This window comes from Physeter macrocephalus, unplaced genomic scaffold (assembly GCF_002837175.3).
Source record: "Physeter macrocephalus isolate SW-GA unplaced genomic scaffold, ASM283717v5 random_418, whole genome shotgun sequence".
Lineage (NCBI taxonomy): Eukaryota > Metazoa > Chordata > Mammalia > Artiodactyla > Physeteridae > Physeter > Physeter macrocephalus.
The window spans coordinates 1-62,050 of record NW_021145704.1 but is presented as its reverse complement, the minus strand read 5'-3'; the positions used below and the strand labels follow the sequence as shown (position 1 = coordinate 62,050).

The 62,050-nt window shown below is 50.7% G+C and overlaps 1 protein-coding gene across 1 annotated transcript; it reads left to right on the top strand.

Annotated features, from left to right (window-relative positions):
- Positions 1–4,523: 4,523 nt before the first annotated feature.
- On the top strand, positions 4,524–40,832 carry LOC102992997 (C-type lectin domain containing 16A). The gene is made up of 8 exons (XM_028485494.2): positions 4,524–4,674; positions 8,572–8,672; positions 21,704–21,826; positions 25,313–25,422; positions 26,201–26,245; positions 28,902–28,952; positions 32,028–32,156; positions 40,412–40,832. The coding sequence occupies exons 1-8, from the start codon at positions 4,553–4,555 to the stop codon at positions 40,694–40,696; spliced, it is 966 nt and encodes a 321-aa protein (XP_028341295.2). The 5' UTR covers positions 4,524–4,552; the 3' UTR covers positions 40,697–40,832.
- Positions 40,833–62,050: the final 21,218 nt, after the last annotated feature.

The following is a 62,050-nucleotide window of genomic DNA, read 5'->3' as shown; positions in this document are numbered from 1 at the left end:
CCGGTACGGAGCACAGGCCCCGGACACGCAGGCTCAGCGGCCATGGCTCACGGGCCCAGCCGCTCCGCGGCATGTGGGATACTCCCGGACCGGGGCACAAACCCGCGTCCCCTGCGTCGGCAGGCGGACTCTCAACCGCTGCGCCACCAGGGAAGCCCGGCAGCCACTTTTGAAGATGGCTGTAGAATCCATTTTGGAACGGTGAGAATCTGGCGAGACCCTCTCCTCAAAAACCTATCACCCACTCCTCTCATGCCCACATAGCATTTTGCATACAATTGCAGGGAGCTGGCAGACCTAGGTAAGCATCACTACTTTTAAGAGTTGTTTGGATAAAATTGTTTAAAAGAAGGGGAAAAATCTGTTTAGCTTTGGAAGAAGCATTGTATATTTTACCTAGAAAACTAAGTGGAGCAGCTCATCCCACAACTATGCCGGCTGGAGGAGGAGTATGTCGGGGGGAACGGGTGCAGCTGTGAGAACCAGGGTGACAGAGCCGAGGTTCGGAAACCTCGTTGTGCATGGAGATTCCCTTGTGGGCCTGGTTCTGCACCAGGACATGACCTAGGAGGTGGGAGGGGGAGCAGGCTTGGCTTCTGCTGCTGCTTTTCTAGCTGTGTTGAGTCATTATATACTTCTGGGTTTCTGTTTCTTCAGATTCAGTATTCAGGACCAAACTAGTGGTTTTCAGGCCATTTTGTGGGAAGCTCCAGAATTCCAGAAAGGAGCTTTAGGGGCCTCTGTGGAGGCCGTGAGAGAACCCGTGGTTGGAGATGTTCGGGCACCCGCCCACCCACTCTGTACCCGGAGCAGCTCTGCTCTCACCTCTTACCATGGTGGTACCCTGGGAAATTGTCGTTCAGAATTAATATGCACCTGCTCAACAAAGTTTGGTGAGCACTAGACTGGATTATCTTTAACCTCTCCTCTATTCCAGAATTCTCAGAGTGTCCAGGGAGATTAAAAAGCCGAAAAGGGACAACCATGTCACAGCAGGTGGAGGCGCTAGGGCTTGGCCCCGGAACCTTGGGGAGTCCTTGGAGCTGAGTTCCTGCTGTGTCAGCCAGGCAGTCGAGGAGGAAGGGGGCCTCGCAGCATTATGGGAAGCAGGTCAAAGGTCACAGGGCAGAAGCCGGAGACCAGCACCATCATCTCATTTGGTAGTCTTCAGATGTCTTTGTCGGCACGCCCCAGCAGTAAACACAAATAAATAGATAATTGAACATGCATCTCATCTCCCCGGTAGATATACATTTATTATAAACTATACATATCTGTATTAATGTACAAATGTTATGTACATCATAACACAAAGTAGATTTTTTAAAGATGATAATAATTAAAAATGAAAGAGATACTGCCTAGCGAATCATCTGGCATACCCACTGAAGTGTGTCTGCACCCCACTTTGGAGAAGACCGGGGTAGTTGGGAGGCACCTGAAGGAGGCTGGTGGAGGGGAGGATGCGAGTACGGGAGAGAATGGTGCTTCTCAGACAGCAGTCTGCAATGCCTCCCGCCCTTTGCCGTGGCCGCAAGCTGCGTGGACTGCTGTTTACTCCGTAGCTCTTGGTGAATTGATTCACTTGTTTTTTCTTAAATTTAGCTTCATCCTAAGCAGTAACATCCACAAAAGAACAGGTTTTCTGTGCAGCTAGAGTTTTCTTCTAATGCACGTTAAAATAAATACAAAACTATACAGGCACATTCCACTTAAAAATCGTGTGTCAGCCCCCACCTGTGTGAGAGGGTCGGCCCTGTGGGAGACTGATCTGCGGCGTCTGACTCCAGACCACATTGGGAGGGAAGGGCCTGGTGCGAGCAAGCCCCCTCCCCCTGGTCCGGGCCCACGTGGGGATGTGGGGATGCAGTCCTCAAGCCAGAGGATAGTTGCAAGCACAGTCACGCCTAACAGAGTCCCAGAAAGGTGGCGAGGATGCGACATCCCCCGGTGAAGGCACTGTGCACACACTGATCGCAGGCTGGGTGGGGCGCCCTGCACGCCACAGCTGCCGTGCATCGTTGCCAGCCCTGCCTGCCGCCAAAACCTCCCCCAGTGGCCTGTCATCCATTGCTCCACTCCAGAGATGTGTAATGAGCACTTGCCGTGTGCCAGGCCCTGGACTAGACACTGGAGTTCTGGTGGAGAACAAGACAGATAAGGCAGCTACTCTCATGAAGCCCACATCCTAGTTGGGGAAGGCAGACAAGAAACAAGCAAACCAATAAACAGAAAACAGAAAATCCAGGTGCAGGTTTCCCCCCCAGGATCCAAAAGTAGAGCAGTCCTATGAAACCTTTCGTAGGACAAGATGGTGTAAAGCCAAGACGCAATTACCTTAGGACACATCTTGGTAACAGATGCACAAAATAAATGGAGGTAAAGCACCAATGCTCCCAGACACAGTTCAGAGCTACGGCAGCTTGACGCTGAGGTGCTGAGTGCGGTTCCCAGGAAGGAGCTTGGCGGGGCCGCTCCCGCTGCTTGGGGTGCCTGCCGCCTCTATAACGGTTGCTGCAATACCAACGCTCAATGCTGTTTCTGCTTTTTGCCTATTTTTGTAAAAGGGAAAATCCTTTTCAGGTTTCTTTTGGTTAGAAAAACAGGTACTAATGTAGGTCTTTTGTAAAAGCGAAGTGGCCTAAAGCAAACTTTTCGAAAAGGTGGGGATACCTGTAGTTATACATGCTATAAAGTAAAATCAAGATGGGGGGAGGGGACAGATCTATACAGGAGAATTCCCAGTAATTTATGTAGCTGTTCCTCCCTCAAGGAGACAGAACAGAACTCCTTAATCCTTAAGTGTGGGCTGTGCTTAATGACTTGCTTCCAAAGGGTGTGGGATGCAAGGAGGAGGAAAAGTCACTTTCCAGTGGAGAAACGTGACCAACATTTGCTTGGCCAAATGATTCAGGTGAACATCCACAGCCGTAAGTCATGTCAATAGCCTGTGCCTTTGATAGGATGTGATGAGAGGGGCACTTCCCCTCTGTGGTCTTCCTCCCAGAAACCCATAACCCCAGTCTAATTATCAGAAAAACATCAGTCAGAATGCCCCAGATTGAAGGGCACTCTACAAAATGAGGACCAGTCTCCTCAAACTGTAAGGAAGGAAGGTCTGAGAAACCGTCACAGCCAAGAGGAGCCTAAGGAGATATGACAGCTGGGTATAACGTGATATCCAGGATGGGATCCTAGAATAGAAAAAGGATATTAGGGAGAAACTAAGGAAGTCTGAATGAAGTATGGAGTTTAGTTCATGATAACTAAAAGAGGTAAAGGAAAAACCAGTGGGGAGGGTGTCTGAGAAGATGTCTCTGAGGTGGTGACGTTTGAACTGAGCCCCGAATAATGTGATGGAGTCATGCCTGGGTAGGGAGGACTGGGGTGGAAATGTTCCAGGCAGAGCAGACAGCCCTGTAAAGATCCTGGGGCAGAAACAAACTCGCTCCGGTCAAAGACAAGTGGGAAGGAAGCTCAGCACAGCTGGCTGGGCGGGGAGGGCCCCGAGGTGAGGTCAGAGGCGGACGGGGGCCAGGCCGTGCGAGGCCTTGATACCGTGAATGGCATTTGGATTCCATCCTGAGTGTGATGGGAAGGCAGAGGGGACCTGGGCTAATTTCCACTTAAAATCACTTGGTTCGGTGTGGACCACAAACTAGAGGGGGCGAGAAGAGAAGCAGAGGCCACGTGGGAGGCTGCTGCACGAGTCCAGGGGAAGAAGATGGCAAGGCCGTGGCAGAGCCCAGGTCCGCGGCCCATCATTCCTGAACAGAGATGCAGATTCACATCTCATCATCTGTTTCCCCTCATCATGTCTCCTGAAGATGGGGGGCCTTACCTGAACTCTGGGTTCTAAGAACTAAGTATTTGAAGGTCCACACCTGTGCATCAAGGAACTCTAACGGGACACCTCATGCCATAACAACCATCCACCTCTAACTCAGGATGTTTTCCTTTGTTGGTTCAGACCTTTTTCTCAAAATGAAAGTGTACACCGTGCTCAAGTCAGGTGCTACAAAAGTTGCCCCTACTTAATTGGGAAAAATAAAACGAGGTCCCTCCCCCTCTCTGCTTTCTGGAAGTTGTAAGTGGGAAGGGAAAACAAAGGCTTCGGTCATGTCAGAGCCTTTCTACATTGTAAACAGTTTCAGAATATTTCCAGTGAATTTGGTTATGTTTTATTAACCATGTGTCATTTCTTCCACGCTCCTCAACTCCTCTGGGAAGGAAGCATGGTATCAATAAAGTAGAATAAATAACTGTTGAAGAAAAAAATCTTGAAATAAATCATTGCGATCTGTGCTTTCTTGTCAAAATCAGGGCCCCATTTCTCGACGCTGCCAAGATGAAAGGAGAGAGAGGTTCAGGCCTCGGTCTTATTTCCCCCCAGCATGCGTGTTGCAGGGGCTCCACCACCGCCGTCGAGCGTTTGCTAGACGCGTGCGGAGCAGTCTGCCAGGCTCCGTCTTGAGCACGAGAGTGTCTGTAAAGCTCGGTCCGGGGCCGTGTGGGCTCATCCTGGTGTCTGTGTTTGCTTCCAGAGATAGAGATGGTAATCATGGAGCGCAGCAAGCTCCCGGAGCTGGCGCCCAGCACCTCGGTGCAGGAGCAGAACACCACAGACGAAGAGAAGAGCGCCGCCACTGGCCTGGACAGCGTCCAGTGGAGCAGGTAGTTGCCAGGGCTGTGGGAGGGCTGCCCCCGAGCCAGCCATCGGGGGCGGGGGGTAGGGCACTGCTGCTCGGTCTCTGGGATGTTGTGGAAGGGGGTGCCCTGGCCGGGTGCCCACAGAGGATAAGCCAGGCCTCTTCCCGCCCCCGCCCCCCGCCGATGGCCTCTTCTGCCTCCCGGCCAAGCCGTTCTGCTTCTCCACCAGAGACACGGCTCCTCTCTAGAGGCCACAGAGACAGAGCTGGCCCTCAAGGCCGTAGTATTCACCCCTTGGAATGAATGACCGAGGTATGGCACCACCACCCAAGCACTTCGGTGCTGGGCGGTGTCCTAACGGGTGTGGCCTTGTACTGGCTGCTCCTGGCCATACTCTGCTGTCCTCAGAAAGGATCCCCTTGGGGGAAGCGTTTGGATTTCATTCATTTGCTGCCGCCACGCGCACCACCGTCCGTAGGGCCTGACCTCGTGACTCAGCCGGCACGATTTAATGCTGGATTTAATGCTGCTGTCCACCTTCAACTTCTTGCCTGATGGTTCATTTCAGTGATGGCTGCCCAAACTACATCCTCTGAAAGCTTCCAGATGCCACATTGCCTGCAGCCTTGCTGTGGCACCACCCCTTCCAGAAGGAATTGGGTGGAGGGCTGCTCCTGAAGTTGCAGCAAACTGTCAGGAGGGCTTCTTCATCCTTATCAGATGGCCCTACTGCGCAGATGCCTGCAATAACCTCCTAATCCCATGTTAGTGGTAATAAATGCACAGCAACATGGTTTCTCTGTCAGCCTGCAAGGCATTCACTTCCTGAACTCTCACGGTGGGGTGGATGAACCCCCCCCCACACACACACACACACGCACACACGCACACACACGCACGCACACACGCACGCGCGCACGCATCCTATTTATTAATGCAACTTAAAGTGAAGACTCGAAGCAGGCTAATTTTTTCCTCCACGTCTTGTTTATCTCTTTCTTGGCACGTGTTTCAATTATCTAACAGACAGGATTAATTTTTATCAGTTGCACAGGGGAGCCACTTTTAGTTTTGGTTAAATAAAAGTCATTGCAGCACAATATGGGCTGTCAGTTGTACTGACAAGGACCTTTCTGATTTTGTGCTGTGACAACAAAATGTGACACCTGAAGCTCTGAAAATTAAGAAAATCATTCTAAACACAGAAAGGGAGGGGGAAGCAACCTTTAGGTGCTTGCACGGCTTTAATTTGAATATGAATCATTGAAAAACCAAAACTGACATGTCGTGGGGGATGCTTAGGCTAATGTAGGCACATCTGCTTAATAGAATATTAGCGGCTGCTTTTCCATGAATACTGTCATGATATGTTCAGTTTCTTAGGATCTAATAAATGGAAACAGCATGTATTTTGCATAGTATGGTAATACTGTAGCTTTCCTAAAGGAGGAAAAATACCCATGTATTGTCAAAAACAGAAAGTCAACCGACCAGAAAGTTATGTTGGAGTGTTGGAGTTGAGACTTCTTTTTTTCCTGAATTTTAGTGAAGAGAGGGGTTTTCTTAGAGTTGATTGAGATTGTTTCTTAACTTGCGGTGACTTTGGCATCTTCTACCACGGGTTCGTAATGGAAGCTGATCCTGTGTCTTAAGTTGGGCCACATGCAGATTTGTGGCCCCCAGGGACTCTGGGCAGGAGCTGCGCTCTGCTCTGAGACGAGGTGCCAGGGAGAGACTGTCCCTGGTGGAGAGTTGCCAATACCTTTGCAAAGGTATTGAGTTGTTGGCTGTCAGAGACACCGCCACGGACTTCTGTCCTCTCACCTCCTGCACTGAGCCAGGAGGAGGGCACTGAGGATGAGGGAGGGGACAGTTTGTCCTTGACATGAATTGGATCTTGACATTGGTCTGCTTGTCCAAAGAAACAGCATAGTACAAAGTGGAACTGTCCTTAATATTCGCCATACACCGTGGGCTGTATCTGCATTCGTGGTTACATATAGGCTTAAGAAACCAGAAACCATTCACAACATTCTCTCTTTTCTTTAAAAAAAAAAAAAAATCCTTTTAAAATTTAAAAAGTAATACACATTCAGAAAATGTAAAAAAGCTTGAAAAGTATAAAGAAGGAAAAAAAGCTCTCCATAATTCAAAGGCAGCTGTTATTAGCGTTTTGGTGATTTCCTGCCAGTCAGTTTTCAATGCCAATGTAGTGGGAATTCTGCCCTTCTTCCCCCCAATAGCTTATACCCCCAATAGCCATGTATATTACTTTTTATTCTTGGTTTTCTCTAATATCAAACCCCAAGCATCTTTTCAACTTTATTGTACTCTTAATAAACAAAATTCTAACGGCTTCATAATACTTCGTCTCATGAAAGATGGTGTATCCACTCAGCCCTCCCTCTGCTACTGGGCATTTGGTTATTCTTATTATTCCCAAATGAAAATACAGTCCAAATTCCAAGCAGCTGGCTTACAAGAAAGCGTTTTATACTTTATCCTGCTCTTACGTTTGGAAGTGTTATTGCTAGGGGCTTAGAAAAAAACAGATCCACACATGGCAAAACTATTCGCACATTTGAATGGTGATGACAGATCTGGGGCTCCAGAGAAATAGAGCCTGAATGTAAATGTTCCTTAAAAGTTTCTTCCTTTAATTTCTGTGTGTCACGTGTTTGTTTGAAATGTTATGACAAGTGCGTTTCACTGCTTCTGCATTTTTCAATATAATATTTTGAATCGGTGATACATTTATGGAGTATCAAAATTCAAAAAAGTATACAATGTTTTGCAGTGAATAGTCTCCCTGTTTCTCTGCTGCACCATCTCGCCCCCCCGCCCAGTCAGCAGTGTTGACAGTAGCTTGTGTAGCTTGTGTCCTTCCAGGGGTAGAGTGTGCCCTTGGTCACTCATTGAGTTGCTGTGCTCCCTTGGCTTCAACCTGGCATCCGGGGGCAGCCGCAGACAGTCATGGGATCAGAGCCTCCTGCCTACAGGCCAGATCTGTGCATATTCTGTTATCCTCGTGTTGAAGAGTCTTTCCGGGCCAGGCCCTTCACCTGGAAGGGCAGCATTCAAGGGTGTGCGGTTTGTGATATTTGCAGCCACTCTATAGATCTCACCCACAAAGCATCAGGCGAGAGACTTCCTATCGATCCCTTCCAGTCCGGGAAGGTCAGCCCAAGAAATCACTGGGCCAGGACCTGCCAAAGTGAGATCGTGGAGAAGTGCCCGTGGAATACTCAAAATAGAAATCCAACAGCAGCTCTCAATGTATGAGCACTTTCCACCCTGTGCCTGGGCCTGTGTTAAATGCCTCTCTGTTGTCATTTCACTTGAATCTTCACGGTAACCCCGAAGGGTTTAATCCCCATCTTGCAGATGGGGGAAAGTTTTAGGTAACGTACCCAAGGGTTTGCAGCTAAGTAGAGGCAGAATCAGAAGTCGAACCCAGGCAGTTCTTGCTCCAGGGTCCACATTCTAAAATTGTTCAGACTTGTGGGTGCCTTGTCTGCTATTGTGAGTCTATCACATTGCCTCGTTTTCTTCATTCTCTTGTCACTCTTTGAAGTGATGATGTGGCGAGTCCATTCTCTGTCTGCCCACTGGCATGGAAGTGCTGCAAGACCAGAGACTTGGTATCATTTATCCCCAGTGTCTGGGCCAGCGGGTGAATGATGCTGAGTGATTAAGCGGTTGGTTCGTTCCTTAGTTGGTTTACCCTGAAGACGACAGCTTCGCACGGGCGGGGCCTGCCTCTCAGTCCCCTTTGTGTCCTCCAGGCCTGGTGCTGGGCTGGGCACACGGCGGACACGCTGCATGCTGGCGGTGGGGCTGTAAAGGGCTAAGGCAGCTGCTTCCCGTGTGCAGGTGAGGCTCATGCACTCCACGAGGCTCATGCATGCCCCTCTTTTCCAGACCCTTCCTGGATATGGTGTACCACGCCCTGGACAGCCCAGATGACGATTACCATGCACTCTTCGTGCTCTGCCTCCTGTACGCGATGTCTCATAACAAAGGTAAGCCGCTCAGCTTGTCTGCCTTCAGGGAAAAGGAAAGCTGCTTTCCTTGAAGAATTTCCTTTCTGGTTTTGGCAGATTCCCACAGAATTTCTCTTCAACCTCGTTAGAATTTCTCAGGTGCTTTTCTACAGACTAAAGCCACAGGAATCGGTTACTCAGGTGGCACGGGGCTGGGGCGGGCAGAGGGGGAGTTTCAAGTGTTGACCGTCCAACCCAGCATGACTGTTCGCACTGTGGTTTGCTTTCAACCCCTTGGTTTACAACTGACTTAGGCTTCCTACCTCTTTCCTAACATCAGAACAGAAATCAGTCAAATTGTAATCTTGGTTTTGCTATTTATAAAAGTTGATGTGCTGTTCTGGGTTCAGAGCTAAAATAGACTCTGAGTGGATTGTGTGGAAGCGTTGGTTTCCTTTCCGAAGAAAGGTGTGGTTCTCTGGCTTCCCTTGTTGAGGCCGAGTGGTCAGGATCAGACTCCCGCGGAGCTGACACATTTGATTAGAATCCATTCATTTACTTCCTCTCTGAGAACAGTCACTGGTGTGTGTGCCACCTGGCTTGACACCGGCAAGTTCTTAAAGCACCACATCAGAATCTCTTTGAGGAAGAAATCAAGAATATTCCTTCTGGCCCCTGCCAAGCGCTGGGCTTGGCATAGATGAGACTTTGCATCAAGTGTTGTTTTAGTAGGTTTTTCATAAGCTTATTGGGAGGTAGTTGGAGGTGGGTTTTACTAAGACAGCCTATGGCTGGAGTCATTTAGAAAGCACTCAACATAAAGTATGTACTTACTCTTAAATCATTAATCATGATAAATAAGTTGATTAGTGGCAAAAGGAAATATAGTGAAAAGGCCTCCTCTCTCAAGTTTGTCCTCCAGTTCTCTTCTTCACAGGCAGTTCATGTTAACAGTTTCTTGTGTGTCTTTTAAAAGATATCCATGCAAACCCAAGTACAAGTGTATATTATTTTATTTATGTGGGTTCCCCACCCCCTGCCCAACATGAATGGAGGTTCATTCTTTATTGTCTGTTCTGTGCCTTGTTTTTCTCACATCATCATGTATCAACACGTCATTTCCCATCCCTGTAGAACTGCCTCGTGCTTTTTAATCCTGTGTCTGTGCCATCATTTATTCCGCCATCCCCTTACTGAATGACACTGAGTCTATTTCCAGGCTTTTCCCACTAGAGACAAGACCGGCCATGATGGCTCTTCTCCTGTATAAGTCATTGTGCTCATGTGCAAGGGTGTAGATCTAGCCCGAGACTTTTCTAAAAGATGCATAGCAAGCTCCGAATCCTCCCTCCACAATCTCGTTCACTCCCATGGGCTTCTGCGACTCCCCCCAGCTCCTGCCTTGGTGACTGGCACACGGGAGCCCTCAGTTACTGGGAGTAAACAGAACTCCAAGCCTGACCAATGGGAGTCGGTCCCACCCATGGATCGCCTGCCATTCCCCCGACCCTCACCTTCCATGCCCGCCTCACTCCAGCCCTGCAGTCTGAACTCCTGACCCTTGCACGCTGGAGACTTCTACCTAGGTGATTGAGCAACACTTTGAAACAGTCTGTCTACACCACACTCATCCCCCCGAAACGTACCCTGACCTCATCACGCTTCCTGCCATTTCTGGATCAGTTGAAATTGCCAGCCGAGGTTGAAAATGCCACGACCTTTAGCTCTTTCCTTCCTTTGATCCCAGCATTTAGTCATCAGGTGTTGTCATTTCTCCCTCTTCAGCCTATCTGATCAGCAGAATTTAACTGAACACAACTCAGCGCCTGGCTCTAAGTTAGGTGCTGGAGGCGAGAACCGAAGGCATGAGAGCAAGAGAGATATTGAGCGTGTCATCCCAGTGGCTATTATCACAGCCTCCCGGAGGGGTCAAACACACGGCCATTTTATAATCCATCCTCCACAGCACTGCCGGGTGATTCTCTGTAAGACTGTGTTGACCGTGTCCTTCCCCTGTTCAGAAACCTTTGGTGTTTTCTTCTCTCCCTTGAACTCCAGTCTCCTGTACCTGCCATTTTGAGTATCTGGATTGCACCCACCATTCTAACTTGACCCGATTCCACCAACTTCCCTGTCATAGACCCTTGGCTCCGGCCCAGGGAGTCAAACTTTACTACACAGTGATTGAACTCTTGCATGGAGATAAACTTGCAGTGGCTGTCATGGTACTCACTGAACTCTTTAATATTCTTTTGGTTGCAAGGCGCGGAAACCACCTCACATTAACTTAACAAAGAGAGAGAGTCTTATAGGAAGGCCCCTGGGGCAGCTCATGGGATCCAAGAAGTTGCCGAAAAGCCGAGGGAAGGGCAGGACCAGCTCTGGGGATTTCCCTTAAGGTAGATCGTGTTGTGGACCCATCAAATCCCAGGCAGGGAGTCTGTCTCCGTTCAGATTTCAAACTGTTGGGCAAGAGATCTCATTGTTCCAGGTTGGTGATATGTCTTAACTCCAGAACAGTCAGTTATGGCTGGGGGTGGGGTGGGTGAGAGTCAGGGTCACATAGCACAGAGCTGGCTCCAGGGGTTTCAGCTCTGTGTCTGGAACTGCTCCCAGAGAAGGGAGCTTCTTTGGAAGGCTGGCAGCCACCCCAGTCAGAGCCAACACGCCTACCTGTTCTTGCTGATCTGACACCTTCTTGTATCCATCTGTGTTTTTTCCTGCCATTTTTTTCTGCTGTAACATCACCTATTGAAATTCTGCTCAACTGTCAAGGGTCTACTGAGAACTCACCTTCTCCTGGAAGTTTTCTCTGATCCCTTCAGGTGATACTTACTCTGGGTTAGTACCACCTAGTGTGGCAGGCACATTTTATATTTTGCTGGATTTGATTTGCTAAGACTTTGTTAAGGATTTTTCCATCTATGTTCCTGAGTGTTATTAGTCTGTGGTCTCCCTGTAATTCTCTTGTTTTGTTTGCTTCAAGTTATGCTTACCTTATGAAATAAATTGGAAAGTATTCCCTCCTCCTGAATTTCTTGGAGGAGTTTTGGTAGAACTGGTATTATTTCTTCCTTTACTATTTGGTAGAATTCACCAGTGAAGCCGTCTGGGCCTGGAGTTTTCTTTGAGGAAAGGTTTCAAAGTACTCAATTTCTATAGTAGATATAGGGCTATTAAAGCTTATCTGTTTCTTCTGTTCAAGTTTTGGTAGCTTGTGTCTTTCAAGGAATTTGTCATTTCATCTAAACTGTTGAATTTATTGGCATAAACTTTTTTTACTATATTCCTTTATTATCCTCCTTGTTTTTTTTTTTCCCTTTTTTTCTTTTTTTCGGTCGTGCTGTGCAGCATGTGGGATCTAAGTTCCCCGACCAGGGATCAAACCCGTGCCCCCTGCAGTGAAAGCACAGAGTCCTAACCACTGGACTACCAGGGAATTCCCCTTTTATTATCCTCTTAATGTCTGTAGGATCTATAGTGGTGCCCCCTTTCTAATTCATGGTATCGATAGTTGAGGTCTTCATTTTTTTTTGTCCTGATCAGTTTGGCTAGAAATTTATCAATTTTATATGAATTTTATTGGTCCTCTCAAAGAACTTTCTTTTGGTTTCATTGATTTTTTTTCTCTGTTGTTTTTCTGTTTTATATTTCATTGATTTCTGTTCTTTATTTCTTACCTTTAGCTGCTTACTTCAATTTTAATTTACTCTTCTTTTTGTAGTTTCTTAAGATGGAAGCTTAAATCATTGATTTTTTTTTTAATGCTACTCAGTTTATTTTATTTTACTTTTAAAAATTAACATACAATAAAATTGACTCATTTTGTATGTGGTTCCATTAATTTTAGCATATTTATGGATTTGTGTGACCACTACTATAATCAGGTGTTACGTTGTAGTTCTATCAACCAAAAAATTCCCTCATGCTATTCCTTTTCAGTCATACCCTCTCCATACCAGTCATTGATTTTTAAACTTTTCTTCTTTTATAAAATATGAGTTTAATGCTGTACATTTTCCTCTAAGCACTGCTTTAGCTGCCTGCAGTAAATTTTGATATATGTGGTTTAATTTTTGTTCAGTTTAAAATATTTTATAATTTCCCTTCTGATTTCTTTTTGTCTATTCTATCATCTGTGTAATTTCTAGCCATATTTCTATTATTGATTTTTCTTCTGGTTTGATTTTAGGTTATATTTGTTATATTTTCCCTTTTTTTTTTTTTTTTGGCATGCCTGATATTTTTTGATTGGTTGACAGTTACTATGAATTTTATGTTGTTGGATGCTGAATTCTTGCTTCCTTTCAAGATTTTTGGGCTTTGTCCTGGGACAAGGTGAAGTTACTAGGAGTCGGTTAGGTCTTCTTAGACGCTTGCTTTTAAGCTTTGTTGGTGCTAGTCCAGAACAGCCTTTAGTCTCTGGCTCACTTGGCCCCAGTACAGAGGCCGTCCCCTTCCAAGGGCTCTACTCGATGAGCCATGATTAGGTAGTCCTTCCACGTTGGCCGCTGGGAATGTGAGCTCTTCTCAGCCCCGTGTGAGCTCCTGGGGTTCCACCTGCCTCCTCCCAGCAGGCCTTTCCCTTTCCTCACCTGCATACACAGGGCAGAACTTAGCGGGAGCCTAAGAAGGAACCCCCTTGCCGATCTGTGCAGCTCCCCCATCTCTGCTACTGTCTCGTATCAATTCCAGCCACTTGGCCTCTCTGAACTACAGACTCTGCCTTCTCACCTCAGAGAGACCGTGAGCTTTGTTTGGGTTTTCTCAGTCTGTGGTGAGGCCTGGAAACTTTCCAGACAGTGACCTGGAGCAATCACTGGGCACACTGCCTTAGTTTCTTCTCTCTCAGGATCACCCTCCTATGCTGCCTGTTGTCTTGTCCAGTGTCTCATAACCATTGATTTAGATGGTTTGCCTTTCTTGGCTGGAAGCTGTAGCATTTTAAAAAAGAAAGTTTTATCAAGGTATAATTGATCAACAGTGAACTGCACATATTTAAAGTGTACAATTTGATAAGTTTTGACACATTTAGACACCCATGAAACTATCACCACAGTCAAGTCAGTGTACGTATCCATCACTCCAAAAGTTTTCTCCTGCCCTTTGTCACTCCTCCGTCCCCCTCTTCTCCCACCCCTCTCCCTAGGCAACTCTGAACTGCTCCCTGTCACTATAGCTTGGATTGCACTTTCTAGACTTTTATGTAAATAAAATCGTGCGATAAATACTCTTTTTTTGTATGGCTTCTTTCAATCTGCATAATTATTTTGAGATTCGTCCATGTTGTTGTGTGTATCTGTGGTTCCTTTCTTCTTATGTTTGAGTAGTATTCCGCGTGTGAATGTACCACAATTTGTTTACCCATTCATCTGTGAACGGATGTTTGGGTTGTTTCCAGCTTTTGACCATTACAAACAAAGCTTCCGTGAACACTTGTATGTAAGGCTTTGTATGGACATGTATTTCCATTTTTCTGGACAAATGCTGAGGAATGGGATGACTGAATCATATGATAGGGGTGTGTGTGTGTGTGTTTGTTCTTAAGAAACTGCCAAACTATCTTCCAAAGCGATCGCGTGCTCTTACATCCCACCACCAGTGCACGAGGGTTCTGGTGTTCTGACACCCTCACCAGTGGGTGGCACGACCTCCTTTTTTATTTTAGTCATTTTAATGGGTACATAGTGGTGTCTTATTGTGATTTTAATTTGCATTTCCCTAATGACTAATGACGTTGAACAGCTTTTTAAGTGCTTAGTCTGCCATCTTCTCATTTCCTTTACCCGTGTTTTAATGGATTGTCCATTTTCTTATTGTTGAGTTTTGAGAGTTCTTTATATTCTGTTTACAAGTCCTTTATCAGATGTGTTTTGCAAAGATTTCCTCCCAGTCTGTGGCTGGCCTTTTCATTTTCTTAACAATACCTTTGGAAAAGCAGACGCTTTTAATTTCCGTGAAGTTCCCATGGCACTTTTTTATGCTTTTGCTCTGTGTGTTTTCTCTCCCACTCTGGACCGACGGGCCTCTGAAGGCAGAGACCGCGTCGCTCTCAACAGCCTCCTGCAGTACTCAGCTCAGCGGGCGCCTGACACCCGTCCAGCGCTCAGCCGAAGCTTGCTGACTGATTGCCTCTGAGCCTAGTGGCAGCTCCCCCGCGCCGCTCTCTTCCTGGCAGCTGGTGCTCCGTGCTCGGGGCCTCCGCAGGGAGGATGCTGTTGGCGGGGGTGGGGATGCCCAGCTCCAGAGGGCCAGGGGGCACGTGGGTGAACACTTCATCTTACGGGGGGCTGGCTTTCTGAGCAGGCTTCCTTCCAGGAGCCCCGCCGTGTGCTGGGGAGTGGACAAGTGGTGGCTGACACACCACGCTCCTTCATCCATGATGTGGCCAGAGAAACGACCCTGCCGAGGTCCTGCTGGGGAGCCCACCTCTCTTTCTTCCTAAAATAATCGGACTCTGTATTCGAGGGAATTTAATTCCTTCTTCCACTTCCTGCTAATGCTTTTCATTTATTTATTCATTCCCCCTGCTGATAAATATTTCTGAAGCCATTCTTAGATGCCAGGCACTGTGGTTAATATTGAGAACACAGCGGTGAACCAAATAGAGATTTTCCTAGTGGCGAGTGTGGCTGCTGCGGAGGGAGCAAGGCGACAGTGGTGGAGGAGAAGGCAGCGTTACGAGTGTGATCTGTGATTGTGGGGGAAGCCAGGGGTGGTGGTGCAGGGGTCACTAGCTTGGGTGGTCAGGGAAGGCTTCTATGAGGAACAGACATCAGAGCTGAGGCCTGAAGAATGGGAAAGAGTCGGCTCTGCAGAGATCTGAGGCAGGAGTGCTCCGGGCAAAGGGAACAGCCTGTGCAAAGGCCCTGAGGTACAAAAGACCTTACAGGTTTGAGGAGCAGAAAGCAGGTCAAGGTAAGGCTGACCAGATGGGCAGGGACCAGATCGTGAAGGGCCTTGAAGGCCACAAAAAGGAATTTAGATTTTATTCCAGGTGCAGTGGGAAACACCTAAAGGATTTTTAAGTAGAAGAGTGACATGGTCAGATGGAAATTTTTGGAAGATTACTCTGGCTGCTGGATGGAAAGTAGGTTAATGGGGGTGGGGGAGTGAGTCGCAAGGGGGAAAGCTGGGAGGCTTGTGAGGAAGCTGTTGCAGTAGTCCAGGCAGGGATAATGTAGACTGAATTATGGCGCATTGGCCACGGAGATGGAGAAAAATTGGAAAGTTTTACGATACATTTTGGAGCTACAGCCAGGACGAGCTGATGGACTGGATGTGGGGGGTGAGTGAAAGGGACGCTGGGGCAGCTGCGTGTGGCCATTTACGAAGACAGGAAGACAAGGGCAGGAGTGGGGCCGGGGGCGGAGACTTCTGCTTGATTTGGGTAGGAGGGGGCACCACGGGAGGAGTCTGTGTGATGCCCAGGGCCCTGCCTCCTGCCACTGTGTGACTGGTGGTGCCATTTCCAGAACCAGCAAGTGTGGGCTCTGAAGCAGGTTTGGAGAGGAAGCTGGAGAGTTCAAGTTCGGCACCCTGAGGCCCAGGTGCCTGGGGCACCCCCAGGGGAAACTGCCTAGCAGGGGGAGCTGCCGCTTGGTTTATGCTCCAGTCTGGCCTGCAAGCACAGGTCTGCATTTGGTGGGGGCCGTTTGGTTGTGGTGGTGGTGGCAGCGGTGGGTGGGTGGATGGTTGCTGTTTTGGTTAGGCAGCAGGCAGTTAGCTGCACTTAACCTTCAGCCTCTCTTTTCCAGATCCATGCCCTCTAAGCAGGGCCCCTAATGAAATGGTCTCTTTCTGATAGATTTTCCATCATAAGACAATTTTAACATAAAAGCAATGTTAATAAAAACCAAATGTTAGCTCAGGCCTTCCAGTAAATCATAATAGATTAGATGCTGTACCGAAATGAATATCACACAGTGGAAAGGGTTGACCGGTTGGAGGAAGGCTCTCGCTGTGATTCAGTTGGGCCCTGTGATGAAGGCTGGTTCATATCTGTAATAGCAGATGCAGCCCTCTCACCTCTGTCAAGTTTGCAGGGCCCTGGCCCAGGGGAGGGGGAAGGGGGGTGAGTTTTGCAGCTTTGTCTTCCTAAAGGTTCCCCTGCTCCACCCACTAACCCTTCTACTCCCTGCCCCCTCCATTTATCATTGTTTACCCAAGAGGAATCTTGGGCTTTTTGCTTTTTTTGTTTTGCTGAGAAGTTACTGGAACATGGATGAGAGGTATGGGAAAGGTTGAAAGGTAACAGGATAAAGGGAGGCTTTTGCCATGCGGAGAGTTGGCAAAATATCATTTTGGATCTTGACTGACACATAATCAGAACTGGAAGTACATTGAAAATTGGCCCAACATCTGGTTAGCTTTCGAAATAGTTGGTCTATACTCTTCCAAAGCTGGCAATGCTTGTGTGACTCCAGCCAAGGAGACCGAAAGAAAGAAAAAAAAAATTTTTTTTAATTAATTTATTTATTTTTGGCTGTATTGGGTCTTCGTTGCTGCGTGCAGGCTTTCTCTAGTTGCGGTGAGTGGGGGCCACTCTTCGCTGCAGTGTGCGGGCTTCTTGTTGTGGAGCATGGGCTCTAGGCATGCGGGCTTCAGTTCTTTTGGCACACGGGCTCAGTAGTTGTGGCTCGCAGGCCCTAGAGCGCAGGCTTAGTAATTGTGGCACATGGGCTTAGTTGCTCCGCGGCACGTGGGATCTTCCCGGAGCAGGGCTCAAACCCATATCCCCTGCATTGGCAGGAGGATTCTTAACCACTGCACCACCAGGGAAGTCCAAAAATAAATTTTTTTGACCATTATTTTTACCTGGCACTATTGTGGTCTCTTTTTTTTTTTTTTTTTTTTTTTTTTTTTTTTGCGGTACGCAGGCCTCTCACTGTTGTGGCCTCTCCCTTTGCGGAGCACAGGCTCCGGACGCACAGGCTCAGCGGCCATGGCTCACAGGCCCAGCCGCTTTGCAGCATGTGGGATCTTCCCAGACCGGGGCACGAACCCGTGTCCCCTGCATCGGCAGGCGGACTCTCAACCACTGCGCCACCAGGGAAGCCCTATTGTGGTCTCTTTATACAGGTTTGTCTGTCTGTCTACTTCTTTTTATGTAGCTTTGGTCTGGGTCTGTTCTACCCTTGTCCTGAATGGGGGTTTCCACTAAGGAGGAAGAATCTAGAACCCAGAGGGGAAGCTTAGGAGCTGGTTACCGACATCACGGAGCCACACCCTTCCCTTCTATTTGGGATTCTTTGAATTAGTTAGTTGGGAGTTTGGCCCCCGCCAGTCCGCAGCCCGGTGCTTGTAGGGTGGGAGTGATGACAAGGGAGACCCGTTCTGACTCACTGGGGCAGAGCGGGATCTGACCCCGGTGGGGAGGGAACCAGGAAGCATGTGGTCTGCTGGAATCTGGACGTGCGAGCACGGCTTCCCGGGCCATGTGAAGTGCATCTGGGTTTCTCTGGAATTTGTTACTCGGCACTTAGGGGGTTGAAGCAAATAGGACGGTATATTATCTACAGTGTTTATTTCAGTCAGAGGGAAATGGCTGGCGGAGGAACTAGATCGGGTTTGCAACAAAACCTGCTTCTCAGTGACTGAAAACCTGTGTGTGTGTCTGTGGGTCTGTGTCTATCTGTCTGTCTGCCTGTCCATCCGTCCACCTGCACATGTGCCATTTCCCTTTCACGTGCATATCATTGTCATATTGTCACACTGACCTTGTTCATTCACAGCTGTCAGCCACCGTTTTGTTTGGACCCAGAAGAATGTCTTGGAGACTGTGGTGGGAAAGAGAGAGAGATGGGGAGGGAATGAGGCACCTGGCCGAGCAGGAACTTTGGGGAAAGAGCGGAGATGCCCAGAGGGGTTCTTTACAAAGTTTTGCCATGTGTCGTGTGGAATGGACCCTGCTCTCTGCCTCCCCTTGGCTGGTGGTAAAATCTACTGCACATAGGATGCGTTGCAACATGGAGTCTATTTTGGGAAAGTGCTGGAAGCGGGGAGATCACCTTGAGTGGCCAGGGGGATGGATGCTGCTCTAGAGTTGGCCATGACAACCAGATCATGTCACCTGCTAGCTGCCCTCCAGGGGTCCTGGCATCCAAGCCATGTCTGTCCCTCCCCTAGCTTCTGCCTCATCACTTCCACCCAAAGCCCCGACCCCATTCTCCCCGAGCTCTACCATACTCCCTGCCCTGCTCCTTGGCCTGGCAAGTCCTGGTCATCGCTGAGCAGCTCATCCTGCAGAATCCAACCTAGCTGCTTGTCCCCTGTGCTCCCCACAGACAGCTCAGCATGCCTTCTTTGGGCCTTCTAGAATAGGTTGATGTTCGCTTTGGTTAGCTTGTTTTCCTTTCTGTCCTTTTGTCCTCTCATTCTTTCTTTCCTCTTACAACACAGCTGATATAGAACTACATTAAACCACGTTCAAAGTAAAAATTCCCATCAGTGCAAGGTAACGACAGGTAACTATTGAACGTGACCGAGTGCTGCTTCTAACTGCGTCCTGACAGCAACCCTGGGACGGGCAGTTTCTGTAATTATTCCCATTGAACATGTAAGGAGGCTGAGAATCCAAGAGGTAAGTATCAAAACAAAATTCCTCCAGCACCTGGCACCTGGCTCTTTCCCCTTCCATCCTGGCCACAGTGCAGCAAGAACCCTGGGAGAGAACGAGCCCAAGGGCACGAGGAGGCCTTGCGGGGCGGGCGGTAGCTTTTGTCAGACCAGAGGGCAGGCCCCTCTCAAACTGTTGCTCTGGTCAGCTCACCACACAGGGGGTGCCACCCCCTCCCCTGCTGGATCCTGTCCATCTCCGGAATCAACCTAGTTCTAACTGTGCCTCTAATGTGGTCTGTGACCTTGGGGATGTGACTTAACATCTCTGGGCCTTAATTTCCTCACTAAAGGAAGAGGTTGCATTGGAATCTGGTCCTGTGAAGTCTTGAGGTTTTTCAGTCCCCATGGTTCCCCCGCTTCACGGAGGGTGGAGCTGCCAGCCGAGGAAGGTCAGGATAACCTTGGCAGGTTTTTCTTCCTGTTGAGAGAAGATTTTGCCACAGATTTCCTCATTTTTGACAAATTCTAAGGGAGTCAGGGCAGTAATAGGCAAGAGACAAAAAAGGGAACTCGCCATGGAAATTCAAGAGCTGGTCCGAGTCTGCCTCCCAGGCCCTAACAGCTGCCGCTGCGTTCCCGGGGGAGCCAAAAGCTGGCCCCTCGCACCGTCTTCTTTGAAGTGGGATGACGGATGGGGGGTCATGGAAGTGGGTGATGTGCCGGGCAGGCCAGGGAGCCATTGTTTTCCCCAGAACCGCTGACTGACAGTTCCCAGAGGGCCAAGAACAAAAGGGTAGAGAGAGATTCACACAGTGTTGACATTTCTGGAAAAAAGCAAATGCCAGAAAGATTCAGTTGATGTCCTTGCCATTTAATAAACCAGAATGCTTCAGAGTTAGACATTTAGCATCAAAACGAGATACAGAATCCACAAATCAAATTTTCATCACAGTCAAATTTTTGGATGAAGCCACATCGGTGCGTTGTGAGAGGGGGACCTGCTTACCTCCAGCCCTCGGGCCGCCTCCACCTGTGTCATCTCCTTGGCATGACTTAGCCTCTGGTTCGGAGTTGGAAGGAATTCAGTAGCACAAGATATATTGTTATGCTTTATTACGTCAACGTGTGAGTGTGGGAGTTACTTAGAATCCAGACAGTCAGCTCCTCACTGCTATCCTCCACTATTTTGTCAGGGTTCTAAATGAAGCATCATCTAGTACTCAAGGGGCCGTATTTCAAGAGTTCCCAGAAGTGCCACCATCCCCCCTTTTGTAGAATAACAGGAAAAGACGTGCTTCAGGCACAAACAATCCTTCCAGCTCCCCAGGCGTGGAGCAAGTGAAATGTTTGTTTCTGCGAGCTTTTCTGCAAGCCTAGTTTTCCAGAGCTGGGCTCGGCGAGAAGAGAGGGATTTGGAGCACTGCCTGTCCCACACCTGGCCTGGTGAAGTGACCCCAGCGGAGTCGTCCTGTCGCCCTGGCCCCCAGGTCCTGCTTTAGGAAAAGTGATGCTTGGTTTAGTTAGACTCTGAGTGCGCCCTCTCTCCTTTCCCAAGCCGCACCCCCCCAACCCTCCCCCTCCCCCACCCCACCCCACTCCGTCTCATCTTTGTCTTTGAAATGCTGTTAGATTTCCCTGGAGGAAAAGTGATTCCTCTGCCCCTTAAGCGTAGACCCGTAGATCTGCTCTGTCAGTTTTGTCGCATTTGCGCCTTTCTGTGAGCCTGGCACGGGGCTGCCGCCTCTGTGCTTCCCACGCGGGGGCCCAGCTCTCCAGTTTGGTGTTAAGAGCTGGAGATGCGATTGGTGGGCACGACTGTAGGTTCCTTTCTGTCTGGTCTGTTTCCCCCATTGTGGGACGGGTGTCACACAGGGGTGCCCTCGGGGGGTGCGCAGACCAGCCCCGAAACGGCAGCAAAGCCCGCAGTGCCAGAGTTTCTCCTTTTCCCACCCGCTTCCCGCTCCTCTGACTGTGCCCAGGAGCATGTCACAGTCGGGCTAGCGTGACCTCAGCACCTTTCACGCACCTGCCGATCACCCTTTCTAACTCAGAGCAGGCCTCGGGCCACAATGAGTAGCCAGTCAACAGTCTTTGGCTGAAACGTAAAAACTTTGTTGCTGTTGGTATTGCAGCCATGCTGATTTCCCGTTTGCAAGTAGTGTTAGAAAATGTATGTTTTAGGGAATTCCCTGGCGGTCCAGTGGTTAGGACTTGGCGCTTTCACTGCCGAGGGCCTGGGTTCAATCCCTGGTCGGGGAACTAAGGTCCCGCAAGCTGCGCGGCGTGGCCAGGAAAGGAAAGATATGTTTTAATATATTTACTTAAGTTCCAGTTACAGAAAACTCTGAGGTGAGTCATAGTACAGGCAGCACGCGGTCATGGCAGGAATCACGAAGACGGACCGTGCACGGCTGAGGTTGAGGAAGCCCCGCTCAAAGGGGCCTTTCAGGACATGGAGGGCACTCGGTATGGCAGCTGCGCTTACAGCCGGCCCCTTCTCTCCGTTCCAGGCATGGATCCTGAGAAACTCGAACGGATCCAGCTGCCGGTGCCCACTGCGGCTGAGAAGACGACCTACAACCACCTACTGGCTGAAAGACTCATCAGGATCATGAACAACGCAGCCCAGCCAGGTGCCCGGGCGTGCAGGCGGTTCCCAGGGGTGGTGGAGTTATGGGGACCAGGCCCCACACTGGCACCAGGAGCCCTGGCTTCTAGATCTGGCCCTGCTGGGAATCCAGGCAGACCTCAGCCATTCCCCTGCCACATACCCCCGTGTCCTGGGCCACCCGGACCCCTCCCGTCCAGCTGTGTCTTCGTCTCGGGGTCTCCTCCTCTTTCCTTCCCCCATGGTGTTTGTGCCAGACCCTCTCTTTCTTCTCCTTCCATACTCAACCCTGCTTTGGTCAGTTTTGCCTGTGTCTGCAACCCTCCTCTTGGAGTGGCCCAAGGCCACATTTGAGCGTGAGCTAGGCTGAGTATGAGTGAGGGGGAAGCTTGATAATACGAGACGTGCCTGGTGTCTGGCACGTGTCAGCCTAGTTCTGAGGTCTTGGCCAGCACCGACCTGCAGCCACAGTAGGGGCTAGAAAGAGCAAGTGGAATGAACTAGCACAGTGGTTCTCAACTGGGGGCAGCTTTGTCCCCAGGGGACATCTGGCAATGTCCAGGGACATTTTTGGTTGTCACAGCTTGGGGAGGGGTTGCTACTGGCATCTAGTAAGCAGAGGCCAGGATGCTGCTAAACATCCTGCGGTGCACAGGACAGGCCCCCACAGCAAAGGATTATCTGGCCCCAAATGTCAGTGGTGCTGAGGCTGAAAAACCCTAATTGCAGGGCAGGGAGAGAGGCCATCGGGGCCTGAGTGAGTGCGCAGGAAAGGGCCGGACGGAGATGCAGCCTGATGGAGAGAGAACCGCTGAGCTGAGTGATCAGGAGCAGTCCAGGGGGTGGGCCCCAGTCAGGCTCAGGAGAAGGGCAGGGGTCCAGGGTGGTGATTACAGATGAGGACCTCAGAATCAAGGTGGGGGGTGGCCAGAAGCACAGTGTGACTGCTGCGGAGTGAGTGCAGGGGCTTGGAGAACCGGGTGCAGGGCCTAAAGGGTATCGGTAACCTCAACAAATGTTTATTGAGTGCCTACTGCATGCCAGCCTCTGTATGCGAGGGATGAGGGTATAGGAAGTAGGGGACAGACGTGGATCCTGTCCTCCAGGAGCCACGGCTGGGGGTCTGTGGAATCTAGACCTCAGTGTTGGGTCAGGGCCAGAACTGACACTGTGGGGCTCACAGATGGGTTTTAAAGTCACAGGAGAGGAGAGAGGCGTGTCTGGGACTGAGCTCTGGGCCACTACCGATCTCTGGAGGTGATATAGAGGGGGAGCCAGCTCCAGAGCCTGGGCCAGGCCCCACGTGGGAGGGGGAGGGCCAGGAGGAGGGTGTCCTGGGTGGCAAGAAAGATGTGGGTGGCTCAGGACCAAGGGGCGCTCAGTGGAGTCAGTTTCCACGGGAGGTCTAGTTGGGGGAGGCGGAGCACGTTCCTGAGGATGGTGGCCCAGGCCCGGTTGGCAGGAGCTGTGTGAGCTGGACGTGCCTCGGTGATGGGGCAGGTGGAGCATGGCCTGGGCGTTGGGGAGGAGCGTCCACGGTGGGGAGGATCAGCAGGCCCCCTGAGGACGGTGTATTTCTGAAGAGAAGAGGTTGGGGCAGCTCAGAGGGACAATCTGGAAGCTTCAGTGAGGCCTCAGGAGTTTGCTGCTCCCTCTGTTCCCCTGGAGAGATGGGCCAGCAGGGGGAATAGTCAGCAACTTGGCAGGAACTTGCAAAGGAAGAAGGGTCTTGGTGGAAAATCACCGTCCGCTTGCCTGGAGGCAGCAGGAGGGGCGTTTCTGACCTGGCCCACAGCGCGGCTCCGCGGAGGGGCAGGCGAGAGTGAGGCTGTGCTCCGGAGAGCTCCTGAGCCTGGAGGAGGGCGGGTGGGCGCTGCCGGGCCTGGGCCGCGGTGCAGAAGTGGTGGTGGGGCTGGGCCGGGGAGAACGGCCGAGCTGAGACTAACCAGCCTCTGCCCGGGTGGCCCCTGGGGTTGTGTCGTGCTTAGGAAGACCTGGTTTTGCTCGTCTGTAACCAGATCATTTTGGGGCAGGTTCCCTCTTCTAACCTGTTTGCTGCCCTACCCCCACCCCCGCCCTAACACACACGCGCGCGCGCACACACACACGCGCAGCATTAAAGGCCAGCCAGGGAGGTGTGCAGTGGTGTGTCTGCCTTGAGTTTTTCCCCAGTGGTCCATCCTGGTCCCTGTTGTTTCCAAGACATCGGAGATGTGGCCTAGAAACTCCCCCCTCTCCTGGCCCCTCCTTCCACGTGGAGGCCTCTCCCCAGAAATGAGATTAAAGACTCAGGGGGAGTTTGCTAAGAGCAGGATGCCCTTCAGTCAGGCGGTCACAGGTCCTTTCTAGGGACAATGCCAGATGTGGGTTTTGGCATTCAGGGCACCTGGAGTCCACCTACAGCCCAGTGTGAGACTTGGGACAAGCCACTTCACTTTTCTAAACCTCAACCTGTAGAGCACCCATTGCAGTGGGGTTTTAGAGAGACTCCTTGAGGGAGCGTCTCTAAAGCACCCAGACCATGCCTGGCTCACAGCAGGACAGCAGGCTGCGTTAGTCAGAACTTGGTTGCAGTTGACAGAAACCCAGCTGAGACTCGCTGAGACAATACAAACAAACAAACAAGACTGTTGGCTTGTGTGACTTCAAGTCCGTTGGGCGCTGGCTTGAGGCACAGCTGAATCCGGGGCTCAGACAATGTTTTCAAGCCTGTCTTTGGGCTCTGTGGCCTCTGTCTTGGCCAGATGACTGCCTGCAGCTCCCGCCACCTGTCTCTGTCCAAGTCTCTGTCTGGCTCTAGACTTGCTGTAGCAGAGACGCTGGGCAGCCTGGTGGAAGGGAGGACTCAGGGCTCAGTTTGTAGAACACACTGGTGAGGTGGCCACTGCGGACTATAGTGCTTGGGCCATCAGGGCCCCACCGCTGTCCCTGTTCTCTCTGCAGCCCAGCACGAGGAGAGGGTCTCGAGCCCGGCGGTTCCAGCAAGTTGTGGAACTGAGCCTTACTGGCTATGACTGGCTCCCTTGCTCACTCCCTACCCAGTCACTATGACCAGGGGGCTGGATGGCCCTAACCAGCCTGGGGGATGTGCCCACCCCCGGGACAGGGGAAGCAGGACCAGCTCCACCCAAATCACATGACCGAGAGCAGGGCTGGTGGATCTCCAAGGGAAACTGGGGGTGCTCGTCCCTGAAGAAAGGGAAGGAATGCTGGACAAGCAAAGTGACCGCAGATGGCCACTTTCTAGGCCTTCAATAATAAGTAGTTACCCATTTTTCCTGCCTCCCCTCCCCCCATAAGGGGACTTTGGGTAGCATTTGGTACAGGCGGTTTTGATGAGAACATTCAATTGTAATTGATTGGGAAGGAGGTTGGCACATGGGGGTTCCCTCTGTACCCCCACTGGATGTCGGGGGACCTGTCAGCTGACCTCCAAGTCAGGAAGGCAAGAGACTGCCTGTGAGGGCGTGCAGCCCGGGGTACGCGCGGCTGACCCCGGTGTGCTCTGCAGATGGCAAGATCCGGTTGGCAACGCTGGAGCTGAGCTGCCTGCTCCTGAAGCAGCAAGTCGTGACCAGCACGGGCTGTATCATAAAGGACGTACACCTGGCCTGCCTGGAGGTGAGGCCCCCTTCCTCCTGCACCCGTGCCCCGGGGGAGGGTAGGAGGAGGTCGAGGGAAGCTGCTGCATCCAGACCGCAGCCCGGTCTGCAGCACCACTGGGAGGAAGCTGGGCCCTAGACCCCTGCCGCCCCCTCTACCCACTTGCTCCCACAGACCTGCCCTTCCACTGAGATGGGCCCGAGAAGCCCACTTAATAGTGAGTTTTAGTAGTTCTCTTGTATTGGGCTCTGTATTTGTCTCCGGGATTTTTTTCTTTTTATATTATGAAAGTTTTATACGTGTACAGATACACATTTATTTATTTATGGTTTATCGTGCTACTATGTTCATTCATTGTTTTAAATAGCTTTCATTGTTTTCCCTCGTATTTTCCATGTTTATTTTAGAAAGTTTAGAAACTACAGAGAGGTAAAAGGTAATGATAGTTGACAGATTGGTGTGTGTCTTTGCAGATACCACATACACTCACACACACGTTTACAAGTGAATTTTTCTTTTTATAAAAACAGAGTCATCAAGGCCATATTGTAGAACCCGTTTCTCATGTAACTGTGTATCAACAACTTTCCATGTCATCACATTGAATCGTCTGTCCTTTGCCCATTTTTATTTTGAGCTCCTTCTCTCCCACCCCCTTATGAAGAACCACTTTATAGATTAAGATTATTAGCCCAGCATCTGTCTTATATAGACTCAGACTTTAGAATTTGTGATTTACCCAACTCACTCGCCTCGGTGAGACCTGCCCCCTCACACCCTCCCTCTCTTTTAACAGGGAGCCCGAGAAGAAAGTGTCCACCTGGTGCGGCATTTCTATAAGGTAAACTGCCGGAACTCAGGGGGTACAGCAGTGTGTGTGTGTGTGTGTGTGTGTGTGTGTGTGTGTGTGTGTGTGTGTGTGTGTGTGTGTGCGCGCCATATAAACCAGACTGTAGTGTCTTCAGTTATTTCTTACACCCTATGGGTCCTGAGTAAAAATGTTCAATTTCATCCTCTCCAGAGCAGTGGTCTCTGTACTTTTCTGTCCATGCTCTTGTATCAGTACAACTTTTGAGGACTCACCCCTAGTATGGGACTGTTTATTTATCAATTATATATGAATTTGTTTATTGATGAATTTATATGTAAATGATGAATTATATACAGATACTCGTATGACTAAATAATACATATGAACTTATGTGTTCATGAATTACATATGCTTATACATATAAAATTACTGAATTACATATGAGTTTATAAATTATATGCATGTGTATTATTTATATACATGTACAGGCAGACCTCAGAGGTACTGTGGGTTTGGTTCCAGATCACCACAATAAAGAGAGTCACGCAAACGTTTTGGTTTCCCAGCGCTAATCAAAGTTATGCTTACACTGTACTGTGGTCTGCTAAGTGTGTGATAGCATGGTGTCTAAAAAAAAGTACATACCTTAATTTAAAATACTTTATTGCTAAAACATGCTATCATCTGACAACACAGGGTTGCCATGGACTTTCAATTTGTAAAAAAAATTCAGTATCTGTGAAGCAGTAAAGCAAAGTGCAATAAAATGAAGTGTGCCTGTGTGCACATACAGGCTCTAAACATTTATCATGAATTTAGTGAGAGCTGGTAAAGGACCACCATAACTTTCAGTATTTGGAAAACTTGTAGATCTGTCTTCAGTTTCCAGATGATTCGTTTTAAGATACTGCATTGTGATGGTTTTGTTTACCTCTTTTCTTAAGGCATAATATAGCCTTAGGCAAGGCTCATCATTTGTCAGCGACAGTGGATTAATCCATATGCCAAGCAGTCTTAGTAGTTTCTGATTTTTTGGCCTCCACATCAGATCTCTCCAGATCCAGTGAGTGGTGGTTTCCCCTTGCACTCTGGCTGATGAAGAGATCCTCCCTGGAGGAGGAAAGGCATCGGCCCTGCCCTTTTCTCGTTCACTTGCACTGTTATTCATTGTTTGTACTCTCCTTAAACTGCTGTGAACTAGATACATATATGAATGGGAATCTTCTTCTTTGTAAGAAGCTTTTTAAGCCACTGCCCATTATTGTGTTTGTTGAGATAAAACCAGGTCATGTAATCTGGAAGTGTACCTCGCCGGGATCAGATGATGCCACGCAGCTGCAACACGGTGGACATGCCCAGACGAGGGTGGCACCACTGTGGGCCCCATGCACTGGGGCAGAAATCCCAGTCTCCCCTTAGACCAGCCCAAACCACACTTGGCCTTGAAGTGAGGATACGAGTCCTCAGCAGAGTCATCTTTGAAGCTCTTTCCAATATAACTGCTCTTAGTTTATTCCCCCGCCCCCCCACCCCCACCCTGGCCCCCAGAAAGCTTCTGGATTGCAAAAACAGGAAGACATATAGGTAGGCATATTCCCAGAGGATTTTTCTTTCTCACTGACAAAAGGAGAACTGTATTTGAATTGCAGCTCCCTTCTCCCAACCCAGATTTTTCTCTCTTGTATCCTAAAAGGTTTGCACCCTAAGTACAGTATCTCACAAGCTTATGGATATTCTCAAGGGTTGCTATTTCTGTGGTTATTGCATGGTTCTCACACCACACAAGAACTTTCAAGTTTACCTGTGGTTCTGATGACTGGAAAAACATACAGAGGACCTGTTGCTTTTCCCACAAAAAGCAACAGGTGTTGTGTGTGTGGGCGGGGGAGGGCGCTTAGGAGACAGGCCAGCTCTAAGAGCCCTGAAACGCTCAGCCAAGTCTCTCCTGCCCTCCCCCGCTGTGGGCCTATCCAGGGTGGTCATAATGACCGAGTGCATCAACTCATTTTGTCTTCCTATTGCACAGACGTGGGCTCTCATCCCAGTCTTGCAGTGAAACAAAGAGAGGCTCCAAGAGGTACGGCTGAGATTGGCCCCTGGTCTGTGTGTCTCAGAGCCAATTCCTCCCCGCCACCCTGTTCTGGGAGGGACCTCCGGGGCAGAGTCATCAGGGCTGCAGAAACTCCAAAACCCCAAAGGCGCGCCTCAAAAACAAATGGAACAAGCAGTATAATTTTAGAGTTAAGCATATTTAATAATACTCTTACATACTCTTCCTTTCAGAGGTGTGGAGCCTCATAGCTTTAACATGACAACCGAGATTCTTTTTTTCTCCAACCATTCTCAGCAAGCAGATGACGTTAAATACTTGAAACATTAACCCTTTTTATATTTTAATTATATATAAAGTTATTTTTGTTGTTTTTAATTAACTGCCTTGACACTAGAAATCTAACTACACATGCTTGAAAAAAAGGAGAAAAGCCTTGAGGTGCAGTTTGATATTTGGGCTTTCAGTTGGGTGTGTGTGTTCTTATTCACGTGTGTATTTCACTTCCTGGTGATTTACCAGAACTCGCTAATGAGAAACAGATGGCCCCAAAAGCCTCGAACTGGAGTTTATAATACTTGGTTGGTTATGGGGAAAAAATGTGCATAATCTTCTCTTTCCTTCCTTTCTTTTTAGGGAGAAGAAATCTTTTTGGACATGTTTGAAGATGAGTACAGGAGCATGACGGTGAGTGAGGGGCCAGATGCGCTTGTGGGTATGCAAAGCTTGTCCTGCCGAACCAGGGGAGAACTGGAGCTTTCCGTCCAAATGGCAGAGACTGGTGGGGAAGTGCATTGAAAACAGTGTCTTTTGATCCCCACCAGTGAAATTTCAGATGACATTCACTCCCCCTAAGTTGGGCTGAGTCATAAGATGGTTCAGAAAGATTCACTTTGATAGGAATAGCATTTGATTGAGGACTTAGTCCGTGTCAGGTGTGTACAGCATGTCGTACATGTGAAATCTCTTAATCCCCACGTCAGCCTGATGGGAGTCACCGCTATCATTATTATCCTGCTTTTGCCGATAAGGAAATAAGAGTCAGAGAGCTTGAGGGAGGTGCCCACATGTGCCCAGCCATTGAGGAGCAGAGCCGTCACCTCCCAGTGACCTGCCCTGCTCTGCATATTGTGCTGCCTCCTTCTTCTCTGTGCCACCAGAATGTTTCCGCACCTGGCTTTTCCTTGAACCTTCAGTGCCAGCCCGGGGTCTTCCCAGTCTTGCAGAAGATTGCAGGTTGCTCTGTTTTGTTCATTCGCCTCTGCGTCCCCAGCACCTGCCCCTTAGTTGACACTCAGTAGCTAGATGATAAATCGCCCTTTTCATGGACAAAAGAGTGAAGTGATTCGGGAACTTTACAATAAACCCAAGGGTTTAAAATGTCAAAAAGAAAAAGACAGCGTGTGCTGTGTGGCTCCCTGGCTCCCTGGCCCGTCTCTGGGCGCCTGGATGGCTGGGCCCTCACCACATCCTCGCTCACAGCCTGTCTGAGGCCTCGCGGAGCCTTTTCAAGGGAAAAGTGTAAATTGGTATAATTCACCTCCAGAAATGCCCCAGCAGTGACCAGGCCTCCTCTCGGTGCTATGTGAGCCACCCGTGTGTGCCTCACACCTTTGATGGCCACACCCCGTTATCCCCTCGACCCCCACAAAGAGTGTCTCAGTCTTCTACGCTTTGGACCATGAATTGGAGTGGAGTGGAGTCAGCAGTCAGCTGCCGTCTTATGTTATGGCCGTGACGTCCCCTTCCACAACGTAATTCTCCAGAAGTTTGGCTTCTTGTTTGGAAACGTAAGGCTCGTGTGTCACTTGACGACACAGAAAAGCTTGGGCTCCTAAACCCCTGCACAGTTTCTGCTTTTGCTGCTTACTAACTGGAACCCTGGGCGGGTTGCTTACTTCTGAGCCTGGATTTTTCCATCTGTAAAATGGGGCCCAGACCACACAGCTTTCCAGGCTGGTTGTGAAATACCTAAGGGCTGCCTCCTATAGAGGTTCAGCACCACGGATATTCGGTTCCCCTCCCTCCTGCCTTAGGGAGTTTCCTGGGTTTTGTTTGTTTGTCTCAGTGACACATTTATTGCATGTTTTGCGCAAAGCCTGGCACTCTAGGGAAGTAACAGCTGACATATACCCAGCACCCGTATCTGAGTCGTTAGCTCAGACTTAAGGAAACCAGCACTAAGCTCAGCGAAGTTGGGACAGGCTCCCGGGTGTTGCCAAAGCCAGGCCTTCACTTCTGACCCTTCACTGTTTCTCCTGTCACCTCTTGCTTCATGCAGAGGCATAATGGGCAGGAGTCCTAGAGGGGGCTTGTCGGGAGGTGGTTGAGAGCGGAGGGGTGGAGCGGAGGGAGCTGCGAGGGAGCCGAAGGCAGGCCGGGAAGGCCCTGCGGGAAGGCTGGTACCCCAGGCGCCCCAGGTGGGAGACAGGGCTCTGCCACCCCCACTCTGGCGTAAAGGAATAGCGACGGTGGACCTCAGGCCTTTGGAGGAAGGCTTCACGGGTCCAAAAGAAGCAGGTAGGCAGGGCGTGCGAAGGGGCTCCCTGTTCACCAGGTCTCTGGATGGCCGGACCCTCTCTACAGCTCTGCCTTGTTTAGTCAGCTTTATGTTACAGGAGGGAAAAAAGTGTGATATGATTGAAGCCCACTTTCTTAAAAAAGGAGACACGAAAAAGCTCATGATGCTTACAGGAGTAAAATTAATTCTATAGAATATTTACCTTTGTGAAATGTCATTCCTTTATGATGCCAGGTAAATGAAGTGTCAGTGTCCAACAACACGTGCAATTGAGGGGTCAGTACTGATGCAACAAAGTTCCAGGAGGGGAGGTGATGTTAGCATGTGTCTTGGTAATCGGAGAAGGCTTCCTGGAGGTGGTGTGGAAGGAGGCAGACAGCTCTGCCCTGGCTGGCCCAGTGGCTGTGGGCACGCGCCCTCCCTCTGAGCTCAGCAATCCCCCCTGTAGTATGGGACAGCCCCAGCACCCACACAGTAGGAGGTGAGCCCTGCAGGGGCCTGGCGAGTAGTAGGTGCTTGATAAGTGACTTGGTTCTGTTACCCCAGGTAAGAAGCCAGGGGGGCGAGGAAGGAAGGGGGAATGCGGGTTGTGTTGTGGAAATCATAGTGGGTCTGGAGCCGGGCAGGCCTGGGTCCGTGTCATGGTTCTGCCACCAGCCGGCTGAGTGCGCCCACATCCATTCCTTGGCTTCCCTGAGCCTCCGTTTTCTCCCTGCTGGGGTTGTTGGGAGGCTTGGACGGGGCCTACATGCAAAGCTGCTAGTTCTCTGCCTGCCCCGCAGTCAGGTCCCCTTAAACGGGGGCCACGTCGCTACGTCTGCTGTCATCGTATTGGAAGTGCCAGCGAAGGAGGCGGGCAGCAGTCAGGCTTCCGCACACAGGGCAGACCACCCTAAAGGGACCACCGTAAAGGGCTGGCCTCCTTACTGAGGCCCCTCTCCCTGCTGGGGGGAGGGGAACAAGAGGGTGAGAAAGAAGAGCTTTTCACAGCAGGGAGGCAGCTTCTCCAGAGTGTCTGAGCTGTCACTGCAGATGAGGGGATATCTGCGGCTTTGAAAACAAGGCACATCTCTCACATCTAGCTGCCTCGAGGCTTCACTCAGTCTGAATCGCGGTTGATGTGCTCTTTAATCGCAGTTGATGTGCTCTTTAATATGTGCAGATGGAGGTGAGAGGCCAGTGTCACCTGCCCCAGCACCTTCCTCCCTTCAGTGAGCTTCCCTCTGATGTCTGTCTTCTAGATGAAGCCCATGAATGTGGAATATCTCATGATGGACGCCTCCATCCTGCTGCCCCCAACGGGCACGCCGCTGACGGGCATTGACTTTGTGAAGCGGCTGCCGTGTGGTGACGTAGAGAAGACCCGGCGGGTGAGTGGGCGCTGGACGCAGCCTCTCCTGGGCTGCTGCCCACCAGGAGCACCTCCGGGGCGGGGGGTGGAGGGTTCCCGACCACATCCAGACCTGCCTTCCAGCGCACCTTCAGAAGAGCCAGAGCTCCTCCCTCGCACCCCGCCAACCAGGCCTAACTTCCCCAGGCGCGCTGCCCTTTGTTAAAGCAGAGATTGAAATTCCATCGTATCTGGCCCCGGATGCCGGATGTCGAGGTCAGTGGCCCCAACCCCAGAGCTCTGAGAGAGGAAGCAGGGCCGGGCTTCTGTGAAGGAGTATGGGGGGTGAGCAGTTGACATAGTGCAGGTGAGGCTGCTGTGAAATCAGCCCCGAGAGGCCGGGTCCCCCAGAGATGGCGTGGTGTTAAGGTATCTGAGGGATCTTGGGGGCGAGGCGCACGCAAATGCAATTGCTGGCCTGCAGGAGAGGTGTGTGAAGAGATTAGTTCTCAGAACCCAGCTGCAGGGTGTGCTTCTGTTATCAGCATTTTTTTTTCTGAAGCAATCTCCCAGGGCTGTACAGGGTATTTTATCTCCCTGGTAAGATCAGTTTCTTTCTTAGAAAGCACCATAACCTTTTCCTAGAAAATCGTTCCCTGGAGATGTGGCGGTTAGTGGATAAATTAGAGGAATTCGTTGCACTCGGCTCCCCCGTTATCAAGCTGCATCTTCCTCTGAGTTAATCCAAGTGTAACCAGAGTGGCAGAAGTGTTTTAACCTTTAGATTTTGAGGAGCGGGATTGACTTGCTGGATCCGCCTAAAGCAAGAGGATTCCATGGCCTTCCTGCTGGCAATTTTGCCTCAGATGCCTGGCCGGGTGGGGCTGGGGCACAGAGGAAGTTAGACCCGTGTCTGCAGTCAATCCACATTCCCTGCTGTCTGACCAAACCCACAGCCCTCACCGCAGGACCCACCCTCTCTCCGGGCCAGTGACGCCTTCCTTCCGTGTGCTCCCAGCCAGGGCTATGGGCCCCGTGGCCAGGCACACGATTGTTTGCGGGTGGCAGTGTTTGCACTGGGCATCCTTGGCATCGGCTTTTACGGGGGGATTGGTTCTGACAAATGCATGTCATGTCTGCACTCCTTCATGGAGTGGACATGCTCACCCTTAACCTTTGGTTGGCCTAGGAGATGCTCCCGAGCAGGGTAACGGCAACACACCCAGTCAAGCTATTGTATCCCCAGGCCAGAGAGGACCCCGTCCCCAGGTCCTCCTTGGACCCTGAGCCGGAAAGTCCAGAAGGTTGTGAACGTTGAGAGCTGCTGCTCTGGGTTGCATCCTGCCTTCTTTTCGGTCCACAGTCCGTCAGGTTTCCTTAACAGTCATATGAGCTCATAGCCTGTGTGATAAAGCAGATCATTCGTATCAGTTCTTTATATGAATTTCCTCACGTAATTCTACAACCACCCTAGAAGGTTGACGCTAGTATTATCCCCATCTTGCAGAGGGATAAACTGAGGCACGAAGAGGTCAAGTGATTTGCTCAAGGTCCCCCAGCTAATAAGTAGCAGAGCCAGAATTCAAGCCAGGCAGCATGGCCGTTCTGAACCCCTGCCTGCCGCGGCCACCTTCATTGTGTTTATTAGCCCCACTCCTCAAGGAATCAGAGTCTAGAGGGCGAGGTGGGAAGAGGCAGCGCCAGTCCATGGGCCAAGGCCGTTTCTAAAGGAACATGGGGTCAGGTCCCTAATCCTACCCGGGGAAGGAGGTGGAGCAGCACAGAGGGCTGGTCCTTGAGCCGAGACTGTGGGGAAGGGCTGTGCAGCTGGGGGAGGCAAAGGCCCAGAAAGAAGTGGCACATTCCAGCACCGCCGATGAAGAGGGGACCGTGGCTGGAGCCCACCGTGAGGGAGGCTACGTGGGAAGTGATGGGGCTGGGAGGAGCTGAAGGAGGCAGTTCCCAGAGGCCTTGGAGCCCAGCGAGGACCTTGGCCTTGTTGGCTGGTTCCTGGCATCATGTCCTGCTGGCTTGGGGCAAACGATCTTGAGCCACAGGGGAAATTCAGGGGTGAGGCGTATGGCAGAGGGAAGGTTGCTTGGGCTTTGGGGTTCCTGCTCCCTTCTGAGCCACTGTCTCACCCAGAAAGCAGCAGTGCCTGCCCTGCCAGGGTCCTCAGGAGGTCTCAGCAATAAGGCAGAAACACAAAGGCCAGTAGGTGCCTAAGGTTGGGGTTCTTCCTCCCTTGCCCTCACATCTCTCTTAGTTCAAGTTCCCAGGACTGTGCTGCCCACCTCCATTGCCCCAGATGGGCTGCATGGCCCAACTGCTAACTGAAGCACAGGCAGAGCCCCTGGGACATCTGGGCTTCCCTGGGGTCGCTTGTTTGGCCTTCGTCTGTCCGGTGAGTTTATAAAAGCAACTCTCAAGTCCCAGCATCCATGGGTTTAGAGCCAGGGAGAAGGTGGCAGGATGAGATAAAAGGGGGCTGGCCACCTCAAAGCAGAGCCATCCACCTGAGAGAAGCTTCCCTTTGTGACTTCCAGGATCCATTTCTGAAGGGGAATTTTGACCCCTCGCCCCAGTCCAGTTCCTGATGCAAGGCAGCTGTCTGGAATCCTCCAGAAGCTTAGCTCCTCGGCCCATTTCAAGCATCAGAACACAGCAGTGTGCTTTGAGTTTGAGCTAAAGGAAGTGTATGGTTTAGCAAGCAATTGAGGGCTTATGTGGTTTGTTTCATGTTCTTTGCTTGTATCCAGAGAACATTCCATCTCGTCCTGTTGGATTCAAAGGTTTTCCTTCCCTTTTTTTTTTTTTTTTTTTTCCTTCTGCCGAGTATAGACTTTTCTAACTTTTAGGAGGCTGACCCTTTTCAGAAATCCCACCCTTTATTTTCCTTAAGGACTTGTCAAAGTAGTTCAAACCACCCTTACTGGTAAATCATTCCTTCGTACGTTCGTCAAAGAGCCGCTGGCCTCCTGAGGGTGCAGGAGTGAGCAGGGCATGCAGCCCCACCTCGGGGCCTCTCATCGCGTGGAGAGAGGCAAAGTTTATAAACAAGTGTGATACCAGGCTGCAGTGAGGGCTCTGAAGGAAAGAGGGGGCACTGCTTTGGACAGAGTGATCAGGGGAAGCTGCTCGGCCAAGGTGACGTCTGAGCAGAGACCTAGAGAGTGAGAAGGAGCCAGCCAGGCAAAGATGTAAAGGAGGCACTTTCCAGACAGAGGGAGCAGTAAGTGCAAAGGCTGCGAGATGCAGAAGAGTAAGGCGTGTCCAAGGAGCCGGGTGACTGGAGCGGAGCAAGGGAAGGGGTTAGGAGAGGAGGGTCAGAGCCTTGCAGACCACGGGGAAACATCTGGCAATAAAGTCATGTTTTCCCTCTTGCCTTTTGCAAGTTACACCATTTATCCTATCAGTCGACATATTTATCAAGCATTTTCTAGGCACTGTGCTAGATGCAAGAATAGACAGAAAACAAATAATACAAGATAAGACCAAAATAGCAAGAGTGCCACTGAGCCATCCCAGCCAAGAAGGGAAATTCATGTTGAAATGAGGTCACAGGAACTACTGGCATCTGATGAGGACATGCTTGCAGAACCTTGGACTTGAGCTGGACCCACCCCACGTGGAAGGGCAGTTGAGAGAAGCAGTTAAGATAGAACACAGGCTCACAGACCAACCAAGGTTCAATCCCAACTTTAGCTGTGTGACCTTGAGCAAGTTACTTAACCTCCCTGAGCCTCAGGTTCCTCATGTGTCCTGCCTCTCAGGTCTTGCCCAGAGTAAATGGGAGAGAGCAGCTGTGAGGTGCCTGAAGAGTGGTAGAGCATTCTAGCATCTTGAGTGGGAAAGAAACAGAGTCTTTAATGATCTAAACCTACTGAAGCTTAATGCTAGAGGAAAGAGAGTTAGGGAGAGGACTTTCTGGTGAATACCCAAAACTAAATTTAAGCCACTAGCCATCTTTTTTTTTTTTTAAATATCTTTATTGGAGTATAATTGCTTTGCAGTGGTGTGTTACTTTTTGCTCTATAACAAAGTGAATCAGCTATACATATACATATATCCCCATATCCCCTCCCTCTTGCGTCTCCCTCCCACCCTCCCTATCCCACCCTTCAAGGTGGTCACAAAGCACCGGGCTGATCTCCCTGTGCTATGCAGCTGCTTCCCACTGGCTATCTATTTTACACTTGGTAGCTATCTTTATGGAGTAACCGTGGAAGCCATTATGAAATAAAGATATTTGCATGAAGTTTTATTTGTCCCTCTGTTCGTTCTGTGTCCCTGTTCCCTCGTAAAACCACAAACAGTTTTTGTGTTTATCGCTATTGACTTTGAGGAAATAGGCTATTTTGCTTTTACTCTTTGGATGTATATTATGCATTAAAGAAAATACAACAACATCTCATAAAGTTTCGAAAGTAGGGGGAAAGAATTTCCTGTGATTTCATCGCCCTAAACAAACAATACATTTTGTGTGTCTCCTCCCATTTTTGTTTGCAAACACATCTTTTCATGGTTGCGTGGGGCATGGACCCATGGACTTGCATTCATCCTTGCTGCTTTTCTCTCTCCATTGTAGAGCAAGAAGTTTTTCATACGGTGATACAGTTTTAATAAGCCTAATTTCTTACTGCTGCATAAAAAGTTCATCTGGTGACTTTTGCCATAATTTACTCAGGCATTTTCCTGCTGGTGGACATTTTGGTTGCTCCCAGTATTACATTATTTTCAACTAAACTGTAATGAGCAGCTTCACAAATACAGTGTTTCCTTTCTTTTGGCTTATTTCTTTAGGATAAGTTCCCAGAAGTGGAATTTCTGGTTCAAAGGGTATGAACATTTTTTTGTGTGACTCTCTACATATTGCCAAATTGCTTTCCCAAAGGGCTGTGCCCACTTTAAACTGCTTCAGCACTCTTTTAAGAGTGACTGACTTCCACGGCCTCGGTGGGCTCCTAACCTGAGTGACTGTCGCCTGAACTCATCAGCTTGCACACGCGGCAAGGGCAGCGGGAGAGAGGGCTCGGACCAAGTGTTGCTCCAGGGCTCAAGGTGTCCCCTCCACTATCTCCCACCCTGTGATCGGGGTGGTGGGCACTCCATTTCCAGAGCTCCAGCCCAGGCTCGGGGGATCCATGTGACTCGCCTGACCCCAGGATGAACCAGGGTCTGTCTGACTCGGAAGCCATCCCCCACCCCACTCATGGGGCTCTCCTTGCCAGGGCTTACTCCCAGCTGTGTGGAAGCAAACCGGAAAAGTCTCTTCTTTATATTTGAGCTTGGTCAGCCGTCACGCCTTTCCAAATCTAATCTCTTCTTCCAGAATCAGCCTTCGTATCATTCTATGAAAGCATCTCAAAGAATAAGGATGCCTCTTTCCTTTTCAGTAATACTTTTAAACTTGCACATTTATTTAGCAAAGTCAAGAAAAACACTCAGTAAAAGCCTGGGCCCTAATCCTTCAGTCTTTTGAAGGCAAAGGCATGTGGTTGGAAGAGCACAGACTTTGGAGTCTGGTTATTAGTTGAATCACCTTGGGCAGGCTGCCTAACGTCTCTAGGCTTTGGTTTCCTGTCTATAAAATGGGAACCATGCAGGGTTGTTAAAAGGCTCGAACGAGGTGACACACTACAACCCTCACCTGTACCTGGCAGGCCGTGGGTAAACAGAGGAAGCGGTTATTGTTTTAGAGAGCAGTGGGCTGGTCTGATGACCCTTATCCTGGTATCTCACCTTTCTTTTTTGGATTCTCAGAGTTGTGGGGCTGGTCACCACGCCTGCCAAACCCCATAGACGCCCATGGGAGCCCTGCTTTCGCCCAAGTGGAGTACTTGGCCCTGTGGGAACATGCCCTCACATTCATGGGTGTGGGCTTCTCACATGCTCTTCCTTAGGAGTTGGGGCAGGACACAGGAAAAGTATGATTGGGGGTGTTTATTTTGTTTTATATTTTTAATTATTTTCTTATTGTTATTATTTTGTATTCCTGGAAATATCTTCCATTTTGTTACTTGAAGAGCAAAAGCAGATGTTTTATCAAAAAGGTCTACCTTAGGAGCCAAATTCCAGGCTCCTTTAATGTTGGAAGGTTTCTGGTTTTCAGAGTGATCGGGCTGTAGAAAGCCACACACGTTTCTCCTTTCTCAGCCCCCAGCTTTGGTCCTGCTTGATTTCTTTGCCTTCAGAACTCTGAGAGGAATGGGTTTTTGACACAGAAAAACCCTTCTTCTGTTTTATTTCCTTTTTCTGTTTTATTTCCCCTCATCTCCAAGGTCAGGACTCCTTACTTGAGAGCTCAAACAGCCAGATAGTTTAAGTGACCTCCCACATCTTGGGCTTTCTGCACTTGGGCTGGGTTTGAATTCCCTTGTGTATATGCCTAAGTGACACAAGTATCAAACATTCCTGGTTTCAGTCCCCACCTCACCTCTGTCAAGTGTGAACTTGATCGCCCTGCCCCTCTCAGCTCCATTCCTTCCTGCTTAAAATCTTTACATTGCAATAAGGTGCCTATGGTGCCTGGCACGCAGTTGGTGCTTAATAAAGAAAACCTGTGTTGCTGGGTTTATAGTGAAACAACTCTTTCTTCTGATTATTACAGATGTCTTTATGAAGACTGCACTTTAAGACATTAAAAACAATCCGAGCAATGCCACCACCACCACCACCATTATCATATAAAAGCTTATCTTTTCTCTAGTGCATCTGGTTGACAGAGGAATACCTGACCTCAGAATAGGTCCGGGAGATAGGACTGTTCTTCCAGTTTTCTGCATTAGGAAATTAAGTAATTGGCCCAAGGTCTTCTGCCAGTTCTGGGCCAAGGCAGGGTTAGGATTTAGAGGTACCCACAGGCACCCTGGTTGTCTGGGTCATCGGGAGCCAGTGCAAGCCTGGCTCTTTGCGGGCAGTCATCTGTCCCCCCCCCCGCCTCTTGCTTTGGGAGGCACCTTGTCGTATAAAGGGCAGCCTCCCATCTCAGTGACCCAGGCCTACAGCCTCAGAACTTGGAAACAAGTGGACCCAAAAGCGGCTGCGTGGCTAACCAGTGGCGACAGTGGTTTGTCCCCATGGCCTCCCTGTGCCCAGATGTTGAGTGGCGGGAGTAAGGGGTGGCTGCCCCTTTACGGACCCCGTGCTGGCTGCTGCCCCACCAGGGTCATCGCAGAATCTCCCAGCAGCCCCGTGCGGTAGAGACTCCCGCCCCCATTTCACGCAGGAGGGAATGGAAGCTCGTGGGGGTCAGGGGCCTTGCCCGGTGTGGTGGAGCTGAGAGTCCAACGCAGACCTGTATGTCTGACTCAGGAGCCGTTTCCCTCGGGCAGGCCCACCAGCTACAAGTCAGGGAAAGTGGCCCAGAGGCCAGCTCCCCTGTGGCTGCCACTCCCCTTCCTGGCATCTTGTTGGTGGGCAAGTCAGCCCCAATCTAGGACTCAAGAGGAGGGTACCTCCAGAGCAGGCTAACCCCAGGGTGAAGGCTGCTTTCTGCATAAACTTGTCTGGCTTCCAAGGCCTGGGATTCTGCTTTGTTTCTGCTCTCTGGAAATGCCTGCTCACACTGGAGTCTGCCAAGACTCCTCCTCTATGGGCCAGGAATCCCTGTGCTGATGGGGGCCACCTCTGTCCCCAGAAAGCTGGCTGGGGAAGTCTGAGGGGCTCTCGGGGCACTGACATCACTGCGCACCTGCCAGGTGCCAGGTCCTCTGCCCTGTCAGTGGCACAGCCCCTGTTGTAAGGCCAAGGGGCCGAGGCTCCCGGGTGAAGGGCTGCCGGGTCTGGCCGGCCCTGAACCCCACCAGCATCTCACCTTCTGTCTCCCTCACCCCCACATTCAGTAGGTGGGTCCTTGAAACACTCATGATTTGGATTTCCAAATTCCGTGCTGGTTTAGTTGGAAGAGGCCTGGTTCTTGCCCCCCGTAGATGTGAGCCGGGGGCAGGTCACTTGGCCTCCTTGGGTCTCAGTGCCTCATCTGCAAAGCGGGGCTGCCTGCTGAGCAGGAGTGCCATGAAGGTCACATGACACTAGAGGAAAGGTCCTGGCGAGTGACAGGTGCTCAGTGAGGTGAAGTGGACCAAACCTGAGCTTGTGGATAATTGAAAACAGGGTGCATCCTTGATTGTTTTTTATCTTGGCTCTGAAAGCACCAGAACCATGTTACCGAGAGAGGGGGGCTTTATTTTGTTTGTTGTAAATCAAGAGTCACTGTGTGATTTCTCCATGTGGAGCATCTCACCAAAATGACTTCAGTTTCCATCTTCTCTGCTCTCCGAACTGTTGGTCCAGGCCATCCGGGTGTTCTTCATGCTCCGTTCCCTGTCACTGCAACTGCGAGGGCAGCCTGAGACGCAGCTGCCACTGACGCGGGAAGAAGACCTGATCAAAACGGATGACGTCCTTGATCTGAGTGAGTTGGTCACCCCAAGTCACGGCGGGGGGGGACACCACCAGGCTGGCTCACGCGTCACTCGGAGGGTCACGTGCGACCTGCATGTTGTACTGGGATTGATTCGTGACCGTGAGCTAACAGAGTGTGCTTGTCACACGAAACTTTCAAAGAAAGGGCCCTAGATTCTGGGCACTTGAAGTCAGTCTGTGGGCCCTGCTTTCTGGAGACCAGTGGGTGCTGTGCGGGGGTTTTGCTGAAAGATCTGTGCACGGTGATTGGGGTCTCAAGAGGGGGTGGGCACAGCTCCAGGATCCCCACCCTCCGTATAGTCATAGCAGCACCAGTCTGATTGGTTTTGTGTATTAAAGGTTGTCTGTATGATTTTAATGAGGATTCTGAAGGATTCTGCTGCTAAAAGAAAGAAAACTTTCAAAAATGCAAATCACCAGCATTTAGGTAAAGTTGATGGCTTTGGAAGCCAGAGAACCATGTGCTTAGCCTGCAGCCCTGGGCTTCTTATTTAACCACGCCGTACCTCAGTGCTCTACTCTGCAGTGTGAGGCTGAGATTTCAAGGAGACAGTGGGTATAAAGCCTGGTCATGTTCCCGTAACCCTTCTCATATTCATATAACACTCTTTTTCCTCTGTTTGCTGTGGGGCACGTGCACACTGACGGGCAAGATAGTTTTTTGTTTCTTAAAGACATTATGGTATTTTAGGACTCTTTGGTTATAAGAGACAGAAAACACAACTTAGACTAGCCTAAGGAAAAAGAAAGGGGAATTCGCTGATAACCACTGTAAAACCAGAAGTAGTTCTGCCTTCAGGCATGGCTAGATCTAGGGACTCAAGCAGTGTCATCAGGAAGCTGCCACCCTCCATCTCTCAGCTCTGCTTTCCTTTGTTCTGGCTTCATCCTCCAGAGGGCTCTCACCAAGTAGTGACAAGATGGCCAAGATCTGCTGAACTGGCTAAGCAGCACTGACAGAAACAGAGCTTCTCTTTCCCTATAACTTTTATAGAAGGGGGCTAGGCCAAGGTCACATGCTCAGCTGTGGTGCTGGGAGGTGGGACCTGTTCCTTTTGAACCCCATCACCTGGGGGTGAGGAAGGGAGGGGTCCCTCAAAGGAAAATCACAAAGAAGAGATGGGAGCTCGAGAGGCAGGGGCAGCAGATGGCCACTCTGTAGCGTCCGGTGATGAGAGGGCCCTTGTTTTAAATCAGCGTTATTGAAATATAGTTTACATCCAATAAAATTCACCAAGTTTTAGTGTACAACTGAATGAGTTTTAACAAAACTCATTCAATTGTGTGACCAGCAATTATGGTATAGATCATCGAGGGCTGGCTTTTGAGCCAGGTACCCCTGCCCTGCTCTGTATTCCCTCGGGCAAATGATTGAAACCACCACAGCTTCTGTTTCCTCACCTGTAAAATCAGGATGATCCTCCTTACATTACGGGGCTGTTTTGAGACTTGAGTGAACTGTAATATGAAATAGAACATGACCGAGCATAGTGCCTCGCATATGCGCAGGAAACCGGAGTGTCACCCAATAATCAAATGCGGTGGTGCCTATGAAGAGCAGGGCACGCTGCCTGACACATGGAAGGTTCTCGGTAAATGATTATTACGGGTTTTACCTGATTGTCCGACTCCTTTTTCTTGCCTCCTCTTGGTTTATGCTCTTTTTTCCTTCTCTCTTGGAAGGACAAGGAAGCTACGTCCCCTCTGTGCTCTATGCCCATCTTCTTTGGCCCTTTTCCCCCTTGAGAAATGGTCACAGGGGTTTCTGTAAAGATTTAAATTGATGGAATTGGCTGGAGAGACCCATAAACCCATCTTTCTCTGATTGGATTCAAGGAAAGAGAGAGAAACAGTGTGCTTTAAAGGGGGCCACTCCATCAAGGCAGCAAGAATGTTTGCATCCGTGAAATGGAATTAAATTTAATGCTGGGAATTCATATTCCCTCCCTCCTCCCGCTAGGAATGGCCTGCTGAAACAAAGGTTAAAAGTATTTCACTTATCAATTTTAATTGATTAGATTGCTAGTTGAGATCACTTAACTGAGCCTTTTTGGGTAGTTGGCCATTAAGAAAGTAATGGCTGTCTGTCTTTACCCAGCCTGATTGCAAATTATGTCTTTGCTAAAGAGGGTGCTGTCCAGAAAGTACTATGAATTATGGATTTTATGAGCATATGGTACTAGAGTAAGATACGCATGTGTTGACTTTTCTTTTTGGTGTTTATTCTTAAATGCTGGAGCTTCTCACCTTCCATTGGGGAAAAATTAACATGCTTTGCACTTCACAAAATGCCTTCCTGTGTATACTAAAAGTAGGAAACCTCCTAATGTAGGTGAAGGCATTCGTAGTTGCTGAATGTTGGAGGCTGGGCTTGCTTCCTATGAGGTCGTGTTTTGTCTCCCTGAAGCTTGAGGAAGCTGACTCAGGGAGAAGTGTTTGGGGGTTGGTCAACTTTTATTTAAGGTGATAGGGTCTGCTTAAAGGAATGCCAGCTCTGCAGCAGGAAGACACTTTAAGTGTATTTCCTAAACTTGTCACACTTTGATAAGAAACCACAGCATAAGAGCACTCAGAAGCCATCCCACATGTCCAGCAGCCGGTGGGGGCGGGGGGTGGGCCAGGTATGGCAGGTGACCTCTGTCAAGGTGGCTTCCAAAGAAGAGCATCAAAGAGGCCGTCACCCCTTCGGGAAAAAAAGTGAACTGTGCTGAAAGCCTGTTTCGTTTTCACTGGAAAGAAGTGTGGTGTGGGGAGGAGGTCAGTACTGGCAGCCATAAAGGAAGGCGGGGAAGGGGAGGGAGGGAAGGGGGAGGGAGGGAGGGAGGGAAGGGGGAGGGGAAGAGAAGGGGGAGGGGAAGGGAAGACTAGAGTAGACTTGACTAGGTAAAATCGATTCGATTTTAGAGGGAACATAGAGTCTCTGTACACCGCAGGCTTTAGCTTCAGTAGTTTTTGCCCTTGTGCTAACCCTCTTTTCCTTGGCTCCACCGTTTCTCCTTTAACCACCCCTGCTCCCCACCGCCCCCAGTGTGTTAAAGCAAAAGGAAGACATCATGTTACTGTGTCTATAAATACTTCTCTCTAACAGTTAAGGACTTTGGGTTTCTCTCCTTGATTGAACTGGTTGCCACCGTTGCAGATGGTGAGCTTGCCCAGCCCCGCCGCTGCTCTGGGTGGAGCCCGGAGACGGGCCCACGGCTCTCCTGTGTTCCGCCCACCTGGCCCCATTGACGTTTGATTTTGCAGCCCCTGCTGTAGTTGGAAGCAAGCAGCTTTGTGACCTTGCTCAGGGTCTTAATGCTCGTGAGGCTCAGTGGCCTTGCCTTTAAAATTGTTCTGAAAGACCTTGTGAGGGTGGCTGTTGAAGATCAAAAGAGATCACGTTCATGAAGCACGTGGCGCCCAGCTTGGCGCGTAGCAGGTGCTCAGTGAACGAGAGCTGGCGTCCCCTCAGCAGCTGCTGAATGAACGAGATAGAACTCATACTGCGGGGTGCTGAGGGGTTGGCATTTTCTGCTTTGACGACATTTTGAGGAGCGCATCCTGAAATATTTAAATCAGTTCATCACTCGTGTGGTGGCGCCGTCTGTGGGGGTAAGAAAGATGGCTCTGGCTGCGTGGGCCCAGGTGAAGGGCGCTGTACCTCATCCAGGCATCCAGGCGGGCGGGGCACTCCTGCACAGTCACCGCCGGGCCTGCTGACCAGCAGCCCAGTAGTGTTCTGAGGACAAGCAGAGGAGAAGCCAGGTTCCTGCCTGTCTGCCTGCGTCCAGATAACATGGGCAGTGACAGTAGGGGAAATTCCCCCATTATCCAAACACCCAAAAGAGATGCCAGGCAACCACCAGGCATCCTCAGGAAGCATCCATGTGGGCACTTGACATTTACATAGTCGTAACCGTACCATTTGCGGCACGCGCCTAATCTTGTATTCTGGTTTTTTAAATCCATTCAGCGAAACCCATCCATTAATTCAGCTACTTACTGAGCACCTGCTGTATGCCAGGCACAGTGCTGGGATCTAGGATGTCATAGTGAACTGAAGTCAGACTTGGTCTCTGCTCTGTGGTGCTTACAGATGGGGCCAAGGGGAAGGGACCATAAACAGGTGACGAAGTAAATACTAAAGGCACAATCACAGGTTGATTGAGGTGGCTCTGTGGAGGTGATGAACAGGGTCCAGGGCTAGAGAATAACTAGGAGAAAAGGCCTCATAGGCTGGCGAGGGAAGCTTCTCTGGAGAGGCACAGGCAAGGAGGGACCAGAAGATTGCATGAGAAAATGCAGAGATGAGGCCTGGGAGTTCGAGAAAATGTCAGAGCAGGAGGCGAAGGCGAGAGTGAGCTTGGTGTGGCCTCCCAGAATCCTGGAGGAGGCCCGTGCGGCTGGAAGGAAAGGAGCAGGGGAGAGAGGGGCTGCGATGAGCAGGATCTCAACTCCAGTGCAGTGGGAAGCCATCAAAGGGTGTCCACGGGGACAGCCATCCCGAATGTGCACTTCTAGAACCGGAACTGCTGGGTCAGACGGTGCCAGCAGAGGCCTGTGAGCCATGTCGAGGGTCTGGAGAGGCCACGTAACCTAGTGGTTATGAGCGTGGGCTCGGGAGCTACGCTGTGCCGGGAGAAATCCCAGCTCGGCCCCTTGCCACCTGCCAGCGTGTGACCTTCAACGGGTAACTTAATTTCTTGGCGCTTCAGTTTCGTCGTGTGTAAATGGGAGCTGTTGGGACGAGTCAGTGAGTCAGGGTATGTGGCACGCCTGGCACACTCATAGGGAGGCCAGTTAGGAGGTTGTGACAGGGCCAGTGGCAGTGGGGAATGAGGCGTGGGGATGCAGCCTTCCCCCCTGCCACGTGGGAGCAGGCTGCTCCATCCTGGGGGCAAACACCTGGGGCTCTTCCTTGTCTCCCCTCCTTCTCTCAAACTCAACTTCCTGTTGGTCAGCACACCTAGGCCACGCTTCCCTCCAGATATATCCGGGATCTGACCGTCTCTCCCAGCTCGACCCCTCAGCGCCTGGCTTGCCATCATCTCTCACCTGCACTGTTGCAGCAGCCTCTTAACCGGTCACTGGCTTCTGCCTGGTCCCCTACAGTTTATTCTCGACACTGTGTGCAGTGTCATCCTCTTAACACGTTAAGTCAGATCATGTCCTTCCTTTGCTCAAAGTGGCCTCCATCCCACTCTGACGAAGAGGAGAGATGTTTACAGGGGCCTATGAGGCTGGGCATCACCCGATACCACCTGGCTCTCTCTGCATCCTTGCTGTTCTTCAGACACACCAGGCATGTTCCCACCACGGGCCTCCGCTCTGGCTGTGTTCCCCCCCCGCCCGCCTGCAGACCGCTCATGCCCCAGAGCAAGCACAGCTATGGGCACGTACAAGGCCCACGACGCCCACATGTGGCAATCATACTCCAGATTCTCCATCTACGTTGGAATTCTGGACCAACCCCACTCTCTTTATTATCCTCTTGTTAATGAATGTGAATGTGAATGTCACATAGTCCCTGTTTCCCCAGTTTCCAGCACTCTGTGTGCTTCGTCCTAACGCCCTTGCAGGCGAGAGCTTTTAGACAAAGTGGACATCTCTGGCTGTACTCATCTGAATGCCTAAAGAGTCGTTTCCAGCAGGAGTATTGTGAAGGTCCCTAACAAGCAAGTTATGTGGTTTGATCGTTAAGTCCGTGAAAATGTGAGCTCGTTGATTTGCTTCTCTTGCAAGGCCAAGGCTAGTTTTGTGGTCCTGTCAGTTCTGGAAAATCCTCTATGTTGCCTTATTTTGCCGATGGCCCAGTCACTGTCACGTGCCTCATCTTGGCAAAAATGAGAAAGAGCATAAATAACAAAGACTCTGAAAGACAAACCCAGAATGCGGGACACTTAGACAACTTTTCACAGATGGGAGTGTCAGGGAAGAGCAAAGAGAATGGAGAGGGCCAGGGTACTGTTCTAGATTACTGAAATGGAAGAGACATGACAACTGTCGCCTGAGATTGGATCTTGGATTGAGGAATAAAAACAAAGTAGCTTTACAGGGCTTTTTTTGTGAAATTGGAAAAATTTGCACATAGATTGCGATTGGATAACGTAATCGGGATCAGTATTACCTTTCTTGGGGGTGTTGATGGCATTGTGGTTCTGTGGGAGAATGTCCTCGTTCTGAAGAGTTTAGGGGTGAAGTGCCATGCTGCTTACAACTTTGGAATGAGTCACAGGATAAAAATGTGTGAGTGTGTGGGTATAGTGAGGGAGGAAGCAAATGCCACGAAATATTAACCATTGATGAGTCTAGGTTAAGAGCATATGTGTGTTTATTGTACTGTTCTTTAAACTTTTTTGAAAGTTTGAAATTTTTCAAAACAAAAGCTTAATGAAGTGGAAAGAGAGAAATCAAGTCCTTGAAAAGTCCAGCATTTAATTAACAAGGAGTGTAACGTTTAGGATTCGGGGCTCTGGATTCAGAAAAACCTGGGTTTGAATCCCAGCTGTGTGACCTTGAGCAAACTGGTTAATCTCCCTGAGCCTTTTCCTCATCTGTGAAAGTGGGGAGACGATACTGCCTGCTTCAGAACTGTTCTGTTGGTAAAGAGCGGATCCATCAAAAAAACGCTCCGCATCATCCTCAGCGTGCGAAGGCGTTGCTAGGGGCAACGGTCATTAGCATTCTTCACTTGGACTGCACGCTGGGCCCGGAATGAGTCTTCTGAACTAGCAGGTGCTCTTTAGGAGTTCTGAGAAAGCGAAGCCTCATGACTGTTTCCATCCAGGGGATACACTGAGAAGTGGAGGAGGTCACACAAGCTTGTTAATTAGATAAATTTCTTGGAGAGATGACTTTCAGGAAAGTGGGTGCCCGCTAACTGGAGAAGAACTGAAACCTGTAAGGGAGGCTTGATTCAGACCCAGATGACTCCTCAGGGACAACTTAGTTCAAGCCTTCAGGCCTGGGGCTCCGGAGAACTGGTTTGTTTTGTGCTGACGCTGAAGAGGACTAATGTTGTTAGCGTGAAACCCGAGAGGCAAGTCTGGATGTGGCATTTGAAGTCCCATCTCAGGCCAGCGTGGTTTTGGGGCTCTTCGGCCTGCACTCCCCCACCGTGTTTTGTCTTTAAAGGGGATACGGTCCATGCTAGGTCTCTTCACATCCCCACCCGCTGACTTGGAACCACTCCTGACCCTGCTCCGACCCCAGGGCCAGGGGGTCAGCAGCCATCCCACCTCTGCAGCTCTGCCCCCTCTCCAGCCCAGACTCTCTGTGCCCAGTGTCTTCCATGTGGGATCCCAGCCCATGGCCTTGCTCCACATTGGTCCATCTACCCTGCTGCTGTGTCTGAAAGGCAAATCTAGCCCACACTTGTAGATTTAACACATCACTTTCCCCACTTGTAGATTTCAGAGCCCCTGGCCCTCCGTCTCTGCCTTATGTCTCCCTGCATATGAGCCCACCTGCCTGTGGTGCTGCTTGCAGGTTCCTAGACACAGCCTTCCTGCCATTCCCCTCTGCCGGGCCTTTGCCCAGGTGGCCCCTCTGCCAGGCTTGCCCTCCCAGCCCCGCTCCCAGCCTCCCTCTCCTCAGTGCTGGGTTGGGTAGCCCTCCTCCTCCACCCTCTCCAGGCACACCTCAAACATGCACTTAGCACTTTGGTTTTCTATCCCTAGTGCCTGGCACAGGGCCTGGCACATAGTAGGCACTCAAAGAAGGCTTGTTGGATTGAACTGATTAAAGCTTTAGCCCTCTCTTAAATTATGCATAAGCACTTAAGGCACTTTCATTAACATGAAAGTGGCACTTCTAAAGGTTGTCTTGAGTAATTTGAGGCAGGTGGACTGTGAATGGAAGGCATGATGTTGGTTCATCGTTACCATAACATTTGAATAGTCAGGTTCCCAATGCAGGCTTTTTCCCCCCTGTTGAAATATACCAAGAATCTTAAACCCACCTTGGTATTTTCTAAAAATGTAGATTGTCCTAATTTCAACAGTTGAGCTATTCCAAATCATTTTACCTAAGGGATAACATAACATGCTGCTCTTTTTTTCCCTACCCTTCTTTGAAACTAGAACCCTGAACTAGACTGATCAGAAAAAGTCACGTTTGAATTAAACCACCAATTCTCTAAGGAAACGGAAAACATGGAATTAACAGCGTTTCCCGCCCCCAACCCCATGAATTAGGCTGCTTCTCCATGTGCTTGATGAATAATGTTGCTGGCCCCTTTTCAGAAATGAAGTAGAAATATGGAGAAATGAAATTTGTATCTTATAAAGTGACTGGAAATGTGATTATAATACAGCTGTCAGTTTTGTTCAAGTGGAAAATTTTAAAGTAAATCCAGTTGCAGCAGCATTATTTGGTTCTTTTAAAGCAGAGTGATGTAGCCGTTTCTTACGTATTGATTATTTGATTGGTACCTGTCTGCTGGACCTTTTTTTTTTTTCCTCAGTAGCACTCATTGATGTGGTTTAATGTATATTCCTGTAATCTTTCCCAGTTTTATAAACTTACAATCAAAATTGAGCTACATTAGAGAGACATGTTCTGCTGAAATCACAAGGTCACCTAATGGCTGTGCCCTCTGTTGTTGGTTATGTATTAAAGTAGTCCTAGACAGTTCTGAAAAAGACAAAAGTTATTATTTTTTCCCTCTGCAAAGCAGAATTTCTAGATTCCGTTCTGTGCATTGGGGAGATGAGGTGTTTGAGTGTAGAGACTGGGTTTTGAGCTTTCTCCTTCTTTGCCTGTTAAAATGATTGTTTCTGCTGAAGGCACGCTACAATTTAAGTATTTTTTTTCCAAACCCCAGTCCTTCTCAGGCATTTGAAAATGGGGCCACGGTTTTGATTTCTCTGATCACAGGAGACCTGTGGCTTAGATTTGCTAAAGGAACGTCTTCCGAGGCATGTCACACCCTTGGGAAGTGGTTGTGGCCGCATCTCAGGGCAGCTGGGAGAGTGGATGGGCGTCCAGGTCGTGGTGGGGTCCCAGCTTTAGCGCTGTCAGACTCTGTGTCAGACATGACTATGCCCCCCTAACCTCAGATCTCTGTCTGTACCTCACGGGAGAGATGCTGCCTGCCGTGCTGAGCACAGTGCTTGGTGACTTTATGGGGCCCAGCCAGCAGAGGCCAACAGAGTAGCCCCTCGTACTTGACCATCTTTCCCTGTCAGCAGACGGAAGTTTGGTCCTTGTAGTCACTCGGGCCAAAAGCCTTGGAGAACCCTACCTCCTCTCATCCCTTCAACCAAGCTCTGCCAATTCTGCCAGTTCAGGCATCAGATAGATCCAGAATCTCACTCCTGCTTAGAGCTTCAGCGCCTCCACCCTGATCTGAACTCTGGAAGCCACCCTGTGACTGGCGTGCATCTTCCTCCACTGCCCATTCTCCCCTCTCCTTCGTAAAGTGGCCCCTCCAGAGTCCTGCCTGGGTTCTTCAGAGCCTGCGTGAAGAGGCCCCCCCCCTCCCCCTTCTCTCCCTCCTCTGCTCTTCCAGTCACAAGGCTCACAGGTGAGTCCTGCCCTGGGCACTGAAGCCAGCCTCCGTGATCACTTCTTTACTTCTGGCTGATGGCACAGCGGTGGCGGCGAGCTGCCACAGGAAACAGAAATTCGTGGGGTAGTGGGGTTGAGGGTTAACGTTGAGTTTCAAGACATCCCTCGCTCCAGCCCGCTCGGCGAGGCTGTCTGGGGCTCTGCCTGCACAGGCCTCCCCACCCCGAAGCCGCCGGTTCCTGCTCACCTCCACCGCCCTGCCTTGCCGCCAGGGACCACATGGGATCCAGTGACTGCTCAGGCCTTGGAGCGGAGTGTTGGCCTCTGGCCCCACTCTCTGATTAACCACAGAACCCCCAAAACAAATCTCTGGGGAGACTGAAGCAACGACAGACAGCGTGACCTTTACCAAAGGTCTGTGACAGGCGCAGGCGCCTGCCCTGAGCCTGCCATCTCCCTCGGCCCAGGACACTGGTGCCCCCGTCTCCAGCACCTGTCCTGCTGCCAACCCTTCTCTGCTTTCAGCCAATCCTCAGCCTCCAGCCCACCCCGGTCCCGCATTAGAGACCAGGAATGGGGGGAAAGGGACCAGCACCTTCCTCCACCTCTTGCTGAGGAGGGAGACGTGTTGCATTCAGATGAGGCAGAAGTCCTAGGAAGGTTGGCACCTAGAGTCCTAAGTATGTTTTGAAGTCGAGGCATGGGAAGCAACTGGAATAACGTGGACTAGACCATTGAATCTGCCTTAAGAGAATGTCCTGATTAAAGACTGAAGGAGTCCCATGGGGAGGATCGCCCTCTTCCCAGCACAGCAAGCCGTCTGCACTGATTTTTCCAATGAATGTCAAATGTAGTTTGCTCTGCTGAGCTTTTGAGAAATGTACGGAGTACTGATCTTGGGACACTGAAATGCTTAAATTGTCATTTCCACTTTGACCTGCCTGGAAATAGAAGCGAAAATTGGTTTGCCATGCTGCCCTGCCTGTGGCTGCGTATCAGAGGAACTGCCCTGGGGGTGGCTCACTTGCCCCTAACTCTGCAGGCCATGGTGGGGACGGAGCGGGCAGTCTCTGGCCCAGGGCTCCCTGTATCAGAACCTGCCATGTGTCTCAGAATCACTTTAGGAGTTTCAAAAACTATCTGTGCCCAGACCCCACTCCAGAAGGTTCTGATTCACTTGTTCTGGGGATGGGCCCTGGCCTCTCTAGTTGTAAGTGCTCCCTAGAGGATTCCATCGTATAGCCGGTGTTGCAAAACATTGGGTTAGACAGAATGAGGAAATTTCTGGAACTTAACACTTGGTCTCTGCTTTGCTGATCTTCATGAATTCCAGTTCCCTCTCGGAGCTCTCCTTACCCACCTCCTAATCAACCGGATGTCACCAGGGAGGCTGGCTTTGTGTCATGATGCAACGGCCACATCTCTCTCTGGGTTCTGAAGTCCACCTGTGAGGTGGAAAGCTTGTGCCGTGCAGGTTACCCTTACAGATCCCTTGGGAAGGTGAAGCATAGGAGAGTCATGTCCCTCAGTGAGCCAGCACAGCCAGTCTTCACTCCAGGGCTGAAACTGACCTGGCCTGAGCACCAGAGGAAGAGGAGGTTGGCTTCCTTGTGTGAGCGCGCAAGTCTTTACCTGGGAGCGTCTCGCTGGGCACTGGGAGGGGCCCCTAGGGTAGAGGCAGGAGAGCCTGAGGACCCTCGAGGGAGGCACCGAGTCTCACCTGCTCCTCAGGCTGTGCTCCTTCAGTGGGGTGGCAGCCAGAGCAGCCGCAATATCTAAACTTAATTTCTCTCCCCACTCCCTTCCTGAATGCAGTTGAGTTTGTGTAAGTTAACCGTGCATGCAGTGTGCTTCTGCCTTAGTTGAAGGCAGATCACGTCACCTCTCCAGCCTGGGGCACCTTGTTGGAGAGACGAAGCGCCTAGTGACCGGCTGGGCCTCCTAGACCGCCACCCCAGCCCAGCCCTACTGCTCCATCCGATGCACGCGGGCTGGGCGAGAACCACCCTTGCCGACCCAGCAGTCTCTGCAGCACTGAAGGCCCAGCCCGTTCCTAACTCTCCAGGTGTCCTGGACCAGCGCCAGGCCTGGAAACAGCCTGCTGTGCTTCAGGCACAGTCGTAAAAATGCCTTGGGAGCAGACAGCCAGACCAGGAGGCTCAGGAGCCGTGGACTGAGCCTGCCTTTCCGGGTCTCCCCACTGTTTAAATTGTTTTGCTTATAACTGAGAGCTAAACGTCCTCATCCCATCTTCCCTTCCTTCCTCCCTTGGTCTGCTCAGGGCCGCCATTTTTTTATACCAGGTTCAAGGTGAAGTAGATCTTTCCTCTCCCTGCCAAATCCTTGTGCAGAAAAGCCCTATGCAGCTTCCTGGTTTTCAGTTTGGCACATCCAGTTTATCTTTTGCATTCATCTGTTTCATCACCCAGACCTTTGAATTTTATAATATGCTTTACATTTTTCTAAGTACAGTCGGGGTTTTCCAGAGCTGTGCAAAGCCAGGAAATAGGCATGTCGTTTAAATAACTCCAGTTAACCTTTAGCCTGTAACTGGTGCCTCATAAAATGTGCCTCCCTCCCAGTGATGGCTTGAGTTCTCCAGAGCAGCAAAATTGATGAAAATCTACCGCTTTCTCTGTTCCCCGCTGGGCCCCCTTCCCTTTGCTCCCTTCAGCCCGATGAGCCCCAGCACCAGACTCATACAGAGGAGCTGGAGGTAGAAACATGAGGGCCAGGCAGTGTCTCCTGAAGGTTCTAGACTAGATTTATGCAGCCTGATGCCACTCCCTGAGGTCTCCCTGGCCCCTGGCTTTAGCTCTTCCCTTTGTGCTCAGCATCCTCTGCTGGATCCCACAGGAATGATAATAGGTGCCACCTATTGGTCCATTTCCTTGGGCCAGGCACTGTTGTAAGTATTTGACATGGGTTAACTAATTTAACCCTCACAACCTGGCCAAGTAGGTCTTGTTGTTATCCCCATCTTATGGACGAGGAAGCCAAAGCACAGAGAGGTAAAATAACCTGCCCAGGGTCACACTCTGCCAGGAAGTGGGGGAGCCAGGACACACACACAGGATTCAGACCGCAGAACTTGAACACTTGACTCTGGGCTACAACCCCTCCATCCATTCACTTACTCACTAACGTGTCCATCGTTTACAGAGTGGTAGGCACTGCCAGGGTGCTAGAAATGTGAAGGAAGAAGAATAAGACACAGCCCTCCCTGCAGGCAGCTGGTGGCACCCTGGCAGGAATTACAGCAGCATATGGATAATGGGTGCTTTGATGGGAACTGCAGGGTGCAGTGGGGAGAACAGCGGGGAGGTGGGCCTTGGCTGGGGATGGGGGTGAATAGGGACAGGAATTGCTTCTGAGAGCCCCAGCCATTGAGCTAAGTGTTGTTCTGAGTGGGTGTTCAGCAGGCAGACAAGCTGGGCAAGAACGTTCCAAGCAGGGGGTATCCTAAGTGAAGACAACGTAGGTGGTATGGCAACCTGGTCATACCCTATGTCTAGAATGTTGAGTGATGTGTTTGTTTCCTGTGGCTGCTATAACAAATTTCTACAAACTTAATGACTTAAAATGACACATACATTTATTATCTCACAGTTCTGTAGGTCAGAAGTCTCACTGGGCTAAAATCACTGGCCTGCTTTCCTTTCTGGAAGCTCCAGGGCAGAATCGTTTCCTTGCCTTTTCCAGCTTCTAGCTGCCTGCATTCTTGGCTCCTGGCCCCGTCCTTCATCTTCAAACCAACTGTGGTGGGTTGGACCATTCTGATATCCCATCACTCTCACCTCCTTGTCTGCCTCCCCTCTTCCACTTTTAAGGACCTCTTCTGATTAGACAGGGCTCACCCAGATCTAATCCAGGATCATCTCCCCATCTCAGAGTCATTAATTTAATCACATCTGTGATATCCCTTTTGTAAGAAACCTTCACAAGTTCCAGGGGCTCAATATGGGCATCCTTGGAGGCCATTATGCTGCCTACCACAGGTGGGATGTGGAAACTGGCAGCAGATGGGGCAGAGGCCCTGCGTGACACCCTGCAGTTAAGGAGCTCCTGAGAGCCAACAGCAGATGCACCAGATGCACCAGCTAGGGACAGCTACCCCTCGGGTGCTCCTGGGTTATGTGACCAGACCCCACCTCCCACCACATCTTCCAGAACCTTCAGCCCCATGTAGGGCTGAGGCATGCCCGGCAGGGCCCCACTCTGGTGGTACAGGTTAAAACTCTTCTCTCCATGCCTCCCCGCTTCCTGCCACCATCCCCAGGTGGTCCCTGGTCTCTGCCCACTGACATTCCCCAGGTCTCCTCCCCTGGTTCCAGCACCCAGCCACTTCCTGCCTTTCCTGCCGGTCTTTCCTTCCTCTGGGTTCCTGCTGCCGAGACTCTTCCTGTGGTTGGTGTTCTCCCAGGCAGCCCAGTCTCCCTTCTCCCCAAAGCTCTCCTTTTTGACCGAAAAGGCTCCAATGTCACCGTCCATGGCCATCTGACCCCCGCCCAGTCCTGGATCACCGCACACACACACACACACACACACCACTCCCTCGGGTCCCCAAACCACAGGGGTCCTTATGGTTTCCTCCCCCATGCCATTAGTCTAGGACAGCCGTGCTAAGACACACACACACACACACACACACACACACACCCCACCACTCCCTCGGGTCCCCAAACCACAGGGGTCCTTATGGTTTCCTCCCCCATGCCATTAGTCTAGGACAGCCGTGCTAAGAGTGCGGGTTCTCTCCAACCAATTTTGGCCAGGAGGAAATTTAATCAAAAGCCCCCATTGGGTTTTGAGAAGGACCTTTCTCCGGGAAAGGATTAGAGGGTTCCGGTCATTAAATGGTCTGTGGCAGAATGTTAGTCCTTGACTAAAGTAGCTGGATGTAAAAATGAAATAAAATAAATGTGTTTTGGGGTTGTTGTTTTTTTTGTTTGTTTTGTTTTTCTCAAGAAATGAGAACATTGTTGACCATGATGGAAAAACATTCTGATTCAGGCCTTAAGTATATGTATGAGAATTGAGGTTTTGCAAAATTGTGCAGACATCGCCCTCAATTCTGATAGCTCTTGTTTAAAAAAACAAAACCCACAATAACCTTAGATACTGCTTGTGTGCACGCATGTGTGTTTAGGTGTACGTGTGTGCATTCGAGCACCTGTGTGTGCATAACAGGAAAGCACAGTGGCTTGCTTTATGGAATCCACATCCACTGATTTACAGTCACTCTCCCCTCAGGGCCAGGGACCTGTGCTCATGGGTGGTGCCACTTCCCCACCCAGGCGGCCCCACCCCTACACGCAGGTCCAGCTTTCACTTCCTCCTGCTGGGAAGACAGCGTTTTTTCCTGAAAACAAGTGGCAGCCCCCACCCCACGCCCTAAATGACACCGATGACACCAAGACAGGAGCTCATTTGGGTGAAAAGTTGGGAATTAAAAGTGAGACTGGACAAGGCTTAAATCCTGATGGGTTTACGGGTGAGTTGGGAATGAGTTGTGTGTCCAGATGGCCAAAGGGACGACTCTGCATTGGCTCCGCAGCCATTTACTGAGGCCCTGCTACGTGCCAGCTGGGCCTGGGCCAGGCACTGGGAATAGAGACAGGGGGGCCCTGCCTCTTCAGTCCCTTTCTACAGCCTTCCCTCTTCTCTTGAAAAGAAAGACACACTCTCTTCCTAAGGCCAGACTTACGTGCAGCCGGGTCCAGGGTAGCAGGTCCTTCCCACCCAGGATCTAAAGTTTTAAAATATCCATGTTTGGTGAATCTGTATGCTGGTTTTGCTGTTTGGTTGTGTGTGGGTGTGAAATTGTATTTAACTCAGAAAACTGGGGGAGGTGGAGAGTCAGCTGCAGATGGATGGCTTCCCTGCCTCGTCAGGGAGAGAGTGGGAGCGCCCCATCGGGGTCTAAGGTTGCAGCTCCTCCTCTAGCAAGTCCTCCGGCTTATCCTCCTGGCTGTGACCCCTGGAGAGCCCAGTCAAGGGCTCTGAGACATCCTGCAGACCCAAAGCCGCTGAGCAGGTAAGGGTGGTAGGAGCTGCCCCTCATTGGCAGCTCATCAGACACCAGGCACTGTCTGAGGGTTTATTGCAGACGCCTCACCGCACAGCCTGGAGGGGCCCAGCCAGCACCTGTCCCCAGGCCCGTTCTCCTCCAGTGCCCAGGCTCCCACCCACCAAACCGCACCACCTCCTCTCCCATCCTGTGTCACCCAGCTCTTTCAGCCCTGAAACCTTATTCCTCCTCAGCACAGGTAATAACATCTCCAGTTTCTCCAGGGCTGGTTTTGGTCGATGATGGAGCTTGGAGACCAGAATAGACACGAGGCCCTGGCCCAGGGTCCCAGCCCTCTCTCCTGGCCTGGGGACCCTCTCCTGCCAACCTGCCCCTGCCTGTCAAGCTGCTCTGTCGGCTGGCAGGGCCAGGCAGGCCGTCTGAGGGGAACCTGTCGCGGAGTTTGCCTCGGGAGAGGGAAGGACGGCCCTGAGATGCCTTTGCCTGTGATAACCTACCAGGTTGGAAACCAGTGGTGGGCTTTTGGCCTGGTCAGGGAGAGAGTGCGGGGAACACAGGCCCCTGGCCTCTGTCAGCAGCACATTTAAGCTCAGCTCTCCCTTGCTGCTGTTGCTGTTGACCAGCAGAGTTCAAGGCCTGAGCCCTCCAGGGCCACCATGCCTGCACAGTCGGGCCCTCAGCCTGCTCTCCAGCTGCACCACCCAGCCTGGGTCCTGGCTGCGTCGCCGTCTTTAGTTTCCCTGACGGTGCTTCTGACCCTCACACAGGCCAGACCCCTCTGCTTGGGACGCTCTCTCCTGCCACCAGGCCCCCTTTGCTTGGCTCACTCCCTGACGTCCTTCAGATCTCTGCTGACAGCTCACTTCCCAGCAGAACCTTATCTGGCCACCAGATCTCTCTCTTCACTGCATCGGCCACTGTGTGTAATTTTCTATTTTCGTGCTGCTATTTGATTCCTGTGGGCACCAGGCTGCTTGGGGCAGGAACCCTGACTCTTTTGTTCACGGTTGAATCCTAGGGCTGACAGCGTAACGGGTCCTTGGTGAAGATTTGCCACAGGTGAATGAATGGAAACAAGAGAGTGGCTTAGGGTCCAGCCTGCAAATGGGGTCACTGACTTTGTTTTCAAAAACCAGACAGTGATTCCAGGGGCCAGGGGCATACTTGGGGTGGGGGCCTCTCCGTTCTGACAGCATCTGACATTCTCCCTCGCTTTGGGTTGGTCTCTTTGCTCACTGGGAGTTAGAATGAGATCAGGACTGGATTTGACGGCCCAGCATTCGTCTTCTGAGCGTGCCCAGCTGTATGAGTCATCTCCATTGTGGAGGGAGGCAGTCTGAAACTCTACGTAGTCAATCGCATCCAAATGTGTAGTAAATCACACCGCGCTCTACCTGGTGCTGCTTCCAGTCCCTTGAAATGCCTGCCCTTGTGCAGCTGCTCTGAAAGACACTGCTTAGGGAGAAGCAGCGCAGGCACAGATGATGACTACCTCGAGGAAAATTAATACTATGCCATCAATTCCAGAGGCAGAAAGGGCCCGTGGCCAGATGGCTGCGCATTGGCTGGAATAACTCACGGCGGTTTTGGGCCCTGGTTTGGGGAGGCCCCTCCTGGCCCCGCATATAAATCAGCGGTTCTTCTGCCGATAGCAAACAGATGGCTTTGCAGGGGTGGGGGAAGGGAGCCAGCTCCAGAGCCCCTCTTCCTGGGAGCCTTTCGTCGTCGTCGTCTGAGGGGTTGAAGGGCACCTCTTCGACACCTGTTCCCAACTGGGGCCGAGCTCTGGACTCGTTCACAGATGGGGCTGAGAAGCCCACATCCTTGTCCCTGGTGGGATCGTGGGAAGCGGCTTTCAGCCTGGTTGTCAGAGCAGAACATGACAGGCCACAAGCCTTAGTTGGATGGTCAGAGGGCACATCCATGGCTTATAAGAGACAAATGGTGTGGCGATTTTACGGAAGGAGAACTATCATCTCAGATCGAGTCCCCAGGGAGGGAGCTGCTGGGAGGCAGCAGACTGGCGATCAAAACCGGGCTCAGGCCAAGTGCCAGCTCTGTCACTCACCACGAGGCTTTGGTCACCCTCTTCATCTTTACAAGTGGCTGTTTTTCCATCTGCAAAATAAGGATAAGGAGGCCCAACAGCATAATATACGACTGCAAAGAAGCTTTGGTGAGAAAATGCATTTAAGACCATTTAGCACAGCGCCTGTGCGTTACAGGCAGTCACTGCGTGCTGTGGTCTTGGGTTGCCAGACCCGAGACCAACCTCGCGGCTTACTCGTAAGCGGCTTCATCTCATGGTCTGTGGCCCCGAGTGCCGGGTGCCGCTTTCTGCAGGTCAGGCCGGGCCGCACTGCGGAAACAGTGAACCTCCGTTCCCTAACTTGGTGAAGGTTTATTTCACGCTCCTTGTCCCACGCGGGTCAGCGGGGTGCCTGCTCCTCACGTCACTCCGAGGCTGGGGTGACGGAGGCTCCCCCGCCCCGTAGCTGCAGCGCCTTGGCACACCCCTCCTCACAGTGAAGGGCAGGGAAAAGCGAGAGAGCTGCTTCAGCCAGAATGGTGAGCTTTGTGCTCACTGCCCCTGTGGCCTCACCAAACTGTCAGACGGTGGGGAGCCAGTGGAGGGTGGGGAGATGGGAGGGCTTGACTGTTTGGTACAGTGAATGTCTCTGCCATGCTGGTGAATACACACATCTTCTGCTTAATCCCTGGGAGCCTCTTAGTTCAACAACTGGCAGTTGGGGGACCAGGAGCACCCAGGCCCACCCCCCCTACTCAGCCAGGAAGAAATCTGAGGGACTGACCATGAGGGAGAAGCAAAGACCGAAGCTGAAAGGCAAAGGGAAAATCTCAGCAAAAAGGCCTTGACTGATTTCAAGATGTTAGCAAGTTCTGGGCCGGGCTGAGATGGGGCAGGCCCACTCAGAGAGCAGGGTTTATTTGCAAATGGTCCTGTCCCTAAACCATCACTCTTGCTGGCTGACCATCCGGCACCAGAGGAAGCTCCAGAACTGCCCTTGGGTACCCCCAGCACTGCCACCAGAGAAGAGGGAGGCCGGCAGAGCATGGACACTGCTTGACCACCTTGGTCGGCTGCCCCTGCAGGGCTTCCGCAGTGTGTGGACTGAGGGAGATAATGACACGGGTGGCAAGGCTGAAGCCTGGGACGGGGAAGGGCCGGAAGGGGCTGTGGACCTGAGGTTTGGGGCCTGGCTGGCCCGGGCCCCACTTCCAGCTCTGCCAGTTGGTGGTTGTGTGCCATGGGAAGTGACCTCACCTCTGAAGCCCTCCGTTGCCTCCTCTGTGATGTAGGGAGAATAGTAAATCATGGGTACTCAACCGGGATGTCATGAGGATGAAACAAGATAACGTGTGTAAAGCACAGAGCCACGGTTTGCTGGAAGTGCACTGTTACTATTATTGCTGTTGTTGGTGGTGTGCTTGTTTTTGAAGAAGATTTGGTCTGAGAAACTTCTTTGGTTTCTGGGGTATGCACACAAGCACCAGAGCCAAGGATAAGGCTCAGGTGGGAGTCCCTGGGCTCATGCCCTGGCCTGACAGGTGGCGGCCCTGGATGTCGTGGTTAGGAGCCCAGGCTGGGCCAGTCCCCCCAGCTCAGGTCCCCACTCGCTACCTCTGTGCCCTAGGCAGGTGACTTCATCTCACCCATGATATGGGGATGGTAACCATTTCCCCCTTCTAGGGGGTATAATGAGGATTCTGTGAGAGAATCCATGTTGTTTTCACAGTGCTTTGCCATAATAAATACTTGGGACAGTAACTCAGGGGTAGCTACTTTCCCTGTTAAAGACTTAGCCGAGACGTGTGGCCCTCAGGTAGCGGCAGTTGCCGAGTCACTTTATACCACTGCCCCAGAGACGGCGTGAAGGCCTGAGTGCCTGGACACGGCCCCAGTGCTTGCCTTTCAGGAGCCTGGTGTCATCTTTTAAATCAGTGCTACCCTGTCTCTTCCGTTCAATTCACGTCCACTCCACTCAGCAGAGGCACCCGGGTACCAGTGCTCCCCGTGCGGGAAGTATTCAAGTACCACCTCGGAGGTGTTTGCCACGTAAAAGAACCAAGTGTATTGTCATTCATTTAATCTTTTTCTTTGAGTCTGTTCATGATAACTCCCTCGCAGGGCCAGGTAGGCTAGGTTAAGCTAATCCTAACTTTTACCAGAAATCTCGGGATGCATAGAAATAAGCGTATAGTTTTCTCACTACACATGAAGATAAATATAGAGTGACTGAAGTAAAAGTAACCATTCACACGTGTGCCTTCTAAAGCCACCTCACGTCCCCCCCGGGGTCTGCACGTAAGGTGTGCTTTTAGTCACCTCCAGGACCCCACCTGCCTGCAGAGCCCCGTCTGGTTCCCAGGGCGTCCAGGAAGTAGAGTTCCCTCCCTTGGGCTTGGCTGTGATTTTCACCTTACAGCGGTGGGGTGGTAAGGCAGTTGTACAGCCACATTTAATATTCAGTGCTGTTATTTTTAATTTACGAAATAAACCCAAACTACTTCTTATTTTTTTACGGCCACCTATAGGTATTAAATGAGACAGGTTTTGCTTGGTGGAGCAGCGTGGGTTTAGAAGGCTGAGCTGGAGTAATACAGGGGGTTTCAATCCCAGTTTTCTTTTCGCCCCAGGGAAGAAAGTTCTATTCCTGTCTCAACACTTCTTCCAGGGAATCAGGGAACGTATACAAACAAATTATGTAGCACAGTCATCAGGGATATATATTTAAAATGCTGATAAACTAGTCCGGAATCTGCATTTGTTACCAAGTTCCCCAGGGCGTTGGAGGCCACACCTGGATTCAGTGGTCCCCTTACACGGGTTCTTCATTTTACATCTTTTACATCTTTGAGGACTGAGGCTCCCAGAGGTCACGTGATCGGCTCAAGTTTACAGAGCTAAGACACAGCAGAACCAGCCTGGGGACCCCGGCTGCCTGGCCCCCAAGACTCCGTGCTTTCTTCTTCACGGCCTAGGCAGAGTCAGGCTGTCCTTAGCCAGGAGGGCTGATGTTCATGGGCTGTCCTCCGTGTACCACTTTTCGACTGGGTGCGGGTAAGGGCCTTGATGGGGCCTAGAAAAGAGAGAGAGCTGCTGATGGAAGGCCCACAGTGATCCCCGGCTGGGCAGGCCGAGGAAGCGCAGCGCTGTCAGCGCTGAGGCTGTCTGATGCACAGCCGCAGTCTTGAGAGTGTGCCCGTGACCCCAGTCATGGCCAAGACCATCTCCAAAGGAGATGGATGGGCACAGCTGGAGTCAGCGCTCTGCAAACCTTTTTTTCCCAAAGGGCCTGGAAATGATGCAGAACCGCAGCCTCAGCTCTGGTTGGAAAATGGACTCATACTTAACGCCATCTCTGCCCCTCACCCACCCCTAGAGTGGGCACCCATCCTGGGAACAGTCAGGTTGGGATCCTGCCACTGAGTCAGTAATTCCATTTTTTTCTTTGCTGTTTAAAGGTCACCAGATAATACAGAAACACATTCATGTTGTTTAAATAAAAAGGTCAGATAATACAGCGTGTCGAGTAAAAAGTGAAAGTACCCTTTCACCCCTCCCAGCGTCCTGCGGCCGTTCCCTAACCCTCCAGCCTCTACAGCGGTAACTCCCAGCTCAGGCTGGGCATGTCGCCTCCCAGACCTCGTTCTCTGCGCTGGCGCACATAAGTTCATACTCGTAGGCACAAACTCTGTCTTGTTTATCACCGTCACCCCGGGTCCAGGCACGGGCCTGGCACTTAGTAGGCACGTGATAAATACTTGTTGAATGCATGACCGTTGCTGTAGTTTTTACACAAATGGGATCACGCATATCTTGGTCTGCAGCTTGCTTTTTGCAATTAACAGTGGGGCTTTCCTTTGTCAGGACACACGGATGGAGCTTGTTTGCACGTTATGCGTTGAATGGAAGGGCCCGAAGTGCCGTCCTCGGGCAGCCACTCCCGTTGTGATGGGCG

Coding starts and splice junctions, on each gene's coding strand:
- LOC102992997 (XM_028485494.2), top strand. CDS start 4,553: ATGGTAATCATGGAGCGCAGCAAGCTCCCGGAGCTGGCGCCCAGCACC. Junction 4,675..8,571: donor GACAGCGTCCAGTGGAGCAG/GTAGTTGCCAGG, acceptor CCTCTTTTCCAG/ACCCTTCCTGGATATGGTGT. Junction 28,953..32,027: donor ATGAGTACAGGAGCATGACG/GTGAGTGAGGGG, acceptor TCTGTCTTCTAG/ATGAAGCCCATGAATGTGGA.